Source organism: Panthera uncia, chromosome A2 (genome assembly GCF_023721935.1).
Source record: "Panthera uncia isolate 11264 chromosome A2, Puncia_PCG_1.0, whole genome shotgun sequence".
Taxonomy (NCBI): domain Eukaryota; kingdom Metazoa; phylum Chordata; class Mammalia; order Carnivora; family Felidae; genus Panthera; species Panthera uncia.
In genome coordinates this window covers 110,207,333-110,279,421 of record NC_064816.1, presented here as the reverse complement: position 1 = coordinate 110,279,421, position 72,089 = coordinate 110,207,333, and the positions used below count along the sequence as shown (strand labels likewise).

The window sequence follows — 72,089 nt, the reverse complement described above, 5'->3', positions numbered from 1 at the left end:
GCGATGCAGGATTCCTTCAACGTTGCCCGAGAGGCTGCTGACTTCCCAAGGTCTAGTCTCAGTTGGATATTCATGGCCTTCAATTTCTCATTCTCCTTCTGCACACATCCTAGTTCCATTAGAAAGTCAGCGGACCCTACGATCTCTATAGTTACTATTTCAGTTAACCTTAGAAGTGTAACAAACCACCACAAAAGAAAATGACGTAAGAAAACTATCATTTTAGGGGCACCTGGGTGGCTCAGTTGGTTAAGCATCTGACTCTTCACTTTGGCTCAGGTCATGATCTCGCGGTTTGTGAGTTTGAGCCCCACACCGGGCTCTGTGCTGACCGTGTGGAGCCTGCTTGAGATTCTCTCTCTCTTCCTCTCTTTCTCCCTGTCTCTCCCTCAAAATAAGCTTTAAAAAGAAAAACGGTTAATTAAAAAAAAAACACATCACTTTATTTGCTCACAATTGTGTGGGGCTGCTGGTACCTTTCTTCTGGTCTGAACAGCTTCACTGGTGCCTAATGGTCTAGAGTGGGGTGTCTGGTGCCTCAGCTGGGATGCTGGAGATGGCTGGGGCCTGTCTTTACGTTGTCTCACCCTCCAGGAAGCCAGTCCAGGTGTCTTTGCATAGTGGCCCAAAGGCTACCACAGAGTCGTAAGAGAAGGGCAAGACACAGATATACAATCATTTTAGCTTCTGTTCACGTCACATTTGTTACTATCCCAACAGTCAAAGAAGATGGCCGAGGCCAGAATCAGGGTGGAGAAATAAACTGTACCTCTTCACAGGAGGAACTACAAATTGTGTCCATTTTTTTTAGTTTTATTTAGATATAATTGGTATAAAACACATCAGTTTAGGGTGTACAAGGTGATGATTTGATACTATAAAAATATACTTTCTAAACGTATAATTACTGAATCAGTCCTGGCATGCCAGGATGGCACACTCCAACAGGATACTTTGAGGAGCCTTTACTAGAGGGGTTATTTGCCCAGGTGTATGTGGAGGTAAAGCAAATTGGTCATGTGTAGTACAAGGTGCTGGAGGTAGCCCTTGTAGGCACCTGTTGCTTCCTAAGCCTGAAGGGACAAGGAGAGGGCAGAATTTCTGGAACCCTGAGAGAGTAACTGTAAAGGGATATTTAAGCTACCAACTTAAACCTTCTATAGATGATAGTCAACTCCTGATAACCCAATAGGGAGGGTGCCGGGGGATAGAAGCCTTGACATCTCTGTTCTCATGCCACCCGATCATCTGCAGGTGTCTCCCTTTGGCCAATCCCAACTAATAGCAAAAGAAAAGGGAGCCACTGACCTGTTCCCTACAGATCAACCTCCCAAGGCCTGGAATAAGGTGGTTGTGGGGGTACACCAAGAGCCTCATTCTGCTCAGGGCCGGCCAGTCTGTTCATGCCTGGGGCAGTTGAAGGAAAAGTAATACTCCTTGGGATAACTATAATTATCACCCTTTGCAATTTATAGGCCATGTTCACATGCATGAACCCATCAGGGATGCATATGAGCCCTGACGAGGTTAGTGGCAACTGGGTTCCATTTTTTTAGGTAAGGAAACGGGGTAAGTTGCTGGGCATCTTTGAGCTTTAAAGTCTGACCACTGGTAAGGGGGAGTAGAGCCCATGTGAGTTCTTGGATTTTATCACAGATGCTTCATCCAGTTGAGGCTACGATGGAAGCAGACTCTCAAATTATAATAGTGCCTATATTTGTTTTCTAGGGCTGTCAAAACAAAGTCCCCCAAACTGGATGACAGAACAACAGAAACTTGTCTCACAGTCTCCAGATGAGAAGCCTGACATCAAGGTGACAGCAGGGTTGGTTTGTTCTTGGAAGAACCTGTTCCTGCCTTCCTCTTGGTTTGTGGTGGTTCGTTGCCAATTTGGCATTTCTTAGCTTGAAAATGCATCCCCCTGATCTCTGTGGAAAAAGTCACAAAAATCTTCATCTTTATGTGATATTCTGTGGGCAAATTTCCCCTTTTCACAAGAACATTAATCCTATTGGACTAGGGCTCATACTAATGATCTTATTAATCTGATTATCTCCAAAGACTCTATTTCCCATTAAGGTCACATTGATCAGTACTGAGGGTAAGGTTCTGGTTTCTCTTTACCTGGTTTGAATCTGTTCTGAAAGGCAGGTGTCGCTGTTGACTGCTCTGTGATTGTTCTCAGTAAAAGCCTTGGGTAGAAAAAAACAGCAGTATATTCACTGAATGAGAAACCATATCTGAGGTTACACAGACCCCAGTCTTTGCAACTGCTAGACATTTTCTTACTGACTTAACTCTGCAATCCATTTGGGGGTGTGTCCATGGCAAAATGTGAAACCTTCCTGGCTTTTCTCTTAGATCCTGATGAACTACCACCTTTGCATGTGCTGGTGCAGCGGACAACAGGCTGAAGACCATGTGCTTGGGACGTTAGAGTTAAGGCCCAGGTGGTTCAGATCTTCCTATGTCCCTGTCACTGTGTCTACCCTGGTGGGCAGCAGCCAGCTGTGGCTTCCTCTCAGGGGGCTGTTGGGATTATCATCTGTCATGATGCTCCTATGAGGCATGGGGGACTTCCCATGAGCCCTGGTTCCCACCTTCTCCTTTTCTTAGAGCTAAGCATTTTATTTAAAATTCTCCACTGGATTTCCATTTCAAGATTGAAATTAATATTTCAAAAGAAGGGTTTGGTGCCACATCATAGGGATGAGGAAGAGAGTGGGGTGGGGTCCTCTTGTTCAAACACTCTGATTCCCACTGTCTGAGGCATGGAGCCCATTCAGTGACCAGATCATTTGGACCCTCTCCTTTACTCCAGCCTGCAGGATAACAGATGACCTTATAAAGGTCGAGGCTCAAATAATAAAGCTCTTCCTTTATTCCTGCCGCCCCCCTCCCCAAACACAAACACAGAAAATGGATGGCCCCACAGGAATCCTGCGGAAGGCATGAATCTCTGTAGGAAGGATAGGTGGGGCAGGGGAAGGAGAGGAAATGCATCTGCTTGGGTGAACTGCAGGGGCTTGGAGGTTATGTGGCTAGGGCAGCTGTCCCTGGGAGGGGGTGTGGAGGGAGAGGGCCAGGAGAGAAAGGAAGCAGAGGTCAGGGACAGCGTATGGCCACCTGTTTCAAATGTGGCTGGAGGGTTAGGCAGCAGCGGTCTCCCAGTGGTGGCATGTGGGAGTGGAGGAGTCTTTTCCTGCATTTCCAACCTCAAGGATGGGTTGGGATGACTGTGGGTATAGATAACCATTTATGGGAGTGGTGGGGTAGTCCTGATCCCAACTACTCACATACATACAGGTATTGGTATAATTTGGTCGGTTTTGTATTTCTTTACCTGTATTACTTGTCCTGTTTTGGTTGGGCCATATGGTAAGTGTATAGCAAAATGTGCTTTAATTTTGATTCCTTTCGTAAGGGTTTTCAAACAAATAGCCCTATAACGGAAATCTTTTTATCAAACTATTAGTCCAGATTTTTAGTTGGGTTAGCTTAACATTTTAGGAGGCTCTCTGATCAAGAAGATGTCAATTCCTTGGAGCAGGGGCCATTTTTTTCACTTTTGTATCTGCGTGGCTAAAAAAAAAAAACGGGGGGGCACTTGATAAAGTAATGATGGTTCTTGTTATCAGTGAAGGTTCCCTCTTTCTTCCCCCCATCTAGTTGGAAAGACAAACCAATAATTATGATGACTCTTAATATTTATAGTAACAGACTTTATCATAACTCAGCCCTTAGGAAGAGGAACACAGCTTTAGGGACGTCTTGCTGGGTTGGGGCCAAGTTAGCAGGAATCCAGGGGGTGAGCAGTCCCTGTGTGGAGGCTATTTGTCCAAAAAGACAAGCAGTCAGTGTGGCTGGAAAGCGTAGAAAGCAAGCATGAAACTGGTAGGAAGGCTTGCATGGGAGAGAGTGAGAGCAGTTGGTGCCATGTATTAACAGGAGCTCTCCTTGCCAGAGTGGAGGGCGGACAGGCATGGAGCTGAGCATTACTCAAGGCAGGGGGACCAGCGTAGGAGAAGTTGCAGACATTAGAGGGGACCGGTCAGGACCTAAACTTGGTGGTGCTTTGGGATAAGGGAGACCCCCAAGCTGTCAAGGAGGTAGGAGAGACTGGGTGCTGCAAATGACTCTCTCTGCATCCAGACCATGGCTGTACACTGGGATCACATGGGAGCCTCAAAAAAATGATGTATGGGACCCCTGCACCCCCAGAGACTCTGATCTAATTGGTCTGGGATGTGGACCAAGCACTGGGATTATCACGAACTCCCCAGGAGATTCTAAGGTGCAGCCAAGTTTGAGAATCACTGAGTATGGCAAGCTTCTATACACCAGGCATTACATGAATAACTATGTACATGCATTGTGTCATTCAGCCCTTTAAACCAGTAGTTCTCCAAGTGGGGTCTCTGAACCAGCAGCGTCAGCATCCTCTCAGAACTTGTTAGGCATGTAATTCTCTGGTTCCTGTTGAATCAGACTCTGGGAGTGGGGCTTCCCGATATATCTTAATGAGGGTGAGAATCATTCCTAATTGAGAACCACTGACTTAACTCAAAGGAATAAATCTCTAATGGTGGAATTCCAGGTTACAGTAAATTATATTAAGAAATGAATTGGGGACAAAAGACCTTCTCATTGCCTCCCAAATAATACCCCCAGGCAACTTTCCCATGATTCCTATTCTTTTAATTGGAGAAAAAGTGGGTACATTCTGTCTGTACCCCTTATCCTTCGATAGAATAAAAATCTGTTCAACACAGCAAAACAGAACCCTGGTGATTATTTACTTCTAAGATGACTTTTTTCCTAAATGTCAGAATGAGCAGGATTCATTTGTCCTTTTACCTCAGTATGAGGTATAGACTTTTTTTTTTTCCCCTCAACAGTCTTTTCTTTACAAAAAGCAGGAGAGCAAATGCTCTTCCAATTCCTGAGCCTGCACAAACCTCTGACATGCTTCTCATGTTATCAAGAGCACACCCGCGCCTCCCCCCCCCCCCCCCCCCGCCCCTGCCCCCAACCTGGGTGTCTGGTGGCTTCTGAGAAGACCTGCTGAGGGCTCTGCTCTCCTGAGTTTATTCTAGGTGTGGATGTCAGGTAGAAGGAAGTGAGGAATGGTGTGAGGGATCTACTGGGTAACAGGCCTGACAATAGCAGTTTTACCCCTCCAGATTCCAGTTAGCCCTTTAACTGCCTTTAATTTCTTATCCAGAAGAAACCAGTAATGGGGAAATGACAGGAACTGATGCAGGCTCACGGGTATAAATCCTGGAGAGGGGCCCCTACCTCCCTACCTCAGGTAACTGCCTTTTGCTTTCCTGCACTCTTTCCCTTGAACTGTGGGGATTGCTCTGGTGGCACTTAAACGACAGAACTGGTGTTCTGCAAAACAGTGCCTCAGCAAACAGCTGGCTTTCTGTACTCCAGGACTTCTCAGAGCCTTTACAACACAAATGGGTATTGTGAACCTCCAAAGAAATAGCTTCAGTGTGCAAAGTTTCTAACTCTTAAACACACAACCTCACTTACAAGGGAGGTGTTTTGTGGGCCACGTTCTTGGAAAGACTGATCTACTAGTAGCTGGCAAGGAGCTAGGGATAACTAGCAATATCAATGAAGAAAGCTTGGAATCTCTAGTTTGGGAGTATAGTTCTTATGGCCTCCTTGCTGAATAAATGGGCAACATCTTCCCCTTCTTCCTCCCAGCCTGAATTGGGACATCTTTGATCCTGAATACCTTTTTTTTTTTTTTTTTACACCTCTAGTTTTCTTCTGGGCTTTAAATGGACAAGTACACGAAAACACAGGAATCTCTTTAGCTGCTTTAGCTGCTTATGTCCCTCACCAGGGACAGCCATCCTGTCATTTCATATTCTGAAAGTGAAGCCAGCCAAGCCAACCTCCAGCAGGGACTGCCAAATCCTTACTGCCCGGAAGGCGGGAACCCAGGGAGGAAGCTTTTCTCCCTCCCCCATTTCCCATTCTGGTGGAACAATAAGTCTGTTCTAGAAGTACTGTAGAAAGAAAGTGCTCAGCCCAGCTCTCGGAAATGTCCAGAGTTGACCTGATAATACGCTGATGCTGCAGATCTGGTAGTTAGTGAATAAAGTATGTTCCTGTTCTATTTTCTGAAAGCCCTATGTACGGATCTGTCCCCAGTGAAATGAGGCTAAAAGATCCAGGGATGCTCCCCTATTTTAAAACCATCAACAAGATGCTGACTTCTCAAGAGCTTGAGGATTGCCAAGGAGTGATATGTGGAGGGGAGGGTATCACAGATGCTGTTGTACCCCCACTCTGATTGAGTATTGGCTGTTAGCAACTCCCAGCCACGCTTGGTCTCTGGAGAATTGCCCTTGGCCAGATGGGATCCACTTCCCCTCTTGCCCGTGAATAGTACCTCCCCACCCACATGCCCAAGGGCTGAGTCACATGGGAGTACAGAATGCCACCCCTTGCCCCAACACGGTCCTACTTCTGGGTGCCTTCTGGGTTCCCTGTGGGCTCAGGTGAAAGCCAGGTTCCAGCTCAGTCTGCCCATCTCCTTACTTAGCTCCCTTCCCTGCCTGTCCTGCTTCTGTTGCTCTTCATGTTTCCAGATCTAGCAATTAACAACACTCAGTTCTATTTAAATTTCCAATAATAACTTTTTAGTTTAAGTATATCCCATGAAATATTTGGGTCACGCTTGCATTAAAGCTCTCTGCTGGTTATCTGAAATTAAAATCAAACTAGGCATCCTATATTTTATCAGCAACCCTGTATGTACCCCTTCTCCTAAAGAGCATGCCCCCAATAAATCATTTGAACAGGAGTTCCTATGTCAAGTTCGGCTTTTGGGGAACCTCCTAAGAGTGGGGGTGGGAGAGCAGGAAAGGAACAGACGTGGTTTGAGCCACTCAGGATCCTTTATTCAAAATTACCTGGTGAGTGGCTGGGGAGCAGCTTCCCTTGCAAGCAGAATTCTAGGAATCTGAGAACCAGACCCAGATGCAGTTCTGCCTGGCCCCTGTGAGAAGCAGTCAGTTCCCGGAGAGAACACAGTGGCCTCCCAGCCTCCCCAGAGCAGGATTTGGCTTTCCTAGGTTGGATCTAATTAGGCATGAAATCTTTGTGGGAACAGATGCCAATAGACTTTATTCTGCTTAAATGATGGCTCCTTCCCAGCCCTCATGAATTACCGGAACTGTATTGCTAATGTTACCTCATTGACTTGAGTCCTCCTAAGAGCAATGACTGAGCCTCGTTTCCTCATCTTTCAACAGAGTAATCCTCCGGTTTCACATGGCTGTGTTCACCTGAGGAGCACTGTAGCTCTCTAAGTGCACGTGTGCTGTTGAACTATACCTGTGATATGGGTCTGGCCTTATAAAACCACTCATCTGGGAATCTTAGGTATCTGACTGAACAATTCATTGCAGTGTACTATTTCCTAGTGCAGGATGGTGATTTCAAACTCTAATGTGCAAATACATCTGGGCATCTTGTTGAAATACAGGTTCTGACTCTGTCTGTGGTCGGGCATGAAGTTCTGTATTTCTCTTAGCTCTCGGGTGATGCCAGACGTCACTATCTTCCTCCTTCTATAGATGAAAAAGTAGCCTAGATGAGCACACGGGTGGCTACTTCAGAGCTGGGATTCAAACCCAGTGATCTGGTCCCAGAGTCCATGTGCTTTACCAGTAAGTCAAGCAAATGGGGACGCTGGTTAAAAGACCAGTAGACTGGACAGGTATACAGATGAATTGACAGGAGCCTCGCAGAAACTGGTAGAAGTGGTCACATCCCCTTTGTTCAAGTTCAGCTACTACCTCTCACTGCATGAGCTTGGATGTCACTTAACTTGTTTAAGGCACTGTGGGATGGGGTCATAGCAGTGACCCCCTCACAGCACTGTTGGAGGGTTCCATGGCATAACACCTGTTAAGTGCTTAGCACTGAGCCTGACAGAGTAAACCTCTAATAACTGGTAACTATTAGTTTTAATGTAATCTCAGACCACTGTCCTTGTGCAAACAAGGCCATGCACTGTGAAGGACTTGCTGTGGTCACACCAGCGGAGCCGGACTTGGTCCAGGCATGGCCTGGAATGCCATCCTTCCCTTTGGCTTTTTAGTCTCGTGCAGCAGCTCCAGTCTCTTTAGCACGGAACTTAAATGATCCTGTTCAGGTCCTGATGCTTCTAGAAGTCTGTGGGCATGCTGCAACTGGCACCTGTTAAAAAGAAACGCTTCTAATGGGAGGTAGCATTAGTCTCCAATGCTCCAATGTAGCAGCAACACTCTGTGTGCCATCTAAAGACATGCTGTCCCTGGGAAAGTGAAGGGGAACATCAAACCACTGCAAGAATAGTCACTTAGTACCCCGAGCGCAGGTCCCCATGTTCTTGTCACCTTTGTGGAATAACTGGGTCTCCCTACGCAGAAGACACTGCCACTCACAGACGCTGATGAGATTATCAGAATGTCATGAGTCCCCAGGAAGCAAACACAACTTTCAAAAGAAAGTTGTGTGTATAGGAAGACTTTGCTTTTTATTTTTAGCTGTGAATGATCTGTAAAATTATGACTCTAGTGTATAATTGTCATTATTATTACATTATACCCTTTGGAAGAGGATAAGGTTTATTTTCATTTTTTAGGTATAAAATAGTTATTAGTCATAACAACCAAGAAAGTAGTTATTTAAAACACTTGTCTAGATATGCACTCAATACTCCTTTATGGAATAGCATTCTATGGTAGAACTCGGGGCCATGATGGAAATGTTCTGTATCTGTTCTGTGCAACAGCATGGACAGTAACCCAGTGTGACTCTTGAGCACTTGCAATAGGGCTTGTGTGACTGAGGATAGAATTAATTTTAATTCTGTGTTTTTACAAATAAAATTTAATAGCCACACATGCTAGAGGCTGCTACCCCGCATAGTGTGGCTCTAGAGAGAGAAAGAACTTTATGCATCAAAGCCTTGAGAGGCTTACTGTTAGCATATGGAATATCAGAGTCTCAAGTCTGCATGTTCCATTGAAAATATTGGCCAGCCAGTAAATGGTTTTCCCCTACTTGCCCCTCCCTCCATGGGAGGTTATTCTCCCAGGATGACAATGTAATGAATAAAATGTCTTTTACTTGAGCAGCAGAATTAGTTGTTATAGTTCAGAGGCTCTTAATGAACAAGGCTGCAAACTGTAAAATCCTATACACTCTGGTGTAACTCTATTAAGCAAAGGCAGAGAGAATTCTCGGTGTGGGCAATTGGACCACCTCCATCTCCAGCATAGGTGTCCTGTTTTGCCCACTTTTTTGTTACACCTACCTTCTCCCCATCCCCGACACCAGTCTATGATTTATTTGGACCCAAGGGAACTCTGGGAATTGCTTATTTCCTGGTGGAAATGATAATCATGTAGCATGGATGATTCTTGGTCCCTTTGGGTGCGATCTTTAAACCAAATTGCCAAGCTGGACAGGGGTAGAATCTCAGGTATTTTGGCAGGTGGGCTGAGACGCCGCCTTCTGGGTGCCACACTCAGTCGTCTGAGTCCTGTTTCTCCTGGGGTGTCACCAAGGAGCTAGGCAGGAATCCTGCAGCTGCAGAGTGGCTTTCGTTACATCATGGTTGTCCTTTTCCACCCAGGGTGACCCATTAGTGCTGGTTTCTGAAACCACCGAGTAAAAGTAAAGTGGTCTTTGTGCCCCTGAGGTAAGGGAACATAATGGCCTGACTTCCTTCTTAGAATTGAGGAGGGACATAAAATTCATAGAACAAAACCCAAACTAGCCACTTTTTCAGTGCTCAACAGCCACACATGGCTAGTGCTACTATGTCGGACAGCATCGCTACAGAACATTTCCTTCATTGCAGCAAGTTCTGCTGAGACCAAGCTCTGTGGTAAGATTTTACATGCATGAGTGCATCCAAGTTTGACAGCATAGCAATAGCAATGAGTGAGGTAGTAGTGATCTTTTCATTTCTGAGAGAAGAAATGAAGACGCAGAGAGGCTTAAGATTAACCAGATGCCTGATGGCCCAGCTGAACTTTCCAATCCAGGTGTCTCTGACTTTTGATCACACATTACTTCAGAGCTTAAGAAGCAACTCAACTTTGCAACAGCTCGTGGGTATCTTAAGACGGTGTTACAGAGAAATGTTCAGAACACCCCTGTGAGAACTTTGTGATTAGAACAGACAGAGAGCATTTAGTAACTGGAGGAACAGCTTCTTATCTTGGAGTGGGAGGCTGTATGCAAGAACAGAGAGTTTTGCCTTGTGAGCACCAGAGAGATATGGGCATCTCCGTGGTCTGTCCTCGTTACCTTAAATAACCAAAGATAAAGCCCAGACTTCTCAAACAATGGTGCAATTGTTCAGCTATCTGTTTTTAAGACCAGTGTCCATTATCCAGCAAATGGAGGCCTACTTGTGACCAGATTCAGGTCTTACCAGTCTGGTGTAGTTGCGGGGGCCTGTCTGAACTTGAGCTCTCCACCTGAGCCTTGAGTCCTTCCTCAAGCCCCTTCCCAGACCCTCCCAGCAACCTCATCTCCACAGGTTTGCTGGTAGAAATTAGAGCACCGGACTCAGGTGGGCAGTGCAGGACACCCAAGTGGAGGAGCAAGGATGCCTCTGTACATGTTGCCTGTGTTTGTAGATGTCGAGGGGGTCTGGACAGACAGCCTGTCTCTCCTGAGATCTGTGTTTCATCCATGGAAATCATGGGACTAAATAGGAAGCCTGCTAAGAGAAAGCAGAAAAGAACAAAGGAAGACTAAGAAGGCAAGATTAAAGATTTTTCTTTGATTAATTTTCCTCCACTTATGCTTTGTAGGCTACTCATTGGATTATACTAGAAACATTTGAAAAGATTTAACTCTTGTTAATATGCCACAAAGCTATGTAAAAAAAGTTTGCCTCAGATGTAGGGTTTTCAAAGGGTAAAATGCCAAGTGTAGATCTATTTTGTTAAAAAGCCCAGAATCCATGATTTTAATGAATTAAATTCTTTCTTTCTCTTTCTTTCTTTTTTTTTTTTTTTTTTTTTTTAAGAGAGAGAGTGTGCATGAGGATAAGCAAGGGAGAGGTGCAGAGAGAGGAAAAGAGAATCTCAAGCAGGCTTCACGCCCAGCACAGAGCCTGACATGGGGCTCAATCCCATGACCCTGGGATCATGACCTGAGGCTAAATCAAGAGCCAGATGCTTAACTGACTGAGCCACCCAGATGCCCCTGAATGAAATTCTTAATAAATATTTGCATAGTACTCTTCAATTTACAAAGTACTGTTCTATGCATTATTTCATTATTGGTCCTGATAGACGGGTGAGATTATTATCACTACCACACAGGCTAAGCAGACTACAGGGTCATGGGATTTGGAATTAAACAGACCCAGGATTGGATTCCATCCGTTCTATAACCTGTGTGACATTGGACAAGACGACTTAACCTAAGTTTCCTCAGAGGTTAGATGGTATCTATTTGTCGAGGCTGATTGCCACCAATACATTCAACTGCAATCCAAGAGCATCTAGATGAAGAAAGAGTCGGGGAACTAGTGGAAGCAGCCAGGGATCAGTAACAAAAATTTAGGTCAAGTTCAGGCCTGGCAAGGAGAATCAAAGAGGAAATCCAATCCTGCCATTGTATCCAATACAAAAGCAACTGGCTGAGTATGGCAGACACAGCCTGTGGTGACCCCCAATGAGTCATACCCTTGTGTACCCCCTCCTCCTGAGTGCAGGTGAAACTGGTGACCTGCTCCTAACCAATGGAAGATGGCAAAGGCTACTGATGCCATTCCCTTGATTGGGTTACATTATGTGGTAAAAGTGGTAGAGGTTACTCTCTTGAGTAGGTAACTTAGCAAACTGGAGACCGAGACTCCCTGTCTATAGCTGTGAAGAAGTATGCGGCCATGTTGCAAGATGACCACATGGCAGGGAACTGTGGGTGAGCTCTGGGAGTTGAGACATCTAGCAAAATGTGAGATCCCCAAGTGCTGCAAGTCACAAGCCCTATAGCCACAAGTCTGGTAACAACTTGAGTAAACTCAGAAGGGGGTTTTTCTCTAGTCAAGTCTCCAGATAAGAGCCCAGCCCAACCGACAGCTTGGTGGTAGCCTCAGAGACCCTGCTGAGCATACCCGGCCAGGCTGTGCCCAGACTCCTGCCCATTGGAAAGATGGGTGTTGCTTAAGCTGCTCCGTTTATGGTAATTTGTTAGGTAGCAACAGAGAACTAATACACTGAGGTTCAGGAGAGACTCCCACCAGCTGCCTGAAGGGAGATAAAAAGATTTAGTAACATAAGACTGTGTGGAAAGCCCAGGATCCCGGCCTGACCAGCCTGGCCTGTACGCATCTGTGCTTAGAGATGCATGCAGCAGGGGCACAATGCTGCCTTTGCAAGAGAGTAACTGGAGCCTCCATCCTTGGCTCCAGGCAAATGTAACTCTTTAAACCGTACTGTTCAGGGGCATCTGGGTGGCTCAGTCGGTTAAGCGTCCAACTTTGGCTCAGGTCATGATCTCGCAGTTTGTGAGTTCTCCCCGCATCAGGCTCTGTGCTGTCAGCACGGAGCCCACTTCAGATCCATCTCTCTCTGCCCCTCCCCTACATGTGCACACATGCTTTCTCTCTCTCAAAAATAAACATTAAAAAAATACTGTTCAAAATCAATTGCTGCTGACCACACCCTCCTGACTGATACCAACCCACTGGCTGATAGAGATGGCCAGTGGCCCATTAGGAGCAACAGCATGAAGGCCAGGACAGGGAGGCACTTCTTAAGGCAGTGGTGGGGATGAAATGAGCTGATGGGTATAAACCCCTGCTTTCAAGCCTGGAGGACTCAGGTCTACACTATTCTTCTCCTCCTGGGAGAGATGGATACACTAAGAGGCTTGCTGGATAATTGGAAACACAAAGATATCAGGGACTTGATCTTAGTTCCAAATATGAGCGTCAAGTGACTAGTTGTTTAGCAATCAGGAGAGATTTCTAACTTGGATCCAGATCCATAATGATAAGATCTCTGATATCTCCTATGGCAAAAGTAGGCTCCCCACAGAGGCTGCAACTGACCAGAGCTCTACTGTATAACTCTATCTTGTTTGGGCTCGTGGCTACATAAGTTTGAATTCTGCTCTAGCATCTTCCCCAGACAGAAGCCCATCGACAGCTGTAGTCAGTATGGGACAGTTTTAGCTTATCTTTGATAAGTACCAGAGCCTCATAATACCAGCTGCATGACTGTTTTCTTTCATGAGCCATCAACAGAGCATGCTTAATCTCCACGGTGGCCTCTGCTGGCCACACAGGAAGCTGGCTCTCACTGGTTTCCCATGGAAATTAACACTATTAGAATTGGGGCCTTTAGACTGGAAATAAAGTTCTCATTCTCAACCTGAGGTGCACATGGCAATGTCCTGTCTATACCTCAGAATCTCTGGTGACAGGAACCAGGCATCAGTGTTTGCCACAGCCAAGGGTGACAACCATAAAGTAAAGTGTCTTTTCATGTCTAGCATGTAGGCCTGAAATTGGCTGATCCCTGGATATAACATATTTTTAAATGTATAAATAGATCTGTGGATATATATATATATATATATATATACACACACACACACACACACACACACACACACACACATATATGCTCTGAAGGGAAATAGACCTATATATGTAGACCTCCCCTTAATGTAATAGGCAATGAATTTAGCATCCCATAATTGTTCATGTTACCCTTTTGAGCTTTAACAATAAACCATATCATTCATTGGTGACCAGTAGGTTTATACGCTTACCTTTGGAGTTGACTCTTGACATACAGCAACAGGTATGGGTGCTTCCTGGTAGATCCAGGCAGGTTTTTAGCGGTGGAGCAGAACTCTGTTTTCTCAGTGCTCCTGGCTTGCCGTCACCACCACTGCAGCTCCACACTGACACTCATGGCATGGCCTGGGCCTCCAGAGCACCCAGCTGATTCTCACATCTAGGCTGCTTCTGAGTCTGCAGGACCTCCATCCTGAGGATGTGGAAACTAGCACCAAGGGTCCCAGCCCTAACTTGGCCCCATGGCTGGCTGTACAGTAAAACTGCATCTTAAACCCGAAGAATCCAGTTCCCCCATCTACCCCAAAACATACTGAGTTGTTATCCTTAGGGCTTGGGGACCAGGAGGTAGGATGAACAAACTCAAAAACATATCTTCCTTAAAAATATTTTGGAATTATACTGTTGTAGTGCTATCCTTGGGCTCAAGATACAGATTCCATGTTGTCTCACCCTCCTTTGCTGGGTTTTATTAAAAAGGTTGAACAGTAGAACGGACATTGGAAATTGTGATAGTTAACAAAAGTCTTGTGTGCCTCGTCACATTCCCTTGACTGTTTCTTTGGCTTCTCATTCATCCTAAGTTGCCTTCCGCCTCTAGATTGAGATAAAATGCAACAATTTGGAGCATGGACTGAGGTTTTCTGAGAGATCGACAGGGAGCTAGAAGAAACAACAGGTGATCAACTAGAAATAGGAGGTAAAGAAAGCCCCTGCCCTTGCCCCTCCAAAAGATTGTTCTGAGCTACAGTTTCTCCCTGAAGACTTTCCAGAAAAAATCCCAATGTGACCAGTGAACATGCCAGATTGATAACTTGCTGTGATCAAGCTGGGACAACCCAGCTACCTTGAACTTAGGTGAGTCCTCCTGGGGCCTTAAGAAGCTGGCCAAATGCCTGGAGAAAGGAACAATGGTGCAAATTCTCTCATCCTGGAAGTCCTGAGAATCCCTGAGCCTCAAAACATAAATTGTTCTAGTGTGTCTTGAACGTATTAAAGGTATTTCCACCTAGATGGTATCTTCCTGAGCTTCTGGCTTTTGGTGGTGGTTTGTTTTTGTTTTTACTAGGCAGCCTGTTTTTCCATTAGGCGGAAACCTCTCCTTTTAAAGTAATTATCTCTAATGATTCATATAATCAATATGCAAACATTTTGTATTCATCAAGATTGGCCTTTACCTTGTGAGCTGACTGAGAAGCCAGAAGCCAGTCTATTTCTCATACAATATCAAACACTTTAATGAGGTACAATACGTGCTTTTAGGCTAAACACAATTTAACTCCGCCTTGTGGAAAGATGGGAGATGTAGACAGCCCTATGAAATGTCACGGTCTGGCAGCATCTTCAGATGGCAGCAGATGGGTTTTCCTTTGTTGCCCACTAATAGTGTATTTATACACTCAGAGATGGGAGTTCTTTTCCTAAAAAAAAAACAAAAAACAAAAACAAAACAAAAAAAATGAGGCGACAGGATACTTGAGACCAGACCTTGCACCTCTTGATTTGGGTGAGATTCCTTTGCGTTGCTTTTCTTGCAAAAATTCTAGAAGAGTCTGCAGACATTTTAACAGGATGTGGCACCCCTGGGAACCCACTTTCCCAGAACCATACTTAGAAAACTTAAGTGTAGCAAAGGCTGGGAAGGGTCACGGTCCACCAACTGGGCCTTGTCACTCCGCAGGCCTCGAGCTGTGTGGGAGCGGGAGAAGACCAGCTGCATTCGGTAGGAAATCCCGATTTAGAAGTTTTAAAAAGGAAAGAGGGGAGAAAAATAGATTCTTGAGGATTCCTGACCTGATTTGAAGATGAAAGGAGGACCAGGGAAATAATTTAATAGTCAGAAATCTGGTAGCCTGGCCCTATTCTCACAGCCAAAATTGGCTCTTTAATTTTTTTTTAAGTTTTTATTTATTTATTTACTTATTTAGCCGAGTAAAGGGATTGTGTGAGAGAAATGAGGGTTTTACATTTTAGGGGGTAGTATTTTTATTTTTTAGGTAATTTTAGTTTCAGAAGAGTTGCAAAAATAGTGGAGTTGCTATGTATACTTTACTCATCCCGCCCTATGTTAACATCTTATGTAACCATAGAATGTTTATGTAAACTAAGAAATCAAACTTGGTATAATATATGAAACTACAGACTCTAGTAGGATTTCACCAGTTTTTCCATTACTATTCTTTTTCTATTCCAGGATCCCACATTGCTTTTAGTTGTTATGTCTCATTAGTCTCCCCCAACCCCCACCTATGATAGTTCCTCATTCTGTCCTTGTCTTTCATGACCTTGATGCTCTGAAAAGAGCACAGTTAATTTAGAGAATGTTCCTCAGTTCAGGTTTATCTGATGTTTCCTCATGATGAGATTAAGATTATGTAGTTTGAGGATGGATAGATCAGAAGGTTGAGCTTCTCAGTGCATTGTATCAGGAATACATAATTTTGGTGTGTGTTAACTGGTGATTTTAACCTTGGTCACTTGGCTGAGGTGGTATTTGTCAAGATTCTCCACCATAAACTTTCCTCTTGTCATTATTAAACATTTGAAGAGAGCTACTTTGAATCTATGCCAGTATCCTGCTTCTGGTTAAACTCTTGTCCCCCTGACCCCATGATCCTTCATTGGATCTTGCTTTCAGCATTGATTACTGTGATGGTCTAATGGTGATTTGCTACTTCCTTCATGCCTTCTGCATTTGTTGACTGGAATTCTGTGAAGAAGACGTGTCAATTCTCCATTTATTTATTTATTTATTTATTTATTTATTTATTTATTTTATAGCAGTATGGAATCACAGATACTTATGTCATTCTTTGGGTGCTAATCCAATCCCTTCATTTAGTTTGTGGTTCAAATGGTTCCAACTTTGGCCTTTGGGAGATTTTTTCTGGTGGCTCTTGTGCCCCTTTGATAGGCTCCTCTCTTTGAATTTGTTTTTTAGTTGTTCCTTACTTTCTGGCACCAACCACAAGAAACTCCCAAATTCATCTTACTTTATTTTTTGCCCCAATCCTAGAATCAACCAGCTCTCCAGGGATTCTTGGTTCCTTTTATTAAAGAATGGCGTTAGAAACCAAGATCTGGGCATTGGATGTGCTCATTTTTTCCTGGAGTGTTGTTGCTTCTAGCTTGTCTCAGTAGACAGAATTAGGTAATATATGTGTGTTATACTACCTCATGCATATACACACCTCTGTTGTTATTTGTATCTATTTATATCTCTGTGTGTGAGTGTATCTTAAAGATACAAGTGAATATTGAGACCTCTGATTCCAATCCAGTATCTGAGGGTTTATTCTAGCCTTCCTACTTTCCTCATTTGTAACTTATTTTTCCAATAGTGAGAGATTGGCTTTAACTATTTATATTTGCTTATTTTTTCCTCCCTAGTATACAGATAGTTTTAGAATTTCTAATCCTTGCCCCTGTGAGAAACAGATTTACCAACTAGAATCCAGTGTGTGTGTGTGTGTGTGTGTGTGTGTGTGTGTGCAATTATTTTTTACATTAGCTTCACAGTAGCCAAAAATACTTTTCCAAAGTATTTGGGTAGGCAATATTTTAGGTAGGGTCATATTATAGTGTATGTTAACTTTTAAGAAGCTGCCAAATGATTTTCCAAAGGGACTGTACCATTTTGCATTTCCACCTGCAGTATGACATTTCCAACTATTCTGTACCTTTATCAGTATTTGATATTGCAGATTTTTTAGGCAAACTACTAAGCCTATTTTTCTCAGTTTCCTCATCTGTGAAATGGAGATGATATTGGTACCTCCCTCATTCAGTTGTATGAGAGTTAAGTGAATCGATATGTATAAAGCACTCAGAATGGGGTTGTCAGATAAAATCCAGGACTTCCAGTTAAATTTGAATTTCAAATGAATATTTTTTTAGTATAACTCATTCCACATAATATTTGAGATATGCCAGAAGATGGTTTATCCAGAATTTGGATTTAGCCTGTAAAATAGTGTGCCCAGTTACATGTGAATTTCAGGTAAATAAGTGCTTTTTAGTATAAATATGTCCCAAATATTACATGGAACAAATTTATACCACAAAACTGATGTTTTGGGGGCCCTACTTAGAAGCTACTTAATTCTCAGGCCTCGGCATATGTACAAAAGGATTGGAGTTCTTCACCAAAGAAATTTTCAAATATCCATGAGGAAGATGTAGAAGAGACTCAAAGGTTCTTGGATGAGCTTGGACTACGAGTATCTCCTGGTAGGGAATTTGTTTTAAATAACATTTGCATTGAAGTTATATATGCAGACAAAAATGTGAACGAAGCACAAGTCCATGGCTGAATCCATTTCCACCCAGTCAGCAAACCCAAGGACTCAGCATCAGATCAAGAAACAGTTGGGGCACCTGGGTGGCGCAGTCGGTTAAGCGTCCGACTTCAGCCAGGTCACGATCTCGCGGTCCGTGAGTTCGAGCCCCGAGTCAGGCTCTGGGCTGATGGCTCGGAGCCTGGAGCCTGTTTCCGATTCTGTGTCTCCCTCTCTCTCTGCCCCTTCCCCGTTCATGCTCTGTCTCTCTCTGTCCCAAAAATAAATAAATAAAAATAAAAAATAAATAAAAAAAAAGAAACAGTATATTACTAGCCCACTATCCTGACTTGTAACGAAGTAGACTAATTTGGAGCTGGCTGGATTTTCAGCAGATTTAAGATCCTGATACTTACCCCCTCACAGATTACTAGGGAATTTCCTGAGAAATTTCCTGAGTGAATTCCTAGGGGCTTTCTACTTAAAAGTAGGCCATTATCCTTTTGAATTAAATTGGCAAATGGAGACAAGTCTGAGCCAAAGAGAGGGATCTTCTAAATAAGGGGTCTTCTGGAATGCTGGCAGGTGCTTAATTGATTGGAAGAACCTGTAATTATATTTCCTCTTAAGTCTTTTTCAAAGACCAGGTAATAACAGAAAATGCTTCCATAGCATTAACCATGTGTCAGATGTTTAAAGCCCTTTACATATATTAACTCAGAAAATCCCTACAACAGTCGACTGAGGGAGGTATTGCTATCATCCCCATTTTTCAGATGAGGAAATCACATCACAGAAAGATAAAGTAACCTGCTGAAGACCTCACAGCCAGCAAGGGACAGGACTGGGATCTGAACCCAAGCAATTTGGCTATGGATGCTATGCTTTTAACAACCACACTGTGCAGCCTTACAGATTTGGTGGGATTCCCGGCCAAAGCTCTGTCCTCTAAGTGTAGTTCTTAATCACTTTCCTTTCCTGGGGTCCATTTTATGTCATCTTTAATAGTTGGTTGAACAAGTGAGTTTTGTCTTTTCTTGAATTGCTACTTGGCCTCACCTTGGCATCTTGGTGGTTGCAGGTGTCTTGAGGTGCAAAGTGATGAGTGTAACAAATTGTCAGTAAACCCAAGAACAGCAGTCCACACAGTATCAGGAGATAAAGAGAGAGAGAGAGAGGTGCTGGGGTAATGATCTGAGCCCGAGGTCTCCAAACTTACTGGAGAGGGGACTGTAGCTAATGGAGCACTGATTTCTCATTGCAGGTGATAAATCTTCCTAATGGCATTTCAAACACATAGTTCTAAATTTAAATATTTTAATATTAATTTATTCTAATGCCACCTCAAGTGGATAATGAACAACACTATCAGCTGAATTAAAAAGAGAAAAGAAAAATCAAAGACAAAACCTTGCAAATTCTCCAAACCAGGGGAGAGTAAAAAACATTTCATCAAAACTCCTTTCTTAAAAAACCAACAACAACAATAAAAAAAAAACCCAAAAAACAACTCATTTCTTTTTTTGTTGGGTAGTAATGATACTCAAAACTATAGTAAGTATAAATGTTACATTTTTAACATTTTGAGGAAGGAAAGGCATACCTGGCTATTTCTCTGGGAATTTGAGTTTTGGCCATCTGAAGAGCATGGTACCTATTGCCAGCATTTTCTGTGCTACTGGTAATTTCTCTGTACTTTATGCAGATTATTTTACTTAATACTTTTTTCAAAATTTGTTTTTAACATTTGTTCATTTTTGAGAGACAGAGAGAGAGACAGAGCATCTCTCTGAGTGGAGGAGGGGTAGAAAGTGAGGGAGACAGAATCTGAAGCAGGCTCCAGGCTCTGAGCTGTCAGCACAGAGTTCAACACGGGGCTCGGACTCACAGACCTCGAGATCAAGACCTGAGCTGAAGTCAGATGCTTAACCCACTGAGCCACCCAGGCACCCCTCATTTAATCTTCTAACAATCACATGAATAGGTGCTCTTTTTATAAATGAGAAAACTGAGGTCTCAAGACTTAATGCACAACTTAACTAAATACAGGGACTAGGGTATGTCTGATTTCTGGAACCTGAGCTCTTAACCACGGTCTTCCATGATGGGAGCTTATTTGCATCATCAGGAAAATTAAGCAACCACAGATTTTTCCCCAAAGAGCAACAGTGAAAAGTGGAGCATTTGGTGTAACCCAGTGGTCTGGAATTGTGGAAACGTTAGGGTCCCAGAACAATGACCTGTGAGTGAGTTGGGGAAGGTCAGTCAAATGCTGGAGTAGAGCTCCAGAGAGCGAGGGCACTTAGTGGCTGGAAGGAATAAATGAGAGAGCACATTGAAGTCACAGCAGAAACTGAGCTAATCCTCTTTCAAGCTGCAACACAGCCAAATTCCCCCAGCTGATACCCAGAATGAGTGGTAAGTAATTCCTCAAGGCCTAGGGATGCCATAAGAAATTCAGCACAGCTACTTTATTCAGTGTTGTGAGCTACATAGCCAGGAGAAGGACCACATTTTTCAGTTCCCACTAGAATGTTTGACCTCTGATGTCAGCTATCAGCTCCAAATATACCTTTCATTATGCTCTGTGATAAACAATGAGATTACTTTAAGTATTTTTCCTTTAAAGTGAGCAATAAAATAAGAATTATATTTTTATTATATATGTGTGTATATATATACATATTTGCACACACACACAATAACATTTTTTTTAATAAGTGAGCTTAAAATGTTGTTTTTTAAAATTTTTTTTAACATTTATTTATTTTTGGGAGACAGAGAGAGCATGAATGGGGGAGGACCAGAGAGGGAGACACAGAATCCGAAGCAGGCTCCAGGCTCTGAGCCTTTAGCACAGAGCCCAACGCGGGGCTTGAACCCACAAACTGTGAGATCATGACCTGAGCTGAAGTCAGATGCTTAACCAACTGAGCCACCAAGGCTCCCCAAAATGTTAAGTTTTCAAAATAGAGAGCACTAGAGAGACCCCAGGGAACCCTACAGAGTTTCCTTCTATCTTGGTGTTTTTTCATAGTTAATAATTCTTTATATTTAACTCCCTCCTTTAACCCACTGTCTGAAATCTATCTTCTGATGAGACCAAAGCTGCCACATTTTCCATAGACCACCTACCTTCTCAAATCAAATTATGCTATTGTGGTGGGAAATCAGGGCACTAAGACTAAACTTTTTTTTTTTTTTTTTTTTTTTAGTCTTCCCACCCAGCCCAGAGCGCCCAATACAGGGCTCTAACTCCCAAGACCAAGACTTGAGCTGAGATCAAGAGTTGTATGCTTAACTGACTGTACCACCCAGGCACTCCACACTTTTTGTATTTTTTAAAAACTTTTTGTATTTTTAAAAATGTATTTATTTTTCATTGGATTGATACACATTACCTTTGTTTCAGGTGTACAATATAGTGATTCAACAACTCTGTATGTTATGCGTGCTATAGATGTGACTACCATCTGTCACTATATAATGCTTAAAAATTTATGTTTTTAAATTTATTTTGCTTTTTTAGTTTTGGCTTTGAGGGTGGCTTTAGGAGCAAAATTTCTCCAATCTCATCAATTCAGGTTGTATAATATGATTATTTCTCATCAAGGATATAAACAGGATGTTTCTAAAATATTAGAAGACAACACCCTAGCTTAAAACTTCTTTGCCTCCCCATCTCCTACTGGATAAAGGGGAAACTCCTTAGGAATACGTACAATGCTCTCTGTAATCTAGCCCTTGCTTTCCTTTCTGTTTTATTTCCTGCTGTTACACCTGTGCACTTCACAGTCTAGAAAAATTAAAGTCCTGTAGTCCCCACCCCCATGCTTCTTCTGCCTCCATGCCTTTGCCTATGGTGTAAACTTTGCATGTAATGCCCTTCCCTCCCTCTTGACCGCATCCCACCCAAGGGTGTGCTGGGAAATGTTTAACAACCATCTCTCCAAGAGGAAAAACTTGGTTTGTAGGATTTTCTGATTTCTGTGGTGTGAATACTCAAGCCATTGCTGATTTCACATTACCAGTATGGTCAATGTATGCAGAATTTGGGGAGAAATGCAGTAATTGGCTTTTGCAAGCCAATATAAGTGGCTTCGGCCCATCCTTGACTCCACCTATCAGCTCAGATAGCATCTCCTCCAAGAGATCTCCTCCTCCTTCCCTGATTAAAGCCTACTGCCTGCTTTCATGAAATCCTGTGCATCTCTCTATCATTGCACTTCAGTAAACTGACTTCCTGTTTCTACATCTGTTTCTTCCTCAGTCTTGGCACCATAAAGAAAGGATCACATTTTTTGCCTCTGTGTTTTTGGCACCCCTAGCACAATGCCTGGCATGTAGTTATCACATGATACATATTTATTGAATAAATAAGTATAGCTCCCCCTGCCAAAATGATCTCATTTTTTCTCCTTTAGACTATATTGTCTAGTATTCTTAGTAATAAGCCTTATCAAAATAAACTATTGGACCAGTTTATCTGGACTTGTTAGACAGGAGCTGTGAAGGTTAGGCTGTGTGAGAGTTGGGTCAGGATGGGAAATGGCTGGAGAATTGGTTTCTCCAACTGGTTCTTTGTGGCACAGAACCCCCAGATTTCGGTGTAGGGCAACACCAATAATTACACTGCCTTCTAACCTCATACACTTTCTTTTTCTAATACCATGTCATTATGGAGGCAGGCAGGGACCTTGCAGTTGACTTAGCACTTTCTTTCTAAACCACAGATTTGCAAGGCTTAAAACTTTCCCATTGGTTTGCTGGTTCTCTGTACTTGACCTAAGCCCTTCCAGCAACTGCCAGTTGTATTCACATGGAAAACACGAGTTACTAATGCAAGTTGGCATTAGAAAGATATTATGTGAGGAAAACTCAGATTCAAAAAAGCTAGTAGTTACTTTGCATCTTGTCAATATATATGATAGAATTGTAGGCTTTTAGGGTTGAGACTGACTTACCAGTGAGGCCATCTAGCCCAGAAACCAGTTCCCTAGTCTGCAGAAATATGCCCAGTGGGCACCGTCCACTCTCCTTACCTTGGCATCCAAGGCCCTCCACGCTCTTGTCTCAACCTTTTAATCGCTAAAATAACTTTATCACAGTGTGGCCACCCTCAGGGTACAAAAAGAATACAATTGGCTCATTGTAGCAATTGTAGCAAAATGGGATTCAATTGGCTAACTGTCTTATCACTTAGGGTCTGCACCTTTTCTGCTTCCTAATTCACCTTCTGTTTTCTACCCCAAGTTCAAAGTCATAACTCTTGTATTACTTTTCTCTCTGCAGTGAAAGAAAGTGAAGTCCTCATTACACAAGGCCTAAGTCTACCCCTCAGATATAGGTTAAAACTGCTCACCAGGCAGCACCCAGATGTCTAATAGGTGGATCATCTGGATGTTCCAAGGAGTGTATATGAATCAGCCTTTGCTTAACACAGAACTCAGGGTCCAACTTGGAGAGAAGCCCTCCAGCCTAACCTTTGCCAAGCATCAGTATCACCTGGGATGCTTAAAAAAAAATACAGCTCAGGGGCACCTGGGTGGCTCAGTCGGTTAAGCGTGCAACTCCTGACTTCAGCTCAGGTCATAATCTCACAGTTCATGAGTTCAAGCCCTGTGTTGGGCTCTGTGCTGACAGCCTGGAGCCTGCTTGGGATTCTCTGTGCCCCTCTCACTCTGTCTCTCCCCTGCTCGTGCTCTCTCTCTCTGTCTCTCTCTCAAAATAAATTAATTAAAACTTAAAAAAAAATACAATTCACTGCTCCACCCCCTTGCTGTGAGACCCAGGCACCGGTGACCGGGAAGTGTCACCTGCAGCTGGAGGTAGCAAGTTCTGCCAAGGGATTCTGGACTGGTTCCTTCCTTCTGCTCTCTTGTCTCTTCCAGCCAAGCCTCCTTCTGGCACTATATCATCAAGATCCTTTCTGATTCCTTCTTGGTCCATGTTAGACTGTTGTCCCCTCTCTTATTAGTCCTCATCTCTGGAGGATTATTCTGAGGCTTCCAATTTCCCATTTTTCATGCCTCAGGAAACCAGACCTTTCTTCCAGGTTCCCATCTCTCCCCTTCTTAGCTGTCATCAGCCCCAACATCAGTTAAAAGTACATATGGGTAAAAGCTCAGTTTGCCTCACAGCTGGAATAGATAATTGCTCTGATTAAGTCAAAACACTCAAGGAACATTCCTTGAATGCACAGGGCACACCAGTTCCTGTGCTAGCCCTCGGCTTCTACAGATGAATGTTTGGTTCCTGTTTTCAAGAAACTTAACATTGAGAAGGAAAGCAGATAGCCAGGCACCAGAGTGCTTAGAAATGGCATTGCTGATTTTTTTTAAAAGAATATCTCCATTGAGAATTGAGGAAGACAATCCAATCTGATCTTGTAGAAGCTTTCCATAAGACATTCAAACCATACTTAACTCTGCTTCAGAAACCTCTGACCTCAATCGAACTGGCAGAGGGCAAGGACAATTATTGTAAATGACTTAGGGTGATTTTAATTTTTTTAAGTTTATTTATTTATTTTAAGAGAGGAAGAGCAAGGGAGGGGCAGAGAGAGAGGAGGGAGAGAATCCCAGTCTCCGTGCTGTCAGTGTGGAGCCCAATAAGGGGCTCAATCCCATGAAACATGAGATCATGACCTAAGCTGAAATCAAGAGTTGGTCACTTAGCCGACCCACCCAGACGCCCCCTCTCTGGATATTTTTTAAAAAGTAATATAAGCAAACCACAGACTGGGAGAAGATATTTACAATATACATATCTGATATAGGAGTCATATCTCATGTATAAAAAACACTTCTACAATTCAATAGGAAAATGAAAATAAAAAATGAGCAACTGACTTGAATGGGCTTTTTAAAAAGGGGATTTCTAAATGTGCAGTAAGCATATGAAAAGGCGCTGCACGTCGTCACTCATCAAGGATATGTTGCGTAAAATCATGATGAAATACCACTTCTTGCTCACCATAATGTCTAAAATTAGACCGACAGTACAGTGCTGGCAAGTATATGAAGCAACTGGAACTCTTGCACGTTGCCCATGAGATCCTAAACTGGTGCAGCCCTGTGGAAAACTCCGGAGTAAAATCCACTACAGCTACATCTGCAGCAGCTCTGTGACCCATATACCCTCCTAGGTATATAACTTGTGTCACTTACGGATTGATTTATTGTCTCTCAGCAACAAGTTCACCCTTTTTGACTGCTCTGTGGAAATGGACCTGGGCCCTTTAAATAGCTCTTCCTTTGCCAGCTGGTACCGAAGCTTGATCAGTAAAGGCTGTTGGTGAGAGATCACTGGAGGAGGAGTTGTGCTCCCTGGGCCCAGCGGGCTGCTCCTCGGTCTCCCTGCACAGTGCTCCTCCGGCCGGCCAGCTCCTGCAGCACAAGCAGCTTCCCTGCAGGGCACATGCTCTCTCTGGAGTCCACCTCCTGAAGCACAGGTGGCTCCCCAGTTCTAAGCCCCTGCCATGCATAGCAGCCAGCAGTATCCAGTGGCCTGCGGCTTCCATGGGCAACCAGTTGAGTCAGTTTGTAGTAGAGTGCCTCAGGGATAACACTGCCCTGGCAATGGCTTTCCTTGGTGTCCCAGATTGGAAATAGGGATTTCCAGCAACTTCCAGAGGGTAGATTTCTGGAAGGTTGTACCAGTGCAAGAATACAATGACCTCTCTGCTGTTCACTGAGCCACAGCCATGCGGTCCAACAAGGTCTGTATCTCCGACCGTGCCGTAAGGGCAAGGGTTCTTCCTCGAGTACTTTATCTCAGCTCTGGGGTTGGTAACTTCTCCTCATATCTGCTTTTTCTGTAATCTTTATAGTCTTTACTTCTTTTTTTTTTTAACGTTTATTTATTTTTGAGACAGAGAGAGACAGAACATGAACGGGGGAGGGGCAGAGAGAGAGAGGGAGACACAGAATCCAAAGCAGGCTCCAGGCTCTGAGCCATCAGCCCCGAGCCCGATGCGGGGCTCAAACTCACGGACCTCGAGATCGTGACCTGAGCTGAAGTCTGACGCTTAACCGACTGAGCCACCCAGGAGCCCCTATAGTCTTTACTTCTTACTGGCCAATCTCTTGTTATTCCTGTTATAATTAAGATATTCTTCATATTAAGCCTTTTCAAAGTATGTGGCTTTGTTCTTCTGATCAGACTGACACAGGATCCAAGAAAAAATATATATCCACCAAAAGATATGTGCAAGAATGTTCACAGAAGTTTTATTCATAATAGCCCAAGACTGGAAACCACCTAAATGTCCATCAATGGCAGAGTGGATAAATGGCGGTGGGAGCTGTGGATGGATCTCACAGACCGTTTTGATGGAGGAAACAAGATGCCAAAGAGTATATACTGTAAAATCTCGTATATACAAAGTTCAAGAGGAGACAAAACCAGTCAATGGTGACAGAAGTCAGTATAGTAGTTACTTCTCAGGGCAGAGGTGGATATTGACTAGGAAAGGGCACAAGGATTTGGGGGGATATTTGAAATACCTATGTTGTGATCAAAAGGTAGTTACATAGCTGTATATTTATGTAAACATTATCAATTTGTGCACTATACTATATGTCTATTATACCTTAATTTTTAAAAGCTAATGAAACTAAAAAGGGAATGTAAATATAAGGTCATAAAAAAGGGCTGTCTAGACAAGGTCTCCCTTAGCTAATTCCCTTGGCCCCATCCATCTCAATGATGCTCAGCAACATGAACGTGAGGCTGATGACTGCAAATATTGTCCCAAAGCCTGCAGTGTTCAGTGGGCGAGGCTGAGGGACGGGATGGGACACCAAATGATTTCTGTTGTATATGCTACCAGTTAGTGGTAAAAATGGGAACACCTGAGCTTTCTGTTCCCAACCAGTACACTTCCTGCCCATCATGTGGCCTTTCAGGGGGTTTCTTTCTAAAGATGTTTGAGATGAGTAATGTGTTTTTCAGAATATGGCAGAGAGCTTCATACAAGGAAAGCCAACAGAATAATTTTGAAATAAAATTCTGTCACAGTTGGTTGGCACTGACACAACTTTTTTTTATGTAATGTCTCCTTGACTGCAGTGATAAAGACTGCAGAGGAGTTGGAGAAAGGGAGAACTTGGTGCCAATTCGGTGGCTGTATGAAATCATTTCACTTCAAAACACAGAGCAGAAATAGGAGAAATGAAAATAGATGATCGGCACCTCCCCGCCTTCCCACTCTACTTGGGCAAGAATCAAAGGAGGAAAAGCTCAGCAGTAAAAGCCGTCTCCAAGGACTGGTGTCAGGGTGAGCAACTCCCGCAAAGACCTATACATAATTCTCCCCTCCAGAATCCTGGCGATGCTTCCTGAGCCTGTGAGAAAACCGGCTGGCTTTGCATGCACACAGAGGCAAAGCCAAGATTTTGTGAGCCTGGGGTAAGATTCTCAGCCCTGGACATCACTGCAAGGGAGCTCCTGTGCATGCGATTGCTCCTGTGCATGCGATTATAAACTGCAAATGTGACTGGGACCAAAGGAGTTAGCTCAGGAGCTGGTGTAGAGTCTACCCATCTTTCGATTTGGGGAAAGGGGAGATGAAAAGTCATTTCTCCTTTCTCTGGATTCATGCAATCCGTTAACTGTAATTGTCTCTCCCTGCTTGCTCCAGTTGTTGATGTATTGCCTCTCGGTTCCAAGCGCACCCACCCTTTTTTGTCTTGCTTTGTCCTCCTGAAGCCGAACTCTGCGCCTTGCATTTCTCCTTAATGGCCGCCTGCCTGGTACACTCTACCAATAGAGGGCGCCGTGAAGCGGGAGGTAGAAGAAGGTGCGCTCCGTTCTGTTTCCCCAACAGTTGCTAGCAAATCCGGGTGCAGAGGATCCCAGCAGTTTTCCCTGCAGTGGTGGCAGCTCTCAGTGTCCTGGGGTGAGCACCTCCAACACCGTTTCTTTGCTGTTTCGGCAACCTCTCCCCCTTTTCAAGGTCTGCGTCTCCACCTTGCAGGATCCTCCTCTGAATTTCTAAGTTCTTTCCTCCTTTACTTTTCCTTCAGCCTCATGGATGGTAGCTGCCTTCTAAGTTTCTGCATCTACACCTTACAGTTAGTTCTCTTTTATCCCTTTTGGTAGTTAATCATCTTTTGCCTAGTTCACAGTTCTTTACACTCAGATTACTAATGAGGTTTGTCTCTTGACTGGTCACTGACAGATCCAACGCTTGACCCATCTGATTGTGCAGTGGCCGTCTGTGTATGTGTCGCAGTGTCTCTTGTGGGGCCTCTGTGCATTTGGCTCCTAGGGGGCATCCTTCCGGCTGGGGTATGTTAGATTGGATGTTTGTCAGGGAATTAATTTCCAGATCCTAGACTTCCACATGTACTCTTTCCTAATAAGATTGGCCTGAGAACCTGCCTGCAGGGAAGATCCCATGGGAAAGGTTCGTCTTTCTCAGCTCACCTTCTACTTTCAAAAAGGAAGCTGTACTTCTCATTTCTCCAGATGTTATGGTGCACTGTCTAAAGCTGTAATATATTGGTTGTTTTGACTAATTTTGTTCCTTAATTTTAGTAATAACTCAATCCAAAAGAAAATTTTCACATTTTAAGGACTTAAGATTACAGGAAATTAAAAGATGATGTTGATTTATATTGTTATGTAAGATATGTTAAGGTGGTTAATAAGAGATTTCCAAGCATGAACTACATTACAATCTGGTAAAATTGGGGAAGTGGAGTGGAATATGAATTCAAAGAAGAAAAGGAACACTAAATGTTCTAACTAAAAGATCATTCATGTGTTTTAAGTAAAAGATCATTCATGTGTTTTAAAATTTTGGATGATGATAAATCTAAAACTGCTAAGGTATCTGTAGTCCTCCAGGTACATATAAAATATACAGTAACACTTTTGTTTTAAATTGTCAATATTGACTGCATGCCAGAAGTACTTTTGCAACTGTTTAAATACCGGGAAAGAAACTTCAGATTTCATCTTTAAGAAGTTCAAGAGGATAAGTAATTTTCTCAATTGTTTTAGGAGATATGCGAATAAAGGAAGTCGCCTTGCTTAAAATAAAACATGAATGAGTGAAGACTGGTTGGGTGACTGGATGAATAAATGAATGAATAAGCGAATCAGCAACTACAAGCCAGAAATCCTCTTTCTAGGCCAAATATTTCCCTGCTGGGGAAATGTGCCTATGAAAAATGGCAACAATACATCATGCACTTGATATTGGGGCCCTGATCAGGAGCCAAGTCAGTCCAAGTGTCTCCTCTGTCTTTATTTGAGAATAACTTGTGGCTGAATGAATGGCTTATAATAGTGCATTTTCTTAAAGCCGTGTGTCTTGTCTTTATTTTGTCATCTGTAAAATGGATTTAGAAATTTCAATTCGGGGACAGCTGAACTGTTGATTTTACCTTTTGGGGAGACACCATGGAGTAGTAGAACAATGCTATCCTAGAGACAGAAGACCTGGGCTGATGTATTGGTTTTGCTAGTAACTGGTTGCATGATGCTTATATCTTCATATCTCTGCCCTTTGATCTCAGTCTATAAAAAGCGGATGGTTGGGGTGCGTGGGTGGCTCTTGGTTAAGTGTCTGACTCTTGATTTCCTCTCAGGTCATGATCTCACGGTTCATGGATTCGAGCCCCACGTCAAGCTCTGTGCTGACAATGTGGAGCTTGCTTGGGATTCTCTCTCTCCCTCTCTCTCTCTCTCTGCCCCTTGTGCATGTGCTCACTCACTCTCTCTCTCAAAATAAGTAAATAAACTTAAAAAACCAGTGGATGATGATAACTGTATGTGAGCCTTAGCTGGGATTGTGCATGTAAATGTGCTTTGCACATGGCAGCTGCTCAGAAAATGTTAGTCAAAGCTAGAGCTGAAGTACTAGATGGTATGAAATTTGGGTATATCCACCTTCCCCTGCCCTGAGGGCTTCCAGTTACTCTACCATAAACTAGTTAGCCATCTCAGGCTGCACAGTGTTCCAGGTCTTGGTCACATAAAGGACCTTCCATCCTAATGCAACTATGTGGAACATTTGATCGTTGCATGTGGACAACGCTTACTTCACTCCCACAACAAAATGTGGTCAGTGTAAGCTTCATGCTGCAAACAACACATGCTTCTGTCATTGCCTTGGGAGAGACCCATTTGCAACCACTTCATCTTTAGAATCTATGAAGAGGTCATTGTCAAGTACTTATTTAGGGTCGATAAAACCATTACGTATTATAGAAAATACAAAACATGGACAACATAGCTTCATGCCAGAGTGGTTACTGAATCTGCTCTCTTATAAGTGTTCAGTACTGGCTGATGTTCACACCAGCGGAATTACACACACACACACACACACACACACACACACACACACAAAGTGATTTCTTTACACCAGTTGATTGCAGATTTCTGTCATTACACTGGTCATAGTTGATGTGGCATCTTAGAAACAAGAGAGATCAACTGAGAAAGTAAGTGCTTGTGCCAAGAGCGTAGTAATAAAATTATAAGGTTTTGCCCATTACTGGCATATCTGTGAATGAAACAAAGTGACTCTGGCTGCAGCTGAATTAGGTTAAGCAGTATTAACAGTGCTTCCATGCTCCGGCCACCAGTCTTTAAAATCAGGATTGCTCGCCGAGCTCTTCGTGCAGTTATGCTAATAAGAGGGATGGTTTTAAAAGGAGGTTTTTGATGCTCTCTAGGGAGTATACCCTCAAGCCATATTTCTATAAAGATTAAAAATCTCATTCCAGACCTCAATTAAACTAAGGGAAATAACGATTGCAGAGAGGCACAGAGGAAAATCAAGTTCCTACAATGTGCTAGATGCTGGCTAAGTGCTTTCCCAAGTGACGTCTCATTACTCTTTGCATCATGAGCATGAGAAAGGTATTGTCCTTTCCATTTCACAGGTGAAAACACCGGCCGTCAGGGAGGTTAAATTTGGGACCACGCCTTGAGTCCTTGTCTGTCTGAAACGAGATCCACATTCTTCCCCTTTCACATCATTGATGCTAACGCTGGCTCAAAAAAAGTAGATGCTCAGAAAATGGGGACTGTGAAGGTGATATAAACATTTATATGCCAACAGACACAGAGCGGTGGTTCTCAATCTTGGCTGCATGCTGGAATCACCACTGTTCCAGGGTTCGTGCTCCTGGCTTGTAAGAAATCTGTTAGAGGGGTGCCTGGGTGGCTCAGTCTGTTAAGAGTCCAACTTCCGCTCAGGTCATGATCTCACTGTTTGTGAGTTCAAGCCCCAAGTTGGGCTCTATGCTGATAGCCTGGAAACTGCCTCAGATTCTGTGTCTCCCCCCGCTTTCTGTCTCCCCCATTTGTGCTCTTTGTCTCTCTCTGTCTCTCTCTCTCAAAAATAAATAAACAAAAAATTAAAAATAAAAAGTAAATCTGTTAGATCAGGGGTTCTCAATCTTCACAATCACCTGGGGATTTGTTTAAAACACATTACTGGGCCCTGTCTCCAGCGTTTCTGATTCTTTAAGTCTGGAGTTGGCCTGAGAATATGCGTTTCTAGCAAATGCTACTGTTGGGGGCTGGTTGCTACTGGTGGGGGCCCTCACTTTATGAACTACTGCCTTTGGGCATTGCTTCTCCAAGTCAGACTTCCTTATGGACCCGAATGCAGACGTGGGGGCCCAGGCCCAGCCATACAGGATTAGTCTCAGGTGATGGGCATGAGGGTCTGTATGTAGAACAAGGGTTCTAGGTGATTCTTCAGTTCACCGGAGTGTGAGAACTGTCATCCAATGAATTTTTTTTGTTCTTTTTATTTTATTTTTTTTAATTTACATCCAAGTTAGTTAGCATATGGTGCAACAATGTTTTCAGGGGTAGATTCCTTAATGCCCCTTACCCATTTAGCCCATCCCCTCTCCCACAACCCCTCCAGTAACCCTCTGTTTGTTCTCCATATTTGTCTCTTATGTTTTTCCCCCTCCCTGTTTTTATATTATTTTTGCTTCCCTTCCCTGTGTTCATCTGTTCTGTGTCTTAAAGTCCTCATATGAGTGAAGTCATATGATATTTGTCTTTCTCTAATTTCACTTAGCATAATACCCTCTAGTTCCATCCATGTAGTTGCAAATGGCAAGATTTCATTCTTTTTGATTGCCGAGTAATACTCCATTGTATATATTTACCACATCTTCTTTATCCATTCATCTATCGATGGACATTTGGGCTCTTTCCATCCTTTGGCTATTGTCGATAGTGCTGCTATAAACATTAGGGTGCATGTGTCCCTTTGAAACAGCATCCCTGTATCCCTTGGATAAAAACCTAGTAGTGCAATTGCTGGGTTATAGGTAGCTCTATTTTTAATTTTTTGAGGAACCTCCATACTGTCTTCCAGAGTGGCTACACCAGCTTGCATTCCCACCAGCAGTGCAAAAGAGATACTCTTTCTCCACATCCTCACCAACATCTGTTGTTGCCTGAGTTGTTAATGTTAGCCATTCTGACAGGTATAAGGTGGTATCTCATTGTGGTTTTGATTTGTATTTCCCTGATGATGAGTGATGTTGAGCATTATTTCATGTTTCTGTTAGCAATCTGGATGTCTTCTTTGGAGAAGTGTCTATTCATGTCTTTTGCCCATATCTTCATTGGATTAGTTTTTGAGTTTGAGTTTGATAAGTTCTTTGTAGATTTTAGATACTAACCCTTTATCTGATATGTCATTTGCAAATATCTTCTCCCATTCAGTCAGTTGCCTTTTACTTTGGCTGATTGTTTCCTTCACTGTGCAGAAGCTTTTTATTTTGATCATCCAATGAATTTTTAAATGCTTTCTGCTCTCTTCTGAACCTGGCTCTTAAGGTCTCATTTTGAATGACAATGGCACAAAATTCCATTTACAACTGACCATTAGCTATTGTTGTGACTTGCTTCTGGTTATTTAAAATGCCCATAAATAAAATTTAAAAGGGGGGGGGGAGGTATTCACTAATTTTTAAAATTGTTAACTCTCTACTTCATGGGGGGACGGAGGCCTGACTGATTACTGGTTGTTTCCAGCTTCCTCGCACAAATGAAATAAGGAGAAGAAAATCATCCTGTGAGGAGGCTCCTTTACTTTCTTCCTGTCCCCTCCTTCCTCATTTTACCCTCCACTATTCAGTTCCATCAACCCCAGTGGAAATGAAGCTCAGGCTCTTGAGTTTAAAGGGGGTTAGCCACTTGGAGTCTGGCGTTCAGCTGGGAGGCCAGGTTACCACCCGGCTTCCTCAGAGTGGGGAAAATGTACACGGAAAGTGCCACCCCAGGCGGAGGGCGGCGAGGAAGCCTGGCCCTGGGGGCGGATGTGCCCTGACGAGATGCAGGTGCTTCCCCGGCCCGCCCCTCAGCTGCAGGCTCCCAAGGGAGGCCAGCAGCCAAGAGGAGTATTTATAGCCACCTTTGCCGGCTGGTTCCTGCCTGGCTCTCACTCAACTGCCTGAGGATCCCAGCGCCACCGACTGACTAGAGCAGGGAAAGATTGGAAGGCTGGGGCGGTGATGGCCCAGCCGTCCTCCCTGAAGAGTTGCAGAAATCAGTCCCTCTTATCTGGAGTTACAAGTACAATGGAATTTAAAATGAGCGAAATGAAGGTCATGGGAAAAGATTTCCCATTGTTCTTCCAAGGCTCCAGAATAAGCTGTTCCCCCAGGAGAACTCCTCCACGAGGAGGGCATTACAGCCATCTGCAGAACTGGTGTGCAATCACTCTTGCTGATAACACATGCAGCAGGAGGGTCCGGGAAGCTCCTTAAGCCCCTGCTCCCAACCCGGCTCAGAGGCCCTCAAACTGCAACCAGCTTCCCTTTCCAGATTCTTAAGGCAAACCTGTCAGCAGAAACAAGGGCCGTTTTTTTTTCTTTCCCATTCTCTCTGCTACCTCACACTGAGTGGACAGCCCAGAGCTGGCTCAGGGGACAGAAAATGCACACTTTGTGGGGGAGTGTCCAATTGTCAGTTTAGGGGGAGGGACCATGGCGTCCCCACTCACCCTGAAGAGTGTTAGGGAGCCGTGAACCATCAGGTTTTACAGGGATACATTCTGTACAATGCACAGCTCATCAACGAAGTTTCTAGGTGAAATCAGTTAGCCCGTCTCCAGGGGAAAACCCACAAAACGGCAAGTGTTCCGGAAAGGGTTTCGTTTCCCAAGTGGCAGAGAGCCAGGATGAGCAAAACCTGTTGCTCAGGCCACAGGTGGAATCCGTGTCAGACGAACAATCCATCCTATTGTTCTGTCTGGGGCCCATGCTTCTCCCAGGGTTGCTGTGAGTGGACGAAGCAGAGACCCCTCAGTAGCTGAGTCTGGGGCTTATGGGCCATTTGCCCCACGAGTTTGAGCAGTGTGTCTACCATGGGACTGGCCCTGATGGGTGTGAATTTCAGAAAACCCTTCCTGAAAGTGGAAAGGGGTTTATATTTTAGTTTGTCTTTTTATAAGGAAGTAGGTAAGAGTGGAATGACACAGAGTTAGAGGCTGTTGAGGCCAGTGTAGCAGCTGGAGCCAGGCATACAAGAATACTAGTAACTAGTGGTGGTCACACACTCTCCAGTTGCCTTGCAGAGTGCTAAGTGCTTTCTAGACATTACCTCATGTAATCCTCCCAGTAGCCCGATGAGATAGGGGCAGCCACTGTCTCTCCTTTGTAGCAGAGGAAATGGAGGCCTGGAGAAGGTAAGGGACTTGATTTTGTCATAGGTCAGGGATGGCAGAGTTGGAATTCGAACCACCACCTCCCCCAGAGCCCCTGCCCTGCACCACAGTCATGAGAGGGGCTCTACCTCATTGGACAGGCCCCACCGGCTCTGTGGCCACTCTTCCCCAGAGCTCCTGAGGTTGTAGTGGCCTCTGGCTTCCTTGCATCAGTCAGATGTTGGGGGGGACAGGGGTGGTGGGCGTTAGCATCCCCCTGAGAGCCAGTTCACAGAGATGGCCTCGTGGGCTGGCCAGCGACCCATGAGGACTCCTTTGACCCATTCCTGCAGGCTTCCATGTGACCTTCCACCTTCCATTGGATGCCAGCTCCTGGTCAGCGGCTTCTCCGACCTGGAGCTTGTTCAGCTGGGATGAATTTGGGGGGACTTTCTATAAACCAAATTCATGGCGGCTCCAGCCAAATAGGAGGGTTTTGCCCAACTCTTGGTTGGGGGGTGGGGTGGGTAAGGAGAAGGAGCTGAAAGTATAAAAGGCAGCTGGCAATGTCAACCCCTAGATGGCCACGGGAGTCGGCAATGCTGTACCATTGTCTTGCCACGGATGTGCTGCTGGCCTCCTCCAGCGGTTGCCAGTGGTGGTAACTTCACAAGCACAGTGTGGGGCACAGAAGCAGAGGACTTACGTTGCATGAAACTGAAGGTCTTCTCAGTCTACTGGGATGGTCATTTTGTAGATTTTTGCTTCAGGTAGAAGATACTGCTTCAAGTCTCAGTCACACCCAGAGAGAGCTCTTCCTCCATGGACTCCTTAGACCTTTCATTTTCCAAGTTGCCTAAACAAGATGGTCACTTATGTGTTCCTCATTTACCGTGATATCCCCAGGATCCAGCACAGTTCCTGACATGACTAAAACCTATCAAAGCGGTTCATCAAACGAATAATGAATTGAAAAAGTGAATCGATGAACCATTAATGTTGGGTACTAGGTTCCTGAAGGTAACCAGAGAACCTGACAGTAGGATTTTCTCTGGCTCTTAGAAAAGGAGTGTCACTTTCAGAGACTTGGGGAGTATGTTCGGGTCCTTCAAGAAGCAGACACTGGAACAGAATTGAGTTCGGATTTATTGGGGAAAAACCTGGGGAAAATGGGAGAAGCAGGATTGGGTGAATTCTTTTTTGAAGCGAAATCAGAGTGCTGTCTCTCTGACAGAGGCTTAGAGTATCGGGATTATCTGGGTGCGACAGTGGTTATTGCTTTTCTTTCTCTAAGCAATGTCTTCTCATGCTGTGTTTCTTCCATCCGAGGAGACCTGTGTCTCCATCACCTCTACACCTGCTTTCTAACAACACCCCTGAGACAAGAGGTCACCCAGGGCACCCCAGCCCTCTCTCAGTGTTCCACATTCTATCTCTCCAACCAAATTTCCAAATGTCTCAAACTCACCATGCCCAACCCACCCAGACCATATTCCTTTCTGTGACAGTTTTCTTTCCTGGGGTTTCAACTCTGTCAAAGGCACATCAGTCTAACATTCCTCTCTTGGCTTTCACCCTTAGTTCCTTTCCTGACGCCTCAGACACTCTACCAGCCCCCACTTCCAATCCCAGACATGTGAGAAAGAGCTCTTCAGGGCTTTACTCCTGCCCTTCAGGCACCAGCTACAGGCCAGGCCGCCTCCAGTGGGGCTGGATCCAAAATCCAGGGCCCTGCAGGACAGGACACACAACATCCTTGTTTTAGCCAGAGAGTGCCTGGTTATCAGAGTCTGAGTAAACAAGCAAAACGAAGAGGTCCCTGTTATCAGCAGGGGAGAAAGCATGTTTGTTTTCTTGACTCCTTGCATCCTGGCAGTTGGTGTGCTGAGTAAACAATCCTGTTTACTTACAGTAATTCCTTTTCCCTTGAAAAGTGCTGGTTATAATTCCAAGCTTTTCAGCTGTGTTTTGAATATGGAGTTGTGTGTTAGACACTTCCTCCCACTGTGATGTGTTCACCAATTGCTGACAACGATTGCCATTGCTTTCTTGCTGCTTGTTCGTTCATTCATTCATTCATTCATTCATTCATTCCTGTTTTTATTTATTCCACAGGTATTTACTGAGAGAAAGCCACATGAGGTAGTCGTTAGAGACATGGGCTCCACAGCCAGACTGCCTGGGCTCAGAGCCCAGCTCAATCACTGTCTAGGAGGTGGAACCATAGTAGAATTACTTAACCTCTCCCCACCTCAGTGTTCTCATCTGTAGATGGGGATAATTAGAATGCCCATCTCAGAGGCTAACAAAGATTAAATTAGCTAATCAGTCTCAGTCGGTTAAGCGTCCGACTTCGGCTCAGGTCACGATCTCGCGGTATGTGGGTTCGAACCCAGCGTCGGGCTCTGTGCTGACTGCTCAGAGCCTGGAGCCTGTTTCAGATTCTGTGTCTCCCTCTCTCTCTGACCCTCCCCCGTTCATGCTCTGTCTCTCTCTGTCTCAAGAATAAATAAACGTTAAAAAAATAAATTTAAATTAGCTAACCAGTGCCTGGCACATGGTACAATAAGTAAAGGGATACTGAGTCAGTGACATCAAATCCTTGCTGTTCACATCAAATCAAGGCAGTCCCGGTGGAATGGGAAAGGATGATGTGTAGTCATGAAGAAGGCTGGTGTGAGCTACAGCTGGGGAAAACTGAGGACTTATCCAACCTGGCACACCTAAGCAATGGGGGCTTAATATAAAGAAAACTACATAGCTGTTGAAATTATTTATTGACAAATTAGTTTCAGCACAGTGGTAGAGCTATAGATAATTTTCTTCAAAAATGAATATAGGGGCACCTGGGTGGCTCAGTGGGTTGAGTGTCCAGTGAAGCATTTGTAACTTTTGATAATGATGTTTTCTGTTTCAGCTCAGTTGTGATCTCACGGTTCATGGGTTCAAGCCCCGAGACGGGCTCTCTGCTGAGGGTGTGGAACCTGCTTGGGATTCTCTCTCTCTTTCCCTCTCTCTCTGCTCCTCCCATGTGCTCACTCTCCTTCTCTCAAAATAAATAAACTTTATAAAAATGAATATAAAAATGAAATTCTCTTTAAAAAATAAAAATGTTCACATACATAAAGCAAAAATTTTAATAAACTTTTATATTAAGAAAATATAAGCAAAATGCCATAGTGTACATATTATTGTAATATTGTACATAAAAACATGCATACTTTAATCAGCTTTTCAGTCATATCTGTCTCTATTGTATTAAGTCCCTGGCATTTTGGAAGAATGTATTCATGCTAATGTCTTTTTAATTTTTATTTTTAAAGTAAAATTGCCATATTATTTACACTTGCATTTTATAATAATTTGAAATAGATCCTTCTCTGTGGACTAAAATACTTTTTTTTTTAACATTTATTTATTTTTGAGAGAAACAGAGTGTGAGTGGGGGAGGGGCAGAAAGAGAGGGCGACACAGAATCCAAAGCAGGCTCCAGGCTCTGAGCTGTCAGCACAGAGCCCGATGTCAGGGCTTAAACCCACAAACCATGAGATCATGACCTGAGCCGAAGTCACACAGTTAACCGACAGAGCCACCAAGGTGCCCCCGGACCAAAATACTTTTAATTGAGAAAATATTCTTTCTAGAAGTGCTGAATTATTTGGTAACCTCCGAGCAAATGCAGATAAATAGAGGGTAGTCTCCATTCTAATGTTTCAAATCAGAATGTGTTAATATTTCAGCTCAAATAACATCACAGTGTATGTCTTTGCTGCCATTTAGAGCATCTTTATTCAACAAATATTTTTATAAGGCATGAATTGGCAAATAATTTCTTGCTATTTATGATTCTTTTGAATATTTCACTGAAGTTAGATGTTGTAAAATTACAGGCCTTTTCAATTCCATTTTAGTACAGAATATAAATTGATCCTAATTAAAAATAGGAGCTTCATCAAAAGCTTTTTCTCACAAATCAAGATAGTGTATACCTCTGAGCTCCAAGGTTTAATTTCTTCATTTCCTCCCTTCCTTGGGTAGAGACAAATTCAATCTGTCCCTGTGTAAGCTTGTTTTAGATAATTACGATTCATAAAAAGTTTCACAACCTGAATTTTTTTTTGTGCTCCATCTATTGAATAATTTATTAAAAGATTCCAATTGATTTTCATCAAAATGCAACCAACATTTAAGGAATTATTTCAAAAGAATTCAATAGTATTCCAGGACACGTAGGGTGATTTACAAAATAGTTATTATTCAAAGGCTCAACATTTCTAAAACCAGATTGCTGATGGGCAACAGAGAAAGGAAGAAAATGTGTACTGCCAGAAAACTGAAGTTTTTGTTGCTATTGATGCATGGGGTTTATTTGAGACGGGTGATCTGATACTTAATACAAGCTCTGTCACAAGAATTTTGTACTTTAGTTACTTTGTTCACATATAGAAACATTTGTAATTTTTAAATGTTTATTTATTTTTGAGAGAGAGAGAGAGAGCACAAGTCGGGGAGGGGCAGAGAGAGAGAAGAAGACACAGAATCTGAAGCAGGCTCCAGGCTCTGAGCTGTCAGCACAGAGCCAACACAGGGCTCAAACCCAGGAACACGTGAGATTATGACCTGAGCTCAAGTCATGCACTTCACCGACTACACCACCCAGGTGCCCCAGTGAAACATTTGTAACTTTTGACAATGATGTTTTTCTGTTTCCTTTGGTGGAATACCACAGTTGTTTGGATACAATCATGAATTATGTGCTCCACAACAATTTCCAAGTACATCCTGCTCTATAGCTTTCTTAATGTAGTAAGAACATTATTTTTCCATAAACCTAAGCCCCCAACAAAATTTGTGTTCCTTTTATTACTGTAGAAACACATTTTTTCTTCAATATTGAACTTTTGAGCTGAATTTATAACACAGTAGACCCAACGATGTCAGATGTTTTACCTGTGAATAAACTTCCAACAGTTTACTTTGATTTCATGAATTGTATGGGGAAGAAAAAAATCACACCATTATTAGAATTAATTAATTATCAGAGGACTTATTGAAGCATCAGAGGACTCTAATATAAACAAGGCTTCATGCAGCTGTTTGACAGCTCTTCTTTTGCAAACATCACCAACACACATACAGCTATCAGTTCACGTTTTGTATGTATGGACCTGGAATAAACATGGGCAAAATTAATTGAGACGAATAGTCATTTGATCTAAATCAGAAGTCCTGTTTCACAGAGTGATATGTAAACACTCCTACTGCAGCTGCATATGTGAAATTGTCAGTTGGGGGCATAGCCTTTTAAAAATAGTTCTAACTTTTGAAATAGAGGCTGGAACTTTTCCAGTAGATTTCTGTCTGGTTTTAATGTGGTCGGAGATGTCACCAGTACCCAACAGTGGATGGTAAATGTTATCAAAGATCTTATGCACTTTGTATATACATCAACTTTCTTAATGCACAGAAATCCAGTAGTTTTTCATTTAACATGTACATTTTTGAAAATATTCATTTATTTATTTTGAGAGAGAGAGAGAGAGAGAGCAAGCACAAGCAGGGAAGGGGCAGAGAGTAAGGGAGAGAGAGAATCCCAAGCAGGTTCTGTGCTGTCAGCACAGAGCCTGATGTGGCACTCAGTCCCATGAACTGTGAGATCATGACCTGAGCAGAAATCAAGAGTCGGATGCTCAACCAACTGAGCCACCCAGACTCCCCAAACATGTACATTTTTTTGTTCAGTCGCAGCTGAAAATATTTATTGCCTAGCCCCTCCCCCAAAAAAAGTATTAACAAAAGAGTAAAATAAATGTAATTTTATGCCATATTATAAATGAAAAACCTCTACCACAAGAGCATTCAGATAACCCATTATATACTTTATTGCAGGAGTTCTGAGTCTCTAACTCCGGTATATTTTACACAGGACCTAATGCATAATTTCCCTTATTTTCCAGACAGACAAGCTTTCTTGGGACAGGGAGTACCAATCTTAAAAAGATACATTGGGGGCACCTGGGTGACTCGGTCGGTTAAGCGTCCGACTTCGGCTCAGGTCATGATCTCACAGTCAGTGAGTTCGAGCCCCGAGTCGGGCTCTGTGCTGACAGCTCGGAGCCTGGAGCCTGTTTCAGATTGTGTGTCTCCCTCTCCCTCTGCCCCTCCCCTGTTCATGCTCTGCCTCTCTCTGTCTCAAAAATAAATAAATGTTAAAAAAAAATTTTTTTTAAAAGATACATTGGAAATTGCCAGGTAAAGTATGAAAAGCAGTTTAAAAAAATTAGCTCTGTGTAAGCTTGTCTCATTGAATCATCACAAAAACCCTGTAGATGGATAATATTAGTCTGATTTCATGTATGAAGAAACCAAGGCTTAGAAAGATTAAGGGATTTGCTGGGAGTCCCCCACCTAGGACTTGATGAAGCTAGGATGTAAGGCGAGGCCTGTGACTCTGGCGCTGGTCATCCCTGGAGGGTCCACCAATGCTGCTGCCTATACTGTGGCTCAACACGACAGGTGGCATGCACATTGCGAAACTGCTAGTCGTGTTGGTAAAATCCAGGGTGGGGTGGGAGTGCTGAAGGATGCTGCTGGAGGTGGGTGGAGGCCGGACTAACCTGAACTCATCCTGAGAGCTGCACAGAGCCGGTGGCAAAGCTCTTCTCAGCGAAGACCCCGGTGTGACCGCAGCCTTCGCTTGCCCGCTCCCTTCCTCACCAGCCTGGGCGCTTACCCTTTACAGGTAAGCCTTAGCGAGGCTGAGTTAAGTACAATTCAGTGCTCTACTGAATACTGTCTCGTATAGTTTTCTCACTGTTCTGTGTGTGTGTGTTTGGTGTCTCAAGCAAAAACCTCAGCCTCTCTAAGACAGAGACTGATGTTAAATATAGATTTCTTAATAACCCCCCTTGGTGCTGAGCACATGGGAAGCATTTAGAAAAACATTTGTTGATAGAAGGGGGGTGGTTTGGGGATTGCATTTAATCGAGTTCCCTAATATCCCAAATGTTAAGACATTTTACGTGGGTTTCGAATCTGGTTTAATTTTGCTTTTTGACACTCACCAGCTTTGTGTTGTTCCCCGCCCTCCCCTCCCCAAACTTGCTCTGGTTTGTTCGTGCCTCCTACCTCCATTTTAGCCACTTAGCTTTGCATTAGGGTCACACTTCCTACCCCGTTTCCTGCCCCATCTGAGTAACAGGCTCATTTTCTTCCAGACTTTCAAGGCCAAGTGAGTCCAGGTGGGCAGGCAGTTGACTCATTAATGCTTCATTGGCCATTCCCACTGATGTGTTACTTGATTTTACTCTCAGTTGATTAACCTTCATGGGTTTCAGTAAATCTGACCAGATCTGCTGGAAATGTGTTATATAACACTGTACCCACTAGCCACAGGTGGCGATTTCAATTTAAATTAATTAAAATTAAATTCTGAAATTCAGTTCCTCGGTCTCACCAGCCATATTTCAAGGACTCGATAGCCACCTGTGGCTAGTGGCCGTGCCATTGGACAGCACAGGTTTAGAACCTGTCCATCATTGCATAAGCTTCTGTTGAAACAAGGCGATTGTTTTGGGGTAAGAGTATTGAATAACAAATTCTGGGGCCAAACTGAAAAATATAAAACAAAGTTTTGATAAATGGGTCTTCTGGCTTATTATGTTATATAATATTAGTAGAATTTCTAGGGATAAAATTACTTTGTAGCACTCCTATAACCATTTGTTTAAGTATCTGTGACTTCTAACAAATCTGTGAGCTTTTTCAGAAGAGGGGACATGTTTTATCTTCCTGTCTCCTGGGCTTGAATTTGTGTCTGGCACAGAAAGGGCTGAAAAATGATTAGACCCTGAATCAATAAAAGCTTAGAAACATCATTTAATTTTCTGTATTGCTAACTATAGCTATTAGGCTCAAAAAGTATATTCTGAAATGTACCACTTTTTGACCTATTTTTACTATTTTTAATGCTGTATATTCTGATAATATGAAAGAAAACGTTTTCAAGAATGTCATGCAAATTTATTTGAATGAAAATAAGAGAAATGTATGGCCGGGGACACAGACAGAAAAGCTCCCTAGGGGACCCTTGTGGGTTCAGTGGAGTCCTTACACTGGGGGTGATGTGACCATCGTTCGTCTTTCTTGTGGAGTTGGCGGGAGCTGGGGGGAGGCATCATGACTTTTGATGGCCACAGGTGCCCTGTATCTTGGTCAAGGAAGGCAGTGCAGACTATGGAAAGTCAGCTTCCTGTCCCTTTTCTTTCCCTGGAGGGGCCCTCTGCCTGAGCCCTGTGATGCTTATCTGGGCTCTGCAGATCTTTGGAATGAGGTCATCTAGGAAGTTGAATCCCTTTGATACAATTATCTCTGCATCCTTGGCCCTTTGTTCTCATGGAGAATGACCGGTGACCCCCATGCTTCTTACGTGGTTGGAACAGCTGTTATGAGGCGGGACGCCAGGTGCTCGCCCCTGTGTGGGTGTGCAGGTCCTTCCCCAAGCTGTCAGGATGGGGTCCAATGGATGTAGGTGGCTCCCCCAGTAAAGCACGATCATGAAACTACAAAGAGGTGAGAGGAGAAAGGAGAACCTTATCTGTAACGGGGAACCTCACACATACCTACCCACACACACATACACACAGACGTGTATACATACACGAACATTCCTCATGACAAAGCCCAGCAGTTTTCCTCTTCAATTCATCTTAGTTGACAACCAGTTAGACCGGTTGCAAGGGCTCATTCTTTCCCGAATGGTAACTTTTTGGAATAGGATTTCTCTGCAGTCCTGAGCCCATCCCTTTACATGATTTAATACACTTTTCCCTGTTGTATGTGGGCATCTTGCAATATTTTCTACCCAGTAGGAATTCTCCTGTGTAGCAGGCTCCCAACCCCATATCTTATACCCCTTTTCCTATACAAAGCCTCCCTCCCCAAAACTGATTTAGCCTGACCTTCCCGGTGCTGTTCTGAGCATAAGATCTCCTCCCCAGGGTCACAGCCTCAGAGGGCTTGGCGATAATGAGGGGACACTTGCCACCATTGCTGAAGTCTGGTCAAGTAACCAGGAGCCTTGTGAAGTGTGCATTTCTTGTGGGATAACTCACCCATTTAGGCCCTGTTCCAGTCGGAGAGTCCTTGTCCACTCACTCTCTCTCCCCCATTTTCCTGTCTGTTGTTTTCCAGTTGATTACTGAAATGTGCTATCAGCAATCAGGTACCATTTTTTGGCAGAAAGACCAGATGTGAAGATCTGAGGGTTGTTCTGCCTGAGATTGAGCTCCTGAAGCAAGTCCTTTGCTCTCAGGGAATGATGAGAGCATTTCTCTAGAAAGAGACAGGACTCCTACTATGTGTGTGTATGTTTTAAAATATTATTGACATTGTATGTCATCCATAGCAGAATCACATGCTAGAATAGTAAACTGTTTGTTAGACACCAATGAAGGGAAGGCTTCTAGTTTCCCATCCATGTATGAGGGCAGGAATAGTGGATAGCAGAGGATATTTGCTGTTATCCATTCTACCTTCCTCCTGGTAACATTTCCCAATCTTCATTCAGATATTGTACTAGTCAAGGTCTGGGATGGAAGCAGAAGATACAACCACAGGGCATATTGAAGGGTCCATTGCAGAGATGGAAGTGGGATGGGACCAACAAAGACGGGTGGAGTGCTAAGGGACTGGCAATAGCAGAGAGCCAGAGACCCAATTCATCCCTTGGCCTGATGGAAGGAGGAATGGAACAGGGGACCAGGGCCTGGCTAGAGCTGCAGCTGGAGGAATTGGGGGACACCCAACAGGAGTTGACCCTCTAGAGGAACACGGCCTCTGTCAGAGACAGAGCAAGGCAGGGAGCAGCTGAGGAAAATAGTTACCCCCACTCTGTTCCCCTCCCACCTTCTGATCTTCCATTGGTGTTCCCAGGATAAAATGCAGCTAGAAACTAGAGAGCAAGACAGCTGGTGTAATGCACTCTGAAAAGTTTGCCCCTGAAGGTGTAGAACAGAGCAGAGAATGGATCTGGGGGTAAGGGTGAAACAGCAGAGGAATCATGCCCCTTCCAGCAGCCTTCATGCTCTGGGAGAGGAGACCACTCTGAAAGCATAGGCTTAGGCTCTGATTACCTAATCCCCAACCAGAAAATTCCATTCCCCTGGCCATAGTGCTTAGTTCAGGATACACAACCCAATTCAGGTCAGTGAATGAAAAGAAAGATTTTCTAAAGACTTTTGGAAAAGAAGATGTCTCATTCCTCTGAGAGCTACTGATAAAGAGATCCCCCACCTTCCTGCTAGTCATAAATGAAGAAACATGTAGCCCTTAAAACTGCTTTCAGCCATTTTGCAGTTTAAGTGGAGAGTCAGCTTGAGGATGAAACAGCATAGAAGAGAAGATGAGAGGACACTGTATCTTTGGCGCCACCATTGAGCACCTTATTACTGTGGTTTTTAATTACTGAGCCAAGACTGTCTTTTTATAACTTACGTCAATTTAGCTTGGAGTTTCTGTTACTTGCAACCAAAAGCATCTTACAAAGCCAGGAGGATTGTGCCTGGAACCGGAGACCCTTTTCCTATTCAGTGCATCCCAGAAGACAGAGCACCATAGGGCAAGACAAGCTTTGTTTGATAGGGAGAAATGTAATGGAAATGATAGGGAGACTAAGACAAGGCCAAGTTCAAAATGCCTCAAGAGAGGCAGCAGCTGGAATCGTGGAGTCAAGGGTTCCGTGTCCAATATAGGCAAGACTGGGGAGAATGCAGGTCAAGAGCAAACGAGGAAGACCAAGTTGTGGTGGTGACTGTGTCTGTCTGACAGGCTTAAAAGGCCTGGGGCAGGTTGGACAGACAGTTCTGAATGAGGTCATCACATTCTTTTAATTAGGCAGGAGGACACAGCTTTCTTGATGCTCCTTGAGAATACTTGGCTGTTGAGGAAAACCATGGTGCTATGTTCTCAGCGTTCTACATCATGATTCTTAGGGGCATAAGCCTTTGGGCTCAGCCTGTGGTTTCAGTCAAAACCAAGCCAGCCATAGGGCAGAGAGAGGGGGATGAAGTTGTCCCTGGCTGGCACTCACTTTGCTGCAAGTAATAATATAAAATATTCTATGACAACTTCCTCCTTGGTGAGAGATTTTAGTAATTCCTGTCCTTGATCATAATTAAAGATCCGCTCTCCAGGCAGTTCTGGTGGTAAATAAGAAGATAATGGCAATGGTACCAGTTATGTTTATTGAGCACTTAATATATGCCTGGCTCTAATCCAAGCACTTGATGTGCACTAATTCATTTAATCTTCACCATGTTTGAGGAGAAAATTATTATTATGTTTCCCAATGGGCATGTGAAGGAAATAAGTCACATGGGTTGAATTTTAAGTTACAGAAAATGTTCTAGTCATTTAGTTCACTCCCTTTAAGAGACTTCGAAATAGTACATATACACAGAAGAATATAAACACATATTATGTATATATTATAAAGAGTAATGTAACAAACACCCATATGTCCACAACCGCTATGAGAAGGTGGTGCCATTGGAGGAGCTGTGCATCGGTTCTGTAACTGAGCCCCTCTTATCCTCTGTCCTTAAGGTTAACCCTTGGCTGAATTTTGTTTCCATCACTCCTTTGTTTTTCTATATGGTTTTACTATCTATAGATAGGCCCAACCTGTGTCAGGCCTTTTAAGCCCATCAAACACACATGATTTTGAACAGTATATTGTTTAGATTTAAAAGTTTTTGACCTTTGTAGAAATGGTGTTATTCTGTACATATTCTCCAAATATATGTGACATGATGTGAGATTTATCCATGTTGATCCAGGTAGCTCTGTTCACCCATTTTTCACTGAAATGTGACATTTCTTTTTGTGAACACACCACATTTTACTTTTACTGTTGTGGTTGTTGGACATTTGGGCAGGGGGTTCTTACTGTTCAAATGCTATCATTATGAGCACTCCCATGCTGTCTCTTGGTGCCCACAGGCAAGGGTTTCTCCAAGGTCTGAGCCTAGAAGTGGAGGAACTACCCTGTAGGGTCTGTGCAGCCCTGAGTGCCCTGGATATTGACCGGTTACTTACCAGAGGGATTGTGTCAGTTAATGCTCTCACAAGCGTGAGGATACAGCAGTCTTGCTTACCTTTGGTACTCCACCTCTAATTAGGTTCTTTACAGTTTTCTTTGTTGAAGAAACCAGGTCATTTATTCTGTATACTTTCCCACAGTCTAGATTTTATAATTACATTCTAATATGTCAATCAACATGTTCCTCTGAACCCTCTATTTCCTGTAAATTGGTGATAAGATCTAGAGAATTGGTCTCATTTAGCTTTAATTTTCTGAAAAGAATACTTCAGATAATGTGGTGCACTTCCATCCATCAGGGAGCACATGGTATCTGGTTAACTGTAGTTTTTTGTGATGTTACCAACAGCTATTAGTGATTATTGTCTAGAGTCATTATTTAATTACGGCATTAAAATATTAAAACTCAGGGCACCTGGGTGGCTCAGTTGGTTAAGCATCTGACTTCAGCTCAGGTCATGATCTCACGGTTCGTGGGTTCGAGCCCCACGTCAGGCTCTGTGTTTACAGCTCAGAGCCTGGAGCCTGCTTTGGATTCTGTGTCTCCCTCTCTCTCTGCTCCTCCCCTGTTTACTCTCTCCCTCTCTCTCTCTCTCAAAAATAAATAAAAACATTAAAAAAATTTTTAATAAAATAAAATAAAATATTAAAACTCTATCACCCCACTTCATTTCTTAGCTGGGATATTCTATAAAGAAATCCTTTTTCTCATCAACCATTTGTTATCCTTAGATACAGTTTGTAAACAGTCGGTTGGCCTGATTATTTCCCCTTATTTAATAGTTTTTAAAATAACAAATTAGTGTCCAGCATCCTCTAGATATGACCAGTAAAATTTTAAAACTATTATGTACCACATTTGAAATATATTTAATACTTCAGTCCATTGCAGTTATTCAACATATTGAGTGTCAACTGTCCCATCTCTGGCTGGTAGGAGCTTCTCTTTAAGTTGATGTGTACGTCTTTTTTTCTTTTTTCTTTTATCTTTCTTTCTTTCTTTCTTTCTTTTTTTTTTTTTAGAGAAAAAGAGCACGCACTTGAGCGGTTGGAATGGGCAGGCTAGAGAGGGAAAGAGGGAAAGAATCTTTCTTTTTATTTTTAAGTTTATTTATTTATTTTTGAGAGATACAGGGAGGGAGAGAGAGAGAGAGAATCCCAGGCAGGTTCTGCACTGTCAGCACAGAGCCCAATGTGGGTCTCAAACTCACAAACAGTGAGATAACGACCCAGGCTGAAGACAGATGTTCAACTGACTGAGCCACCCAGGCGCCCTGGTGTGTATGTCTTTTTCATTCATCTGTAACACTGGTCAGCAGCTTCCTAATTTTCTGGTATGACAAGAATTGCCAGATTCATTTCATACATTTTATGTCACAGGCCTGGAATCAGCCATCTCTCCAGAATCCTGAGAAATGGTATTAAAAGCAATAATCTAGGTGCTAGGGGTTGTTATTGCTTATTATTAATGATTATTTATTGTTATTGGGTTGATCATCGCTTACCCTTGGTATTGTCAGATTAAAAAAAGAACTTTGTCAGATTGGTATGTTTAAAATAATATTTCTCCAGCTTACTAATGAGTTGGAACATCTCCCATATATTTATGGATTCATCATCCTGCTCACCATTTATAATTCCTTTGTGGTGAAATGACTACTCATAATCTTTAATTTCAGATAAGGTAGAATAAAAGGTTTCTAGTATTAAACTAACCTTGGTCATAGGTATTTTACTTTTCATATACTGTAGATTTGGTTTGCCAATATGTGATTAAGAATGTTGCATTTATGTTCATAAGTGAGATTGTTGTATATTTTTTTCTTGTACAAATTTCACCTCTATGTGATACATTTGCTTTATGAAGTTAATTAGGATGTTCCTTCTCTCTTCCCCCCTCAGCTTCCTCCCCCTCATGTTCTCCTCCCTCTTCTTGTCCTTCTCTGTCCCCTTCTCCTGTTAAGAGGTTGTATAACTAGGATGGAAATTTTCTAATTCTTGAATGTTGTTGGTTTGAATTTACTAATGTTTTCTTTGTGGGGGAGACAAAACCCACAACCACTGATTAAATTGATTTCAAGCTTATTATTGATTTCAAATAGTCAGGTTTCCTATTCTTACATCAGGGTTGGAAAGTTAGACTTTATTTGGAACTTGTCTATTTTGTCAAAACGTATTGGTGTAACGATTCCATTCGTAGGTCTGATATGATGTGAAGCGGAGTATGTCCACACCTGACCTGGTGATCTCCACCAGTCATCCACCTGTTCCTCCCCTGCCCTTCCCCATCTGAGGAGAGCCAACCCTCTTCTTCCAGTGAACCAGGCCACAAGTCTTCAAGTCACGTTTGATCCTCTCCTAAAACCTACTTCCTGTCAATCAGGATGTCCTTTTGGTCTTTGCAGAACCTGGCCACTTTTCCCATCTCCATTACACCAAGTGTCTTAGTTTGTTTGGATGGCTATAGCAAAATTCCACAGACTGAGTGACTTTTTTTTTTTTTTACCTTAAATATTTATTTATTTATTTATTTATTTATTTTTATTTTTATTTACATACTAGTTAGCATATAGTGCAACAATGATTTCAGGAGTAGATTCCTTAATGCCCCTCACCCATTTAGCCCATCCCGCCACTCCCAACCCCTCCAGCAACCCTCAATTTGTTCTCTGTATTTAAGAGTCTCTTCTGTTTTGTCTGCCTCCTTGTTTTTATATTATTTTTGCTTCCTTTCCCTTATGTTCATCTGTTTTGTATCTTAAATTCCTCATATGAGTGAAGTCATAGTATATTTGTCTTTCTCTGACTAATTTCGCTTAGCATAATACCTTCCAGTTCCATCCACATTGCTGCAAATGGCAAGGTTTCATTCTTTTTGATTGTCAAGTAATACTCCCTTGTGTGTGTGTGTGTGTGTGTGTGTGTGTGTGTGTGTGTGTGTATTACATCTTATTTATCCATGCATCCATCGATGAACATTTGGGCTCTTTCCATACTTTGACTATTGTCGATAATGCTGCTATAAACAATGGGGTACATGTGCTCTTTTGAAACAGCATGCCTGTATCCCTTGGATAAATACCTAGTAGTGCAATTTCTGGGTTGTAGGATAGTTCTATTTTTAATTTTTTGAGGACCCTCCATACTGTTTTCCAGAGTGGCTGCACCAGTTTTCTTTCCCACCAGCAGTGCAAAAGAGGTCCTCTTTCTCCACGTCCTCTCCAACATCTGTTGTTGCCTGAGTTGTTGATGTTAACCATTCTGAAAGATGTGAGGTGGTATCTCATTGTGGTTTTGATTTGTATTTCCCTGATGATGAGTGATGTTGAGCATTATTTCATGTGTCTGTTAGCGATCTGGATGTCTTCTTTGGAGAAGTGTCTATTCATGTCTTTTGCCCATTTCTTCATTGGATTAGTTTTTGAGTTTGAGTTTGATAAGTTCTTTGTAGATTTTGGATACTAACCCTTTATCTGATATGTCATTTGCAAATATCTTCTCCCATTCCATCGGTTGCCTTTTACTTTTGCTGATTGTTTCCTTCGCTGTGCAGAAGGTTTTTATTTTGATGAGGTCCCAATAGTTCATTTTTGCTTTTGTTTCCCTTGCCTCCGGAGACGTATCAAATAAGAAGTAGCTGTGGCCAAGGTCAAAGAAGTTTTTGCCTGCTTTCTCCTCAAGGATTTTGACGGCTTCCTGCCTTACATTTAGGACTTTCATCCATTTTGAGTTTATTTTTGTGTATGGTGTAAGAAAGTGGTCCAGGTTCATTCTTCTGCATGTCTCTGTCCAGTTTCCCAGCACCATTTGCTGAAGAGACTGTCTTTATTCCATTGGATATTCTTCCCTGCTTTGTCAAAGATGAGTTGGCCATACATTTGTGGGTCCATTTTTTGGGTTCTCTATTCTGTTCCATTGATCTGAGTGTCTGTTTTTGTGCCAGTACCATACTGTCTTGATGATTACAGCTTTGTAATATAACTTGAAGTCTGCGATTGTGATGCCTCCTGCTTTGGTTTTCTTTTTCAAGGTTGCTTTGGCTACTTGGGGTCTTTCCTGGTTCCATACAAATCTTAGGATTGTTTGTTCTAGCGCTGTGAAGAATGCTAGTGTTATTTTGATAGACATTGCATTGAATATGTATATTGCTTTGGGTAGTATCAACATTTTAACAGTATTTGTTCTACCAATCCAGGAGCATGGAATATTTTTCCTTTTTTTTTGTGTATCTTCTTCCATTTCTTTCATAAGGTTTCTATAGTTTTCAGTGTATACATTTTTTACCTCTTTGGTTAGGTTTATTCCTGGGTATTTTATGGGTTTTTGTGCAATTGTAAATGGGATAGATTCCTTGACTTCTCATTCTGTTGCTTCATTATTGGTGTATATAAATGCAACCAATTTCTGTGCATTGATTTTATATTCTGAGATTTTGCTGAATTCATGGATCAGTTATAGCAGTTTTTTGGTGGAATCTTTTGCGTTTTCTGTATAGAGTATCGTGTCATCTGCAAAAAGTGAAAGTTTGACTTCCTCCTGGCCAATTTGGATGCCTTTTATTTCTTTGTGTTGTCTGATTGCTGAGGCCAGGACTTCCAATACTATGTTAAATAACAGTGGTGAGAGTGAACATCCCTGTTGTTTTCCTGACATTAGGGGGAAAGCGCTCAGTTTTTCCCCATTGAGGATGATACTAGCAGTGTGTCTTTCATATATGGCTTTTATGATCTTGAGGTATGATCCTTTTATCCCGACTTTCTTGAGGGTTTTTATCAAGAAAGGATGCTGTATTTTGTCAAATGCTTTCTCTGCATCTATCGAGAGGATCATATGGTTCTTGTCCTTTCTTTTATTGATGTGATGTATCACATTGATTGGTTTGCGGATACTGAATCAGCCCTGCATCCCAGGTATAAATCCCACTTGGTCATGGTGAATAATTCTTTTAATGTATTGTTGAATCCAGTTGGCTAGTATCTTTTTGAGAATTTTTGTATCCATGTTCATCAGGGAAACTGGTCTATAGTTCTCCTTTTTAGTAGGGTCTTTGACTGGTTTTGGAATCATGGTAATGCTGACCTCATAGAATGAGTTTAGAAGTTTTCCTTCCATTTCTGTTTTTTGGAACAGCTTCGAAAGAATAGGTGTTAACTCCTCTTTAAATGTTTGGTAGAATTCCCCTGGAAAGCCATCCAGCCCTGGACTCATTTTTTGGGAGATTTTTGATTATTGATTCAATTCCTTACTGGTTAAGGGTCCAGACTGGGTGACTTATAAAGAAAGGAAATTTATTTTCTGGAGGCTAGAAGTCCAAAATCAAGACACTAGCACGGTTGCTTTCTGGTGAACCTTCCTGGTTCATAGCTAGTATCTTCTGGCTCTGTGTTCACATGGTAAAAAGAGCTAGGGAGCTCTATGGGGTCTTTTTTTTTTTTTAATATAAGAATACTAATTCCAGGGGGCACCTAGGTGGCTTAGTCAGTTAAGCATCCGACTTCAGCTCAGGTCCTGATCTCACAGTTTGTGAGTTCAAGTTCCACATCAGGCTATCTGCTGTCAGAACAGAGCCTACTTCAGATCCTCTGTCCCCCTCTTTCTACCTGCTCTCCCCCTGCCCCGCCCTGCTTGTTCTCTCTCTCTCTCTCTCTCTCTCAAAAACAAACATTAAGAAAAAAGAAGTTATGTCATCAGAGCCCTTCCTTCACCCAACTATAGAAAGCTCCACTCCTACCCAGTCACTTATTATCATCCTTACTTTTATTTATTTTTCTTCTTAGCATTTATCATCACCTGATTTATATATATTTTTTATTGTCTGTCTTCTGCTATTAGAATATAATCTCCTTCGAGGCAGGGCTGATCTGCTTTGTCCATTGCTAGATTTTCGATGTCTAGCTCACAACCCAACACATGGTAGGTGTTCAATAAATATTTGATGAATGAATGAATGAATAAGTGCAGGTTGGTGTAAAGTTACAAATTCTCAGGGGAGACTGCTTCCCCATTCACCTGGAGTCATAGCTCTGCCTTCACACAACAATTTTGTTCTTGTTTTTGCTGTCACCCCTTTCCTCAAGGTGCAGGTAGCCTTTTGGAGATTGAACTTAATTCATGGAGTTAGGATGGCCGAAGGGAGTATCTGCTTTTCGACTTGATACCATTTAACGGCCCAAGGCATCGTTTCTTTCTTCCTGGGGAGTGAATATCAGGAAACGTCCCCTGGAAACTGTCTTCACCGCTTTTAAAAAATTCTGATTTCTTGCTCTCACTTCATTTTTTTTGGTCTTCTGAGGATTCCCTTTGCTTTCTTGTAAGCTTAGCTATGCATTTCAACTAAATTACATTTATTTATTTTATTTTGCATTTAGGGAAGGATTTCATACTATTGAATATGGAACTTTTCAAACTTTCCATTTTTCATGCAGTGCACAGCTGCCCAACAGAGTAACTTGCCCAAGGTCTTTACTGTAAATGAAATCCCTGAGACCAGACTTGGGACTCCTTACCTCCAAGGCAGTACTTTCCTTCCACAGTGGGCTGGTGGCATGCCTTATTTTCTTTGGAGGTGTTAATAGAACACATATTTCTAGCCTAATGGATGACTATACCCAGAAAGGACAAAAAAGAGGGAAGACAACAGTAACACAACAGTCTCCAGTTCTGAGGAAACTGTTGTAGCCACTGAGGCTGTCATAACCATTTGTGAATATGTAATGGGAGGGGCGCCTGGGGTAGCTTAGTCCGTTGAGTACCCGACTTTTGATTTTGGCTCAGGTCCTGATCCCAGGGTTGTGGGATCCAGCCCCACCTCAGGCTCTGCACTGAGGTTGGAGCAGACTTAAGATTCTCTCTCTCTCTCCTTCTGCCCCCTCTCCCACCTTCACTCAGTCTCTCTTTCTCTCAAATAAAAAAAATAAAAATAAAAAATATATATGTAATGGGAAGTAGCTGCGAATTATGGCTGATTTCAGCAGAGTAGCTTTTGTTAGAAGTTGCTCCTTTTGCTTTTTCTTTAGAATTCAGATGTGAAGGGCTCATTTTCCTCAGGATTTCTGCTCTGGCGTAAGGCTGGATGCCATTCCCCTTCCGGCTCCTGCAGTTCATGTAGGCTGTGCCTTGGGAGGCTGCCAGTCAGAATGGAAGCAGTGGTTCCTTGATGTATAGCTGATTTTTTTAACAATTATTTTTGGCTCTAGTGAGGTAGTGTAGCTGGAAACAGCTGCAGGTTGGACTGCTCAGAATACTATGCAAATGAGTTGAAAAGTGAGATGTTCAGTCAATCAATCCGTTTTGCTTCATGTGATGCCAACTGACATTTTTTTTTTTTAAACCTTGTTCGTCTCATTGAATTCACTGACTTTGGGCCTGAATTGACTTAATTGCATGGTTCCTTTTGACATATTGTAGACAGTGATTGCTCTGTTGAGCCATAATCAGGCACAACAAATAACACCACGAGTATTAGTAGACAGCCCCGGCTGGTAGATGGCTTGCTAACTTTTTCCTTGTAAAACAACTTCATGCTGCCCACCTAGCAGTTAGTGGGTTTAAAGAGCATGTGAATAATAGGTGGGAAAGCATTCTTTCCCGTGAATTAAATTTTAATCATTAGGTCAGTTAATCCAGTACTAGTTTTTGATAGACAAGGTTATGATGACCTTCAAACCATAAGCAGTGAACTATTCTGGGATACCTGCCTTTGGTCTTTTGCTTGGAGGATGTCCTTTTCATAAACAGCATTGTACTGAAGCCAGCACCCTGAAATTATTATAGAGTTGTTTAGTCAAAAGTTACAGATATTTTTCAGCTTCTGAGACAAACCACCAAATTGTTTTCATGAAAAGATGTCTTTGTTTATATTTACTCCAGCGGAACACACAAGAGTTTATCTCACCATACGTAGGCCAGTATGGAATATTTTATCCATAAAACACTTTGCTACTTTCATTGGGGAAAATGATAGCTTTTAAATTTACATTTTTCTGACTATTCTTAGGGTTGAATATATTTTTTTCTATGTATTAATCATTTTTTGAAGAAGGGTTGAACTAGTCTGTTTGCACCCTTTACCCGTTTATTGGGATCTCACTACTTTTTTCCCATAGATTTGCATGCAATCTTTATATACTCATGTATTTGTCATGTTTTTATTATGTTAAATCTATATTTAAATGAGACTTTTTATGCTCTTTTCCTCCCAAGATCTCCTTTTCACATCCTTCAACATAAAACTTCATCTTTTTCCTTTTCATTGAAACAAAACAAGTATTTCTCTGAAACTTGGTCATATGAAATCTTAGGATAAACTGATGTGAGAATTTAAATGGTCAATGACTGCTTTGAATCCTTTTGAAAGCAGTAAGATTAAAAACTTTAAAAAAAATTTTTTTAACGTTTATTCATTTTTGAGATACAGAGAGAGACAGCATGAGTGGGGGAGGGGCAGAGAGAGAGGGAGACACAGAATCCAAGGCAGGCTCCAGGCTCTGAGCTGTCAGCACAGAGTTGGGCGCAGGCCTTGAACTCATGAACCGTGAGATCATGACATGAGCTGAAGTTGGACACTTAACTGACTGAGCTACCCAGGCACCCCTAAAAAGTCTTTTTAAAAATCCTACCCATGAGTGGGGCACCTGGGTGGCTCAGTCGGTTGGGCGTCCAACCTCAGCTCATGTCATGATCTCACGGTTTGTGAGTTCAAGCCCCACGTCCGGCTCTGTGCTGACAGCTCAGAGCCTGGAACCTGTCTTGGATTCTGTGTCTCCCTCTTTCTCTGCCCCTCCCCCGCTAATTCTCTCTCTCTCTTTCTCTCTCTCTCTCTCTTTCTCTCAAATATAAATAAACATTAAAAAAAATTTTTTTAAATCCTACCACTGAGTGTGTGAATATTCAATATTCATTGAATATTTTAATGAAGTTACCCCTCAAGTCATTTTGGGGACCGTTCTTTTGGAATTGCCCTGCAGAGCCTGTGGCATATTCTTTGGCTCTCCATTATTGGTCATAATATCTATGGCAGGTAGTTTAATTTCAGAAGGAGCATAAAGTCATTTGGAACCAAAGCTATTCAGTAAGGTGAGCTATTAAAGAGAACCAGAAATATGGAGTGCATAGGAACACACAGAAGCACACACACACACAAACACACATGCACACAGAGTTGCATTTTCTGTGTTTTCTAGATTAAACCTGAAAACAACTCTAAAAATAGGGCTATCAATATTTTTAAGTGATAACACTGTTAGTTAAACAAGAGAATAACCTTCTACAGTGACATCTTAAAGATAAAAGCATTGAAATAAACATTTAAGTTCTAGCATGTTTGTTTAGAAGTTTGTCCCACTGTTTGATAGTGGCATTTCATTTCAATGTTAACTGTGGTAACTCCAAGTGCAAGGTTTTGTTCGTACTGAAAACGTTCCCATAGGAGGTTCTAATTACAAAGTCAGGTGTACATTGGAAGAAGAGGTCCCTACTTTGGTTTTCAGCCCTGTACTGAGCATGTAATGAGTTTCTGGTCTCAGTAGCACCGTGTGCTGAACTCGGTGAATATCATGTACATCTGTGCCTATTATAGGCTTCTTCAGAATGCTAGTGATTCACGTTTCTTACAAAAAGCTTGGAAAAATCCTTTTTCTTTTGGTTTATTGGACTTCCTCTCACTATATCTATATTCAAGATGTTAGACTGACAACCTCAAAGCTCTCCCGAAGATCAAAAGGGAATCTTTCAGAATTGAGTTGGACACAGATGGAAGCACCTAGCTGTGGTGTGAAGGAGATGGAGGGGAACCCCAAAGAGTCTAACTCTACTGCCTTGTAGACAGAATATACAGGAGCAGCCTGATCTGTGAGCTCTTTGGTGTGCTGACACTTCCCTGGGCCCCAGTTTCCTCACCTGTAACATGGGCAAAAAATGAAAAATCTTTGTCTCATAAGGTGTGGCAAGAGTGAAATGTAATGACCAGCAGTGTGTTGCACACATCAAGCATTCAGGTGATGTAGCTTTTACTGCTGTCATCGTATCGGTCATCATCATCATCATCATCTTTGTAGCCCCTCAGCACCTGCCGTGGTGCCTGTTTAATAAGAGCACAGTAAATGGTACTTTCTATTACTGTCAGGCTTGTATTCTTGTCATCACTTATCACAGAGCCTAGCATATAGCCAGTGTGCCATGAACGAATATTAAATGAAAAAAATCCACTTTACATGGCCAGGCATAATTGATACTGTATATTCAGGGGAAAAAAATGGTGTTTAACATCATTTTTTGATGAATCAAAATCTTTCTTTTCTTCTCTTGTGTGCTCTGAGAGCCCGACAGTGGAGTATGGTTGTTATAAGTCTAGACGCTAGAACTGGACCACCTGGGCTCAAATCCTGGTTGTGTGACTGGGGAAAGTTACCTACCCTCTTTGTGCCTGTTTATTCTTCTGTAAAATAATAGTGCCTTCCTCGTAGGGATTAGAGACTTTTTACATGCAAGTAATCAGAACAATGCATGGCAAATAGTATAGGACATCGAAGTATATGCTGGGAAAGGGAAGAATTTTAGAAAGGGATAAAGCAAAGTCTCTCGCCAGTCCTCAGGGATCCATGTATGCCCACGTGGTATGCAAGAGCATGAAGGAGAAGCCAACTGCATGTGAAGGATTAAGCATAGAAACCTGTACATTTTTAACAACCAGCTGTCTGGGAGGAAAAAAAGGCCCTAATTTGTAGTTTTTACAATTTCTGTGCTGTAAATATTGCTCCTGTGGCCAACTTCAAACCACCATTGTGACATTCCCGAATGTGGCACTGGGAAAGGATGCACACAGTCAGTTCTTAAAGGCTGATGTGTGCAGGCTCCAAGATGCTACTGGGTAGAAGCTTCGAGACTGCAGAGGAGAACACCACATTTTGGCAATATAAGCTTTACAATTCCACTAGTTGTAGAGTTGTACCTGATTCTGGGGACAAGAAGGTAGGCCAGAAGGAGGGGCCACATTCTTTACACAACCTACTGCTTTCAAAAAAAAACAAACAAAAAACAAAAAAACCCTTATCACCTGATCCCTAAATTCTTCCAGTAATTCAATTCTTTTGACCATTCAGTCCTTGGCCTTGAGATTGCTGTGTGTAGGACAATTACAAAGATAATTTAGGCTTTTTGAGTTGTAGAAAGAGATAGTCAAGAAACCAGACTTTCATTGCCTCCTAATGTAGTCTTCTTCAGGCATCTCAGGGAAAAGGAACCACAACAGAATCCTAGGCCCAAACTCTCTGGATGACTTTAAGAAAGCACTGGAACTCGCCATTTCTTATGTCTTCCATAATACAATGGGTGAAATAATATGGCGGTAGTCACTACTTCTATTCAACAACAATTTCTTGTTGCTTGCCTTCCAGGTGCTTGATAGGATTGACCCCATGACCAGACCCTGCCAATGAATTGTGAGAGGAAATGAGAGTGTTACTTTTGGGCACAATGATGAGTTGCTAGAATGGGACACTCCTGAATGCTCTCTTCCTGTGCCACAAGGAGCAGCCATGTTCCAGGTGATGGCCGCTCTGCCAGTGTAGATCCTGCAGAGATGACATGGGGTAGATCCCCCAGTTGACTCATGAGAGACCAAGCAAGAAATACAGATTTGTTGTGTTAATCCACTGAGATTGTGGGGGGTCACCATGAAGCACAACCGATCCTTTCTTGGCACAAAGATCAGACATGAGAATCACGTGCAATTATAAACATTGGATGGAGAGGTTCTGACAACATTAAAGCACTCTATCCAAAGAAGGAATTAGCATCCCTGAATTAGCAGGTGGGTGGAACAATTTGACAAAACTCATTCGTGGAAAATCACTTGCAATTATTTCTTTGAAATACAACTTGAACTCTGAGGAGCTACATCAGGTCTTTACAATGGGTCAAATTTGCTGTTGGCTTTCCTGGTCCTAGGCTGGAGAACAGTCAGCTTTAAGCCTTTGGTGTTGAAGTTTCCAGAAGTGTTAATGAGGAGGGAAAAGATGTTTTATAGTTGTTCAGGAATAGGAACAGTGACCATATAACAGTAGCATCTCCTTCAGCAAAGAGTAACAGGAAGAATGACCATTTCTGGAGGGCTTGTGTGCCAGAACTTTATATATAAAAATGTCTAAGCCCTGTACCAGATTTCCCCATTTTCAGAGAGTGATAGATTTTCAAAGATCATACAGAAAGAAAACACTGGAGCTAGAATTAAAAGAGGTCTGTTTTAGAGTCTGCCGTAGTAACCTTTTCCCAGAAGGAGACACTGAGACAAGGATTCGTGCTCAAATAATGTCCTGGGCCATGGAGAGTAATCCAGGAGAAGTAAGGAAGCCAATAAAGGATGCATTATTACATCAGCTACTACACTGGCAACTGTGGTTTGATCTCCAAAAGAAAAAGCACATAATTCATGACCCAAAATTAGCCCACTCAAGAGCTGAGGGAGCTGGGTATTTATACACCAGTGTCCAAGAGTCATTGGTTGAATGCCTGATTTGGGGAACAAACACCCTCAGATGCAGAGATGCAGACCCTGACAATTGGAAGTCATCTGGAATGCATGACTGTCCACGGTTGTGGGTGGAGACATGATAGCCTTTGCTCTAGGCTATAAAGCCTGGGGTCTGCACACCACTCTACCCTGCTCAGCTGCCTTGGTCCCTGAGTCATGTTAGGCTCCTGAGCACGTCCCCACTATCCCCGGCCCCCAGGCTTCTCTAAGGGCAGGAAACCCTTCTATGGTTCCAGTGCTGCATCTAGAGGCTATCTGGTGCCCAGCCAATAAAGGAGAGAGCTCTTGGAAGAAACTACTGTAAATGGTGTTAGTATAATCCACTTCCTAGAGTTTGTGTGAGAATCGACTACATGCAGCATTCTTGGAACAGTGTCTGACACACAGTAAATGCACAATAAATGTTGGTTACAATGGTGTGGAGGATGATGGACAGGGCAGGAGAGGATGAAGAGAAGGAACAACAAAAAGAGGAGGGAGGAAGGGAGGGAGGGAGGAGGGATTAAAAGGAGAGAGGTGGAAAAGCTCTTGTCACAATGTATCATTCACAATGTGTTGACATCAGCAAACTGTTCTCTTTCCTTTTCTCAAGGTTTGGGAGTGATACACTCCTGTCTCAACTGGAACAGTCCAAGAGGTAGCTTCCTGCAACATCTCCAGCTCTGATTCCTGCTCAAGGTTATGCTCCTGATGGTTGCGCTGCTGGAAAGATGAGACAAACCACCTGGGGTTGAAAGTGCTTCAGAGCCGCCAAGGATGGGATGGGCTTTCCAAATGGCTTCTTCAGTTGAGCTGAAGGCCCAGAATGTAATGTTTGTTTATGTGCCATGCCAGTTTAGACTGTCCTGAAAGTGTGTGTATGTGTATATGAGGGTGTGAGAGAGAATACACACATGCGTTTAACTTGCAGAATGTGTATCATTCTAGACATTCTGGAAAATAATTGCTCTTGATAAGGACAAATGCAGTCACCATTTCCTATTTTCACTGAAAGCTGGGAGAGAAAAGCAATGGCTTGAGTCATCGAACGGGGGTTTCAGATTAGATATGAGGGGAAATTTCTTTTTCAGGTGAATTTGATAAATCCTGGAATGGATTATCAGGGGGGAATTTTGAAGCCTCTTTCTCTGGGAGCTTTTGAAAATAGGATAAATGCTCATGTGCCTGAGATAGTGGAAGCCTGATCCTATCTGGAGATGGCATGATGGATTGGCTTCTGGGTAGCGGCAGAGGAGAAAGGAGCCTCCTTTCTCCTGAGGTCTACTGACCGAGTTTCACGTTTCAGAGCATTTCAGCATTACTGATTTTCTCTGATTGAAAAGCCACAAGTGTTCATTATTTGAAATTCGGAGATTACATAAAAATATGAAAAACTAAAAATCAAACAAAATTCTGTAATCCAAAAATAACCCAAATTATATATATGTGTGTATATATATATGTACATATATATGTGTATATACATATATACACATATATGTATATGGTCTCAAAAAATTGTATAGTCTTTTATATAGTCTCAAAAAAATTGTATCACATACTACATGGTTCTGTAATCTAGCTTTTGTACTTAGGATATCGTGGACTCCTTTCCATGTCAGTAAATACCATTTTACATCATGTAGCATGTAGCTGTATCATGGATCATGTACATGTCTCCATGTAGCTTGACTTATATAATCAGTTCTCTACTGTGGAGTTTAGGTTGTTTTCCCTGGAAATCCTTGCACATATATCCTTGTGAATTGTCTAGTTATTGCTTCAAAATAGATACCTGGGAGTAAAATAGCTGAGTTAAGGGTCTGCCGGTTTAAAATTGTCCTACCTATTGCTAGGTTTCCCTCTAGAGAGGTCATACCACTTTAAATTTCCATCAGTGATGCTTGAGAGAGTCTATTTCCCCCTTTTCTAAATAACACGGGCTACTCTCAATATCTTAATATACATTTCTTTGAGTCTTAGAGAGGCTGAGGTTTTCAACGTTTTCAAGCATTTATATTTTTCTTATTTGCCTTTTGTGTCCTTTATCCATTGTTTTTAAAGAGGGCATTTGGTAAGTAGATAGATACATACATACATATATGCATACACATACACATATGTATGTACAGATTCTATCTGCATCTTTGTGTATCATTTTCCAAGTCGCCTTTTAACTGCGCTGATTATGGATATGCTGTACAGAGTCTGCTACATAGATAATTCTTTGGGATACGTTAGTTATAACTAGAATAACAATGGATTTCTGGAATCCTGGCCATACCTGTGTCACCTGTTTCTGGACCAGTTGAGGTCTCAAGTCACCAAGGAGAGTGGGGCCGAGAGTGTGGGTAGCTAGGTAAGGGTGTATATACGTGGCCAGTGCATATTTTATGGAGTCAGGTCAAGGGTTCCCTGTCACTGAATGAAGTCACAGCCAGGGGGCTTGATGGCAGAACATGAACCAAGCCTTCAGCACGTGGAGTACGTGATGGTGGGCAGAGCGGGAGATGAGGGGCCGAGGGAAGGAAGGGAAGATGGTCCCTCAGGGCCAGTCAGTCTGCTCCCCTCCATCTAAAAGCAGCAGCATCTCCCCCTTCTCCGTACCCCACCTCCTCTCCCTATCCCCACAAAGTACACACGCTAAGAGGCTACACTAACCAGGCCTGTTGTTGATTCTCTCCTTTCTCTTGCTCTGGGCCAAGCAGAGGGGGGACATGAACACTTTTCATCCTTAGTGATGTAGGGCAAGGATGGGCTAACTGCACATGGGCAAGGTAGACAGAGGGGGGAAGGAACAGGGCAGTCCCCCTGGGGTGGAGCTGCTTCTGGGGTGAAGGACCCAGCGGCTGGTGTAGTGGAAATAGAACTTGCCGTCAGGTTTTATCACAGAGATGGAGCTAGAAAGAGGACCACATCCTAATTCTTCTGACTTGTCTCTGCTCATCCCTTGTTATTTTAGTTGTTTCGGGCTGCAAGTTTTGTGAGTTGACAACAGTATCTTGTTCATTTCACTCAGAGTAAAATCCATATTCCTAACCTGGCCTGTAAGTCCCTTTACATCTTACCTCCGCCACCTCTCCTACCCCATTTCTTATCCCATTCCTCAGATCATTTTAGTCCACTTGCTCCTTGAACAACTCAAGTGCATCCGTGCCCCAGGGCTATTGCACTTGTGTTCACTTTGCTTATAACGCCCTTTCCCCACACGTTCACATAGCTTACCCCCTCCTTCCTTCAGGTCTCTGCTCCAGTGTCACCTTATCTTAGTGGCATGTGGATGTCTTTGGCAGCACTGCATCCGGGAAGTCTATCTCAGAGAGCAGGTTCCTGACATGGACCCCAGGCTGGGGCAGGGCTGACTGCCAGGACGTGAAGCCAATTTTGGCAGAGTCCAGGTCCAAGCCGCTTACCAGGGCAGGGAGTTGACACAAGGGACCCAGGTGAGGATTCAGTAACTGGAACTGGATTCCTTCTAGGCCTACCTGTCCAGTGCTGAGCCAGTCCCACCCACAAGCAGCATCTGTCTGCCTCCAGCCTCTTTCTGGGCTCATGCCCAGAGCCCCACCACCCTATCATCCCAACCTGCTCCCATGCCCCTCATTCCTTATGCCTTCCTACCCTGTCCCCTTCCTTCCTGAGACCCATATCCCTCCTCATCCCATTCTGGAGAAATCTCCTTTCCCCTCCAGGTGTATTGTGGGTCCAGAACCCACATTAAGGGGTGGGCATTGTCAGCTGCTGCTGTTTTAGGAAGTCCACCAGTTCAATATTTCCAGAACGTTATTCAGTCAAGCCTTGGATATGCTAATGTGAGCCTGTGTCTTCCGCTTGGGAGCTCACTAGTCAACCAAGGAAGGATTTTACGGAGAGCTGCAAATCTCTAAGTACTAAAGCTCACTGGGTGTGACAAGTCCATTTGGGAGATTAGGAAGGGAAGCTAGGGAGAGAGAAGCTTAGGCATTATCCATCTGCCAGGCTGACAGAGGCATCTCCTCCCAACCAAGAGAGGAAGAGAGTGGTATCCAAGAAAGATGGAGACAAGGCTTATATACACACACGGTTTGGATGTCTTGGCTAAAAAACTCATCCATTGTCTAAACAGCTGATAGAACTAATGCTAGGCCCTACACCAAACGTTTCTATTCATTTAGTCTAAGGGTGGGCCTGGTAAGTTTTTTTTGTTTGTTTTTTTTTTAAGATTCCCAGGTAACTACTGGTTTCACTTTGCTACTTGATTGTCCTCTGTGTCCCAGACATTGTGGTGGCGTGGGGGGTACAAGATGAGGTCTTTACGGGCCCTGATGGAATGGATCAATCAATGCAATCAAAATGCCTAGGCTAATAGTGTGTGACAGCCTTTTCAATAGGAGATCAAGATAATTGCTTTAAAGGGGGACAATTTAACCCATCAACAGGATGTTATGTCTACCCAATGTGAGATAATCAGATTGATTTTCCTGAATTGATGCAATTAAATTCATATTGTTGTTTTTGTACCATATAGAGACAGCCAAGCACATCATCTCTTCAAGTGGAATCTAGGTACCACCTGTTTTGGGAAGGTTGTCTAAATAGAAATTCCCGAACCCCCACCCAGAGCTCCCTGATCAGAATCTCTGGTTCCCAGGTTTTTCTTAGGCAGTGGTTCCCAACCTTGTCTGCACATTCGAGTTAAATTTTTTTTTCATGTTTATTTATTTTTGAGAGAAAAAGAGTGTGAATAAGGGAGGGGGAGGGGCAGAGAGAGAGAGAGGGAGACCCAGAATCCAAGGCAGGCTCCAGGCTCTGAGCTGTCAGCACAAAGCCCAACATGGGGCTCAAACTCACAAACTGTGAGATCATGACCTGAGCCGAAGTCGGAGGCTTAACCAACTGAGCCACCCTGGTGCCCCAACCTGGGGAACTTTTAAACAGTCCCGGCTGCACCCCGCCCCCTCCCAGACTAATTAAATTAGAAGCTCCAGGTGGAAGAGTCAGGGAGAGAATGCAGGCATCCGTGTTTTAAAGTTTTCCAGGTGGTTCCAATGAGCAGCCAAGATTAAGAAGTGGAGTTAAGTGGCGTGGGAGGACGCAGGCATCAGGATCTTTCAGAAGCTCCCGTGGGATTGCTAATAGAAACTACAGAGCATGCCCTCGGAGCAGATGTCTTCCACACAAAGAGCACGTGAGCCTCCTTCCCGAGATCCTGGATTTGTTTGTGGTCTTGTGGTTGACGGTGAGCTCTGGTCCAAGGAAGAACTGTGGAGAGGTTACCAGAACTGTGTCTGTATCTAACACAACAGTCAGAAAGTCTGCACTGCCCAACTCCTCAGGCCCTAACATTTTTCTTGGTTGTTCTCTTGGCCTTCTTGTGGCCACACTGGGCTTGGCTGCCGGGCCCTCCGACACCCCTGAGTTTGCCTCTTGGGTCTTCCCGTCTTATCTTCTTCTCTTGGGCTGGCACGCAGGGGCGTCTGTTTCATGCATCCAAACTGGCCAGTTAGAACGGGAGGCAACCGCAGTTCTAGGTGTCCAACCCCTCCCTTCTAGATGTATTAAACACTGCAGATGAGTTGCTTTGTGCCATGGCTGAAGTGAAATATACACGCCAGCAGCCAGGCAGTCAAGTTGGCATAAACCAGGCTTGTTTATTTTTTGTCGTTTTTTTTTTTTCCTTTGTGGTTTGAATGCCACCCTCCTGGAGCTGGGAAAGGATATTGGCTCACAGGAAATCCCACATATTGTTACTCACCAAGTTTGAGAAAACTTTTAGTTTTTACTATTTGCTGCCAAGTACGGAAGGGTTGTTCTAAACCCTGGCTGCACACATTAGATGCACCTGAGGAGTTATGAAAACAGTGCTGGGTCCCACTCAGGCCGATTAAATGGGGAGGTCTGGGAGTGCAGACCAGGCCTGGGACTTGTTCAAATGTTTGTAAATTAGTGTGCAGCCCACGTTGAAGATGACTGATCCAGGAGAGGGAGAAGATTGTGGATCCAGAAAACTAGTATTTTCTAGGTGCTAGGCAACTTCTCTAGTTGTAGCTGATATTGAGCGCTTACTATGTGTAAGGTGCTGTTTTAAGAGTTTTATATCTATTGACTGGTATTTCTAACAGTCTTCTGAGGAATTACCTCCATGTTTCAATGCAGAAACTGAGGCTCAGAGCACTCACAGAGCTCGCAAGTGATACCGCTCAGCCTCAAATCAAGGCAGTGTGGTTTCAGAACTCAGGCTCTTTACTGCTACATTTGACTACCTCCCAATAACCCTGGCCATTAGGAATGGAGGAAGTAACTCAGAAACCCCTTAACACAACAAAAGATGATTTCTTATTCCTGCTATCCATTCTGGGAGGGGGCATGAGGAGATGGGAGTAGGGGGAATGGGAGGTGAGTGTTCCGCTCCACAAAGTCACTCAGGGACCCAGCTGAAAGAGGTTTCACCATCTTGTAACCTGTACCATCTGAAAAGCGGCCCTCTCAAACCCTTAAGCCAGGGAAGAGAGAGATGCGATGATCACACATGGGTTTTCACTTCAGCCAGAAGTAGCACGTGCATTTCCACTCACACTTCATGGTCCTATGACCTGCCCAGCTGCTAAGTGGGTGGACAGTGTAGGGGAGCAAATGGAATGCTTGGTAGCATTAATTTCTGTGCCACATTCTGGGAGATGGCTCTTGTGCCTGGTTCAAGAAGCAAATGCAGAGAGATTAAGAAACGTGCCTAAAGAGACACAAAATGTAGAGTTGGGCCTCACGCCCAGGTGATCTCACGTGAATTCTTGTGCTTGTTTTCTACCCCATCAGTGACTAACCGTATGCGTCTGGAGGGATATCTCTATATCACTTAGCATTTATCCTTGAGGCCATCTAGCAGATGCTAAACACCGCCACCGAACCGTAAGGTAACACTATAAATTTCTTGGTTGTAAATATAGGTAATTGTGCTATTTTTTTGAGGTATGCTCATTAAATCACCAGGTGAAGTGCCTAATGCCATCCTGGGAATAGAAAGGATCGTGTTTGGTGCCTAAAAATAAGACGGATTCACCGTGGGGTGCTAATGTATGTAGCTACAAGAAAAGCAGCCACCGGGAGGCACAGCTCCTGTATATGCAAGAGAAGAGACCACATTCACACTGTTAATGGCAGCTTTTCACGGCCTCTGGAGCGCTGCCATCCCAAACTGCTCCAGGTATAGAGGTGACGGGTTAGAGGAAAGTGTTCTTTTCTCCCTCTCTCTGTGATCCTCCCGCCGTGCTCACTAACCCACAGCACCAACAGGAGTATGGAATCCACTAAACTGAAGACTCCACAACTGTAACCTGAAACTTGGCCAGTGATGGAATCTCTCACCTCATCCAATTGCTTGGGGTCTATTGTTCTGGTAATTATATCTTAAAATGTTGGACATTTTCCAAAAGGCCAGCCAGCACTGTGAGAAAGAAGAGTATGTCCTGGGGTGGGTAGCACTGGTTATATTTGACTTGACACGAGCTGCTTTGTCCCTGGCTGCCAGCAGTAACCCCCATCCCTAGGACCCGGAGGCCCCAGTCGTCCTGCGCCTCTGGGAAGGAGACAAAGGCAGGAATGTCTGTGGCAGCAGGCTGAACCCAAGTGTGTGTATGTATGTGGAGGCAGGCAGGATGGTCTCAGAGTTCGGGTTCTTAGACAATCAAGAGAAAGGAAAAAGAAGGCTTTGAAGGGAAAAAGCGTTATTGACAAGAGGTAACCAATTGATCCTTCCAGCATGTTTTTCTTCTTGACTCTAGAAGTCCCAGTGCTAGTCAGACTGGGGTTACCTTCCCAGCAAGATCGGCCCCACACTCTGGCTATGGTTTTACAGGGTTCTGGGCCCCAAACTGAGCTGGCCACTGAAAACACCTAGGGAACCTAAAAGGCATTATTCAAGTCCCTGCTCCTAAGCTACTGAAACAGTCTGGGCCCCTGGAAATAATATTTTACATTAAACATCCTTGGGTGTTTCTAATAGCCAGGCAGGTTCTGGAGTTCATGCCATCCCCCATTTGGGAACATGTTGAACAGAAGCCTTAGTAAATTAGTAAAAATTAAAAAAATATATGTTACTAAAAACAGGAAAACAAAACGCACCAGCACCCCTACCACCCAGAGTTATACTGCCAACACTTGGTGTACAGAACCACTTCCTGCCAGATAGATAGATTCCCTGTCTCTGTTTTGGACAGGCTGGTGGCACCACCATTTTGCCATCTGTCCACCTGTGGCCTCACTGAGTGATGCACCAGCAGAACAGGTACCTTGTCCCTTCTGCAATGTAGGTTTGAGGCTCAGGGCCCCTCTGAAAAGCTGAGCTGGGGTCAGCAGGTTGATGGGGTTAAAGAAAGCCTGTGCACCATGGATTTGCTTTGGTGGCACTGTGCCACCAGCTGCCAGAACCCCTGCCACATTAGCAGCACCACAGCCACTGGCACCAGCTTAGAATCACTGTGTCCAACCTGGCAGAGACCGCCTGGTGGCCATCTTATAAACCAGGGAACCAAAGTTCAGGAAAGTTCTGTGAAGCCCAGCTAGCTACCTTCCTGGCTATGTGTTCTAATATCCCTGAAATGTAACTATGGTTCTGGCAAAGGAAGCAGGTGACTCCTAAGGGACGTGATTAATGAATGGGCTACCAAAACTGGTTGGGCAAAGCTCAGCTTAAGTTTGTGTTAAATCCTTTATGACTCTGGCTCACCTATTTGTAGAACTTAACTGTGGCTTAGTGGGGAGAAATTCATCCAATGGACCCAACAAGGGTTGTATTCCTACATTTGTGTGTGTGTGTGAAAATACTCCCACATATCCCTTCTTCCCTTTTTTTTAACGTTTTTTATCTTGAGAGAGAGAGAGAGAGCACATGCGCAAGTGAGCGAGCTCATGGGGGAGGGGCAGAGAGAAAGGGAGAGAGAGAATCCCAAGCAGGCTTCACGCTTTCAGCCCAGAGCCTGATGTGGGGCTCGAACCCACAAACCATGAGATCATGACCTGAGCAGAATCCAGAGTGAGGTACTTAACCAACTGAGCCACCCAGGTGCCCTTCTTCTTCCTTTTCTTACTATCTTCCTGTGCAGTGTGATTGGTTAGGTTTGACTGAGCCAGCATTTGTGATTCTAGAGTATCTTCATAGCCATTTAAGTAGATTTACTTGTAAAAAAAATTTATGGGGCACTGTAGAGGTTGGAAAACTTTTTCTTAAAGTCATACACTAAAGATTTTAGGTTTTATGAGCTGTGGGGTCTCTGTTGCAACTTCTCAACTTTGTAGTTGTCACACAAAAGCAGCCACAGGCAATATGCTAATGACTGCACATGACTGTGTTCCAATAAAACTTTATTTACAAAAATAGGGGTCCAGCCTGCCAAAGTTCTATTCTCTTGAATAATTACAGCCTATCTAAAAAGTCTTAATTATTTGATGACATGCCAGAAGAGAAATCACTGAATCTTTAGACTGTGTGGCCAGATCTATTCATCAAAAAAAGTTCGCTTTGTTCTGAAAACTCTGCTTTTTCTGCTTTCTGCCAGAGCAATGTTCTTGCCAAACATATGTGTCAGTGACTCCATGTGAATATATTCATAGTGGAGAACTTTTTAAGCTCAGGCTCCACAGAGTTCAGGGGTCTCTCCATGACATTAAAGCAGAGGAAGGATGTGATATCAACCACCAGCGCTAAAATTTCAGTTGTTATTTAAGCAGAAAATGCTGTCAAAGTAGCTAATTTTTTGATATGGTTGTCTTCTGTGTCAGTTAGTTGTAAAAACAAATCACCCTAAAGCTTAATGCCTTAAAACAATTATTGATTTAGCTCACCCAGGTGGTTCTTGTGGTCAAGGCCAGGTTCAAATGATATAGACTGAGCTTGCTCATGGCCCTGATAGGTCGATTTGGAGCTGTGTGTTATAGTATATATATATATATATATATATATATATATACACATACCACATCTACTTTATCCATTCATCCATTGATGGACATTTGGGCTCTTTTCCATACTTTGGCTCTTGTTAATAGTGCTGCTATAAACATTGGGGTGCACGTGTCCCTTCAAAACAGCACACCTGTATCCCTTGGATAAATAAATACCTAGTAGGCAATTGCTGGGTCGTAGGGTAGTTCTATTTTTAATTTTTTGAGAAACCTCCATACTGTTTGCCAGAGTGGCTGCACAAGTTTGCATTCTGGCTAGCAATGCAAAAGAGGTCCTCTTTCTCCGCATCCTTGCCAACATCTATTGTTGCCTGAGTTGTTAATGTTAGCCATTCTGACTGGTGTGAGGTGATATCTCGTTGTGGTTTTGATTTGTATTTCCCAGATGATGAGTGATGTTGAGCATTTTTTCATGTGTCAGGTGGCCATCTGGATGTCTTCTTTGGAGAAGTGTCTATTCATGTCTTTTGCCCATTTCTTCACTGGATTATTTACTTTTTAGGTATTGAGTTTGATAAGTTCCTTGTAGATTCTGGATACTAATCCTTTATATGGTATTTCATTTGCAAATATCTTCTCCCATTCTGTCAGTTGCCTTTTAGTTTTCATGTTTATTTATTTTTGAGAGAGACAGAGAGTGTGTGTGTGTGTGTGTGTGTGTGTGTGTGTGTGTGAAAGGGGGAGGGGCAGAGAGAGAAGGAGACACAGAATCCAAAGCCGGCTCCAGGCTCTGAGCTGTCAACACAGAGCCCGACGTCGAGCTTGAACTCACGAACCATGAGATGATGACCTGAGCTGAAGTTGGATGCTTAACTGACTGAGCCACCCAGGTGTCCCAGATGCCTTTTAGTTTTGCTGACTATTGCCTTCACTGTGCAGAAGTTTTTTATTTTAATGAGGTCCCAATAGTTCATTTTTGCTATTGTTTCCCTTGCCTCCAGAGACGTGTTGAATAAGAAATTGCTGCGGCCGAGGTCAAAAAGCCTGCTTTCTCCTCAAGGATTTTGATGGATGGCTTCCTGCCTTACATTTAGGTCTTTCATCCATTTTGAGTTTATTTTTGTGTATGGTGTAAGAAAGTGGTCCAGGTTCGTTTTTCTGCATATCGCTGTCCAGTTTTCCCAGCACCACTTGTTGAAGAGACTGTCTCTATTCCATTGGATATTCTTTCCTGCTTTGTCAAAGATGAGTTGGCCATATGTTTGTGGGTCCATTTCTGGGTTCTCTATTCTGTTCCATTGAGCTGAGTGTCTGTTTTTGTGCCAGTACCATACTGTCTTGATGATTACAGCTTTATAATACAGTTTGAAGTCCAGGATTGTGATGCCTCCAGCTTTGGTTTTCTTTTTTCAAGATAACCTAGCAGAGTTTCCAAGAGAATAGGCGGAATAATTGTCTTTTAAAGATAGGTCAGGAAACCCTATTGACAATATCATTCACATGGTTGAGATGGAAAAAAAACCTGCAGGACTGATAGGTATTTTCACTGTGTTGAAGCTTGTTCTTATTATTGAATAAATCCAAACATGTCTCAGGTTTGATTTCTGTCCACCTCACAAGCCTATCCAAATTCCAGAATTTTCCCTAGTGTGCATCATTGTGCTCTACCTTAAGAAAGCCCTGGGTATGAACATTCAAGCTGTCAAAAGAGAAATTAGAATGTTATTCTTTGATTGACAAGAATTCTTTTAATTTTTAACCAAAGGTTTTATTATAGATTTCCTTGAAATAGTGAGTTCTCTATTTACCATATAATTTACTTCCCATAAATTTGGCATGAAAATTTTCTGGGCATGCTTATCATATGAAATGTGACATATTCATATTTCTCTCTGGACTCCTTATGTATTAAGATGATTCTCTTAGTTTTGCTTTTCAACCATGTTGACTATATGAAAAGACCAAATCTGCAACAATAACACTGTTATTATTTTTTTGTTCTTTTTAGGGGTCATTCCACACAGGCTGAGGAAAAAAGCACTGGACAAAGTTTTAGCAGATGTGAGGTATAGGCTCAGTTCAGTGAGATAACACACGTACTATAAAGAACAGCAGTCTTGGAGCCAGGAGATCTGGGTTTGGATCTCATATACAAATGTTTTCTTTTTTATAACACATCGTATAAGGCATCTTGCCTTCATTTCATTAGTGTGGGGACCTCCGGTATCTATCACTGTGTGATTCTGTTAACTGTGTGACTCCTCCGGGCCTCAGCTTCCTTATCTGTAACATGGGGCTAATGGTACTTATCTTGGCAATTTCACTGGATGGTAAGGATCAATGAAGAAATGAGAAATGAGTTTACCATCAAGCTCCTGAGGACTGAACTTTAGACACCTCACTTGCTTGGCTTTCTTTTAGATAAATAGGTTTTTATGCCTAATTTTGTATTTATGCTTCTGACTCTATCAGTTTCTTAAGAAAAGGAATGTCCTAAATGTTAAAGAAAACAATCAATATATAATAAATGGAAACTGATGTTTATTTTTATTAATTTATAAATAAATATAAATAATAAAGAAAAGAAGGCAGGTTTTTCAGGATATAAAAACCTGAATATGCCCCTGGGGATAACATTACAGTGTTTTCTCAGGTCTCCATAGCTCAGAATTGGGGACATAGTTCTTTCATGTAAGGTTTGCACCTCTAATTAAATGCAAATACTTCTGCAATGGTTTGCACACAGAGTCTCATCTGCCATTTATACTTCGGAATGTGTGAGTTATAATTTTCCTGAGAGCAGATTTAACAGGGAAAGAAAAGAAGGCAGATAGCATGTGAAT

At 42.9% G+C, this 72,089-nt stretch overlaps 1 long non-coding RNA gene across 1 annotated transcript; it reads left to right on the top strand.

Annotated features, from left to right (window-relative positions):
- Positions 1-27,745: 27,745 nt before the first annotated feature.
- LOC125930852 (uncharacterized) lies at positions 27,746-69,263 on the top strand. Its single transcript, XR_007460267.1, has 3 exons — positions 27,746-28,024; positions 58,256-58,671; positions 59,984-69,263. It is a non-coding gene; the product is annotated as an uncharacterized LOC125930852 (long non-coding RNA).
- The last annotated feature ends 2,826 nt before the right edge of the window (positions 69,264-72,089 follow it).